General features: G+C 45.2%; 1 long non-coding RNA gene across 1 annotated transcript; it reads left to right on the plus strand.

The window, feature by feature from the left end:
- The first annotated feature begins 4,878 nt into the window (after positions 1 to 4,878).
- LOC116877027 lies at positions 4,879 to 22,305 on the plus strand. The gene is made up of 3 exons (XR_004384513.1): positions 4,879 to 4,920; positions 11,833 to 11,919; positions 22,165 to 22,305. It is a non-coding gene; the product is annotated as an uncharacterized LOC116877027 (long non-coding RNA).
- Positions 22,306 to 72,089: the final 49,784 nt, after the last annotated feature.

Below are 72,089 nucleotides of genomic sequence, written 5' to 3' on the forward strand. Positions count from 1 at the left end.
CCCTCACATCCTAGGCCTCCTTCTTTTAATGCCCCTGAGGGATCCCCCCACTTCTGAAAAGTCCATACCTCAGACTTCTCTCTCTGCTCATAGCTCTCAGCTGCCTGTTCTTCTCCTCACTCAAGTCCACATTCCCCACACTGATCACCACAGAGAACTTGCTCGACGCCTCAGTCCCTTCCGTCCAGCTTTCCACTGAGGCTGCCTCACCCAAGCTGCTGTTGGCTTCCATGGTGGAAGCTACAGATCAGGCCTATTCTGGAATACTGCTGGTGATTTCAACCTGCCATATACTATATAGCTTACCAATCATCTCCTTCTCCTCCTCCTCCTCCACGTCCTCCTCCTCCTCCTTCTTCCTCCTCCTCTTCTTCTTCTAGTCCCAAAGCACCACCCAAATGGTGACTTTATCCCGACTCTCTCCTGTAATTCTAGTGAAGCGGTTGCCAGACCTTGAGTTTGGAATCACCTGGAGGTGAGGGACATTTAAAAGTCCTGATGTTCAGGTTGCACCCCATACCAACTAAATTAGAACTTCAGGGGTGAGCATCAGACATGAGTAGTTTTTTGAAGATCTTCAGATGATTTCAATGTTCAGTAAAGTTTGAAACAACTGTCATAGTGTTTTTGGTTTCTGCTAACACTTAAGGAGGCCCTTAATGTTAGGCATCAAGACCACCTACATCAACAAAGCTTAAATGTGAGGACTGAGCCTAAGACCATCTCTGTCAACATGACAACTAGTCTCTGGAGGAATTTCTTGTCTAGGAAGTAAAAGCTGTAAACCAATAAATAACCTTGTTTGCTTTGTCTGGGCAAATAGTTTGCTCATCCGGTCAAACAGCTCTCTTCTCAGGACAATAGATTATTTACTTTGGCAAACAGTTTGGTTGTCAAATAACCATTTGCTTATCCAAGATTTGACCTTCACCTCCTGAGTTCACCAGTTTTAACAATCATGTCATGAATTTTGCTTAGTCCTAATCAGATCTCCCCTTCAAAGACCTATGTTGAACCACTTGAACCCAGACCCACAAACCCTGTAAATATTCTTCCTTATTTGATTAACAGGTTTTCCTGTGGTCTTTTTGGAGGAGTTGGCTCTTGATAATGTAACTTCACTGGCTCTCTTTCTGCACCCTCATTTTACAACTTTAGGCTAGAAGGAAGAGGTTTCTGACTTCCATCATATGAAGCCCATCCTTTCCTGTAAATATGTATTCCTCCAGTCATTTTCTCCTTTGGAACCTTCCCCTCTGTCTAGGGAAGCCACTTCTATGTTTTCCTTTACCCACACACTCACAGTAGTTCCAACATCAGATGTGTGGGTTTTCCATATCAAGCAATTCTCTGCAACACCAGCTGGGTACCCTACAATTCAATTTTGACATGATCTACCCAGAATTAGCCTCAGATCACACAAATCAATCCCACAAGGCTGCCCCCAATTTTGATTCTGATCACAAGTCCTAGGTTATCACCTATACTTCTGTAAAGTGGGATTCCCATCACCCCCTACTTAGGTTCATTAATTTGCTAGACGGATGACAGAATTCAGGGAGACACTTATATTTACTGGTTTATTATAAAGGATATAGGTGAAAATCCAGATGAAGAGATACATAAGGCAAGATGTGTGGGAAAGGGTACAGAGTGTCCATGCCCTCTCCAGGCACCCCGTTCTCCCAGCACACCTTCATGTGTTCACTAAACCAGAAGCTTCCAAATCTAGTACTTTTGAGATATTTGTAGAGGATTCATTACAAAGTCTGATTGATCATTAACTCAGTCTCCAGGCCCTCTCCCCATCTTAAAGGATGGGAAATGAGGTGGAAAGTTCCAAACTTCCAACATGATCTTGTCTTTTGGTGACCACTCTCAACATGAAGCTATTCAGGAGCCCACCCAGAGCTACCTCATTAGAACAAAAGACATTCCAAGGGATTTGGGAAATTCCAAGGGATTTAGGAGCTCTGGTTCAGAAATCAGGCAAAGACCAAATGTTAGAACAAAAGATGCTCCTCATATTCTTATCACTTAGAAAATCACAAGGATTTTAGGAGCTCTGTGTTAGGAATTGAGGATAGATACGTATATTTATTATTTCCTACCCTTCCTTCTGACTCTTTCCCTCCTAATACCAGGCATACTGAGATTTGCCCAAATTGACAAGATATTTACTTGATCCTGATACCTCTTCTCACTACAGGTTAACAATTCTCTCCTGTCCAAATCCTTGAATATGTGAACTGCTGCCACAGTATCACTTTCCCGGGCAGCTACATCTTCCCTCTCTTGCTCCTTTTGACTCACCACAGAGCTAAAACTTCCCTCCTACATTTTACTAATGACCTCTTTATTGCCACATCTCGTGGTCTTTCACCAGAGTTCCTTTTGATGATTCCACTGGATATGATACTATTTTTTTTTTAATTTTATTTTTTATAAACATATAATATATTTTTATCCCCAGGGGTACAGGTCTGTGAATCGCCAGGTTTACACACTTCACAGCACTCACCATAGCACATACCCTCCCCAATGTCCATAACCCCACCCCCCCAACCCCCCTCCCCGCATCAACCCTCAGTTTGTTTTGTGAGATTGAGAGTCACTTATGGTTTGTCTCCCTCCCAATCCCATCTTGTTTCATTTACTCCTCTCCTCCCCCCCTGGATATGATACTATTATGTCACCTCTGTCTCTCAGCTTCTATGATATGTCATTTCCGCATGTCACTCCCTCATTCTCCTTCTCTCACATTCTCTCTCTTCCTTTTTCTAGTTCCTCTTCCTTGTACTGCTTACCAACTATGAGTATCCTCCAACACTCCAGTCTACTCACACACTATCCCTGAAGGCATTCACTCTCATGGCTTCAACTCCTGCCTCTGAGAACAACTCCTACATCAGTAGTTCAAGCACAGGATAGAGTAGGTGCTTCACAGACAAACAATTAATCAAATAGCTGATGAGGATGAGCACATTATCTCCAGAGAGCTTCATAGGAGCAGCTGGAATTGCCTGCAGAATCTGTATCTGGCTGTGTGAAGGGATATGTGCCCAAGAGTGGATTTACAATCTGTGGCCAAGACATCCCAGTGGCTCTGTTGAATCTTGAAGACCCCAGGACTCCATTCCATGACTGTCAATCCATCCCAGCAGCACGGCCCATAGGACATCAGCCTACAAATGGAAAATGACAAGTGTCCTCTTGAGAGTGAGATCTGAGTGGCAAGCCTTGACTCTCACCCCGCCTAATGGTACAGTGAGAAACATGGGTGATCTTTCTGCTGTAATGGGGACACTGTGACCAACTTGCCTTGTAGTCATATCGTAGGGACTGAATGGAGGTGGAAGAGAAATTCTTCAGAGGGCATGTTTACGGTATATGTGAAATAGCCCCGGAGACATTCAGAACTGCCCTTGGGCAAGCTGTATTTATGATTTATCCACCCAACCAGTAATTATTATCTAAAAAATTATGTTTAAAACAACATTTTAGCAGCCACCATACTCACATCAATACAGCTTGTCTTCTGCTTCCAAAGAGCCTACATCTGGTCCCCACACAACCACATTTTCAATTAAGTGTAAAAGAATTAGGCTTTAAGAGAGATAGGAACAAAGAGCTCTCATATTTGTAATAATGTTCAGTGTTTCACCAAGTGTTTTCACATCCTTACCTCATTTAATATTTTAACAGCACAATAACATAATGTTGATCTCACTTTATAGAAGAGAATGTTAAGGCAAAAAGAGTTCATATTCAAAATAATGTATGTAGCAAATGGCTGAGCACTGGGGCAGGAACCAGGTGGCCAAGTCCAATTCCTTGCCTTTCCACTCTGTCTCTTGTTGGTGTAGGGAAAGTGCTAAGCTGTGTGTCTTTCTTTCATAATTTCTTCAGTTATGAGATTCTCTGACTCTATAACATGGTCCGTCCTTCAGAGAGCCCCCAGCCCAGGAGGGACAAGAAGACCTCCAGCATGAACAACACTGTTCCCCTGCCCAGTTCCTAGGGCTGCTATGAAGATGACATTACATCATGCACTAACCCAGTGAGAGCGCTTGTGATTCCAAAAACTAGAGGCACTGATCTTAACCCTTCACAGGTACCACTGTAGAGCAGGTATTTTTCTGGGCTCTCCTTAGTTTTGCTAGTATCCACCTCCCCTAGGAGACTGCAGGGGCGGGGGTCAGGTTTTGCCCACCATCACTAAGAATAGTGTGCTCAAGTGTTCGGAGAAAACAATGAATAAGATGAAGCAGGTTGGTCTTGGAGAGGGAAGCTGCTGGATCCATGCGCTAAACACTTCTCACCTCAACACACATTTTTGTGTTTCCCAAAGTAGCTAGTTTAGTACATCGGTGGAAGTTCACAGTGAAAGTTCAATGACTATAAATGGGGCGAAGGGCAGACTTTGAGTGGGGGAGAGAAGGACGAGGAGGCAGAAGGAGGAAGAAGAAAGGAAAAGGGAGGGAGGAGATAGAGCATTACAATTTGGAAAATGTTTCTGTCTCCGTAGATGTCAGTGCCAGGACTTCATTTATCTTGGCATCCTCTCATGTTTTTCGTATTTTACACGAGTGCACTCGTAAATCCCAGCCTGCTGTAGGAGAAGATGCCCGGGAGATCTCATGACGAGGTTATGTTCCAGGAAATCATGCCACAGTCCATCCCAGCAGCAGCACAGGCAGCAATCTTCCCGCCGGAATTCCTCTCCAGGCAGGCTAGAGTGTTGCTCTGTGTTGTCTTAGGCTCTCTGGCCCAGGAAGCCCTGGCTGGAAACACTCTTCCCCGCCCCCAGCCCACCCGGCCCCTGTGCTGACTTGTGGTCAGTGAAGCACCGGCAGTTAGTGCCTCTTTAGAAATGTGGGACAGGAGACTGTGTGGAGTGCTGCCAACGTGGCAGTGGAGGTGCGTCAGCGGGCTCTGTGACAGGTGGCAGAGGCCAGGGGACTGGGGAATCACTTACAGTCACAGAGGTTTCTCTCTCTCCCAGCCTTTGTCCACTGATGGGAATGAGGTCTTGGGCAGCCAAGACACATAACGGGAGCCTGGAGGGAGCCTGGAGAAAGACGTCTTGGGCAATTTGCATAGGAGTTTCCTTCGTTAAATCATCACACAGTAAGCCAATATCCCCCCAAGGGAAACTATTTATCGGCTGCCTCATTAGTTGTGTTTTTTGTGTTTTTTTTTAATTTAATTTATTTATTTGACAGACAGAGATCACAAGTAGGCAGAGAGGCAGGCAGAGAGAAAGGAGGAAGCAGGCTCCCTGCTGAGCAGAGCGCCCTGGGATCCTGACCTGAGCAGAAGGCAGAGGCTTTAACCCACTGAGCCACCCAGGCGCCCCCCCCCTTTTTTTTTTAACACAAATCTCTTAAAGACAGCTCTCTCGGTTTTATCTGCATTTGCTCAGGCTCGTCTACATCTTGTACTACTGAAGTTCTGCAGTTCGGCGGTTGGAACAAAGCCAGCTTTGAATCTGGGAACGAGAGCAGCACACAGTCTGGTCCCCAAGACAGTAGGCTTGTTTCCTGCACTGGGTCAGCAAGAAAGAGTGCTTGCCCTTAGGGGAGAGAAGTTTGAGGGACTGGATACACAAAGTTATTGCTAGCTGCCAGCCCCAGGGCAATCAGCTAAAGGTGGGGTTTAGAAGGGCAACTATTGGGAACACTGCAAATTCAGGTTGCCTTATCTTACATGAAATATGGTGTCTACATTGATTGTGAATTCTCCCCATGTGGAGCTAGCCAATGAGGTGCTAGCAAACAGGCTCTTTGGAACTAAAAATTAAGGGAGGGCTGATGTGTAAAGTTAGTCAATATTCATGGTGTAGATACTCCAACTACAGCAGATTTCCGGCTACCCACGGTTGACCTGCTTGCAGAATTCCTGAATATTTAACTCTCAGACCTCTGGAGCTGCTACCAGAAGCTTCAGCCCAGCATTGGCTAAGAAACAAATCTCTCTTCCCCGCTTCCAGACTAGCTTTGAATCCAGGCATCACATTTCATCGCCTCCCCTCCCCACATCCCTGCCACCCAAGTAAGACTGGCTTCTGCTTTGCTATTTATTAGATGCAAGTACTTTACTTTCCCCAAACCACAGTTGTCTCTTGACAATGAGAGTTCAGATGATGCAGCAGATGCCCTTTAGGCTTTGGGCCAAGCCGGTCTTCTCTAAGAGCTGTACCTTTCTCAGGGCACCTTATTTGGATTAAGAGACTCTGCGCCTGTGGCCTAAACTGACTTAATCAGGGCTGAACTCTGACCCTGGGGGAGTCCATTCATCAACTGGCCAGTGGCCTGTCCGATCTCTCCCTGGATGATTTGAACAGAGCAACTTTGAGTTTAGATTGGACAGAGATCCAGGAGGTTGCTTGCGTCCTGCCGTGCTCCTCCATCCGCCTGCTCTAGCCTGGTGGTTCAGCTTCATCTTGGAGTCTATTCCAGCTGCTCCAATGAACTCTCCCCTGCGCTCAGGCCCGTCTGATTAGGCATTTGTGAATTACAACCACCAGAGCTTTAAAGAAGTCATAAATGACTTTGGGGTGACCACTAATATTATACCACTGGTTCTCAAAGTGGGATCCCCCAACCAGAAGTATCAGCTTCAGCTGGCCACTTGTCAGAAATGCCCCACCTCAGGCCCCACAACCTCTATGGATGGGGCTGCAATTAGCATTTTTACAAGCCTTCCAGGTGATCTTTTTTAAAGATTATTTATTTATTTATTTATTTATCAGAGAGAGAGAGAGAGAGAGCGCGCACAAGCAGGGGGAATGGCAGAGAGAGGGAGAAGCAGGCTCCCCACTGAGCCAGGAGCCTGGTGTGGGACTTAATCCCAGGACCCAGGGATCATGACCTGAGCCAAAGGCAGACGTTGAACTGACCGAGCCACCCTTCTTCCAGGTGATTTTGATGTGTACCCCTTAGAGAACTGCTCCATTACTAGTCTAACAGAGGTATATTTTATTTAAGAAAGGCATTTTAGGGGGCACCTAGGTGGCTCAGTTGATTGGTTTTGGCTCAGGTTATGATCTTAGGGTCATGAGATTAAGCCCTGCTTCAGGCTTCCGTGCCAGGTGTGGACTCTGCTTGAGAGTCTCTCTCTCCCTCTCCCCTATCTCCCATTCCCTCTAAACAAAACAAAACAAAACAAAAAAACCGTAAAAGGCATTTTCAGAAGGACCGATGAGGTTTTCCTTTCTGATTATCAGATTGAAGACCAAAGCTAATTTTTATTGGTAAAAAGTATTTTTTTAATAAATAACATTGATTACTTTTACAACTTGAAAGAAATGAGAGCAAATTTCCTTGTTTGTGGACCAAGACTGACACTCAAAGATGAGCCTAAAAGAACACAAGGAAAAGGTAAGAGTGAAGAATGAAAATGCAGCCCATAGAAAATAGAAGTGGAAAATAAGCATCAGGTAATTTCAAAATGGTGAAGGCTGGAAGCGAGCACAGAGTAGATAACACGGATGCTGTGTGGTTTTGCACTGGAGAGGGTTTAACAAAATGTGCCATTGAACATTGAGATGACTGGTAACTTCTGCATTAGAAACGGTACACTATTGATTGCTTTACAAACATACAATAAAAAATGAAACAGGAAACTTGGACTTACTGTCATCCTGACATATCTACAGTTTTCTGGGTTAGGTGTGGAGAGAGACGGTCAGAGGGGAATTTTTACTACAATGTGATCTTAAACAGGCAGTTCGTGTGGATAGAGCTCGCTTGCAGGTTGGTTGTTTGAAACTAGTATTGCTTCCCTATGGAAAATCATACTGTTGGAAAGATGACTGCCGGCTGGACAACAGAATGCTTCACGTAGGGAAACTGAGGGTCAGGTAATGGTGCAGGTCCCCGAGAGCGAGGACCCATCCCAGAAGTGACCCGCATTTTAACAGTTCCCTCGCCGGCCCCTAGAGGGCAAGCTGGAGACTGAGGTTACAGAGCTGGGGCAAGAGGGAGGGAGGGGAGTCAAGGAAGCGTGGGGAGTCTTTGCTTGCTGGCTCTGCAGAAGACGGATCCTGGCTTGCACCCCCATTCTACCAGTTAGCTACCTGCTATGTAACCTTGGGCTTGTCACTCAAACATGCCGTGCCTTGGTGACCTCATCTGGAAAATGGTGAGGATACTAAAAGTGCTTCCCCCACAAGATGGTTGTGCAAATTCAGTGAGAGAATGCCTGTGACCCAGTTGGCACACTGAGCTGAGCGTTTTTGTTAAATGCTGTCGTCTGTTGTTCATCCCTGAGATATGCTACATGATTCGTATTCTTTTTGAAAAAGAAAATGACCCACTAGAGTTTCGTTGACAAGGTTGATGAGCTAGAACACGTAAGAAGTATCAAGAGGTCTTGGATGGATGTGGGAAATGGCGTCCACTTTCTTACGTGAGCTGGCTGCCCACATTTCCGAATTGTCGCAAAAGATCCCACAGCTGAAGATCCTATTAGCAGTGTGAGCTTCAGGAACTTGGGAATTCTCAAGAAAATATATACAGGAAAGTTTTCCATAACAATTCATGATGTATAAGGGATGTTTATTATTCTAGTGGTTATTTTCTTTCAATATGACTACTCTTTGAAGGTGCTGGAATTCCAAAACAAAAACAAAACAAAGCAAAAAAAAAAAAAAAAAAAAAAATGAGCCCTGCCTCGCAATGCAGGGAAACTGCCTGGATATGTTTAGTCATGCTTCTTGCTCTTCTGACAGTCTCAACTGCTGAAAATATCCACAACTGTCGTTTTAACCTTTGCTGTTTTGTTGGGTAAATACAGATAATACACTGCCCTCTGGGCTTTAGGACTGCTTTGAAAGGTCTGGAGTTAGGGCTCTTTGGCTTTGCCACAGGGTTTCCCCAGGCCCTTGTGATGTGTGGGCAAAGCGATCTTGGTTATGTGGCACTCGGCGAGTGGGCTGGCTGCAGCCAATGTCATCTAGAAGACACTACTGAGACGGGACCTCCCGAGCCACACATGCATCTGTCCCAAGGATTTGGAACACATCCCTGAGTGGTGCTTCTGAGTTTGAGCCAGGATGCCTAAGTTGGTTCTATTGGTGGATCTCCTGTTTGCGGCTAAGGATTCTATCCCAGCAACACACCCTTAAGGTCCAGCTATTTACAAAGTAGGGAAACAAACTTCAAAAAAACTTGGATCTTTGTACTAGATGGAGTTTGAAAGCTCTCCTGCTACTTCTCTGGGTCTGTGCTCATTAGCCGTACTGTCAGGGACGGCATGGGCCCCCCACGCATGTAGGTTGATGGGTTCAGATGAGAGTGAGCCCAAGAGAGAGTCAGGAAGCCAGGAGCGCTGGGTCTGGTTGGCTGTATTGCTAATATACTCATGTGGCCCCTTCCAGTCAAGTAGTAGCTCCAGTTCGAGCCCAGTCTAAGTGGTTTTCTGAAGAAGGAGTCTGTGCCTGGAACTCTCCCCATGGATGCCTTACTTTGTTTTGTTTGTTTGTTTGTTTGTTTGATTGATTGATTATTTATTTATTTGACAGAGAGAGAAAGCGAGAGATCACAAGTAGGCAGAGAGGCAGGCAGAGAGAGAGGGGGAAGCAAGCTCCCCGCCGAGCAGAGACCCCGATGTGGGGCTTGATCCCAGGACCCTGAGATCATGACCCAAGCTGAAGGCAGAGGCTTAACCCACTGAGCCACCCAGGTGCCCCAATTTCTGGATGCCTTACTTCCTTACTTTGAAAGCAATAATCCTCTCTGCCGACTCTCAAGCAGATCCCAAGAAGATGGTACCTGACAATTTGCTTGGGTTATAAGCCCTCTTAAGAGTACTTGTATTTTAATAAGAAGCAATTAGAACCCTAACCTTTTCATTGGTCAAAGAAAAAAATCTTTTATGGGAGAATGTTGGTTTCAGTGGCAGCCAATGTGGGAAACACCTTTGAATATACAAACCTGCCTGGTAGTCTTAAATGACTTCCATTATGCTTCTCTAATGGGACTGAATTTTTTCTCCCGTAAAATGGGAAAGCAGCACTTGCCTTTGCTGACTCAGAAGGATATATAATGGCAAAAACAGATAACAGACATGAACTTTTACAGGTATTGACACCAGAACATTTTATCTTAATTTTTAATAGGCAGCAATGCAGTGTTAAGGAAAAAGTATAAATTTAGTGTCAAGCAGTTATGAGTTCTGTCTGCTCTATATTAGTTGAATGCCAAATTATTGAAACTCTATGAGCTTCTGATTTTTTAATCATAAAATAGGGACAATAACCTTACCTCCCAAGTGTATTGCGGGAATGAGATAACTATGTCCCCTCCATGGCACTGGGCACCTGGTTGGCACCAACAAATGTTGGCTGTTATCAGTGCCCTGAACTACTGTACAAATGGAAAGTTTTATTATCTACAAAGGGCAATTACACCACAAAATCTGGTCTAGTCCCAAGCTGAATGAAGGCTGAAGGAACCTCAGAGGATCCAGGAGAGCTCTGGGGTACTGAACCGGGGATGCTGGGAGCCCCATTTCACACCCCAAGGCTGTAGTTATGGGCAGTTTCCTTGGCACATTTTGCCATTACTCCCCAGCTGCCTAATCTCTCAGCCATACTTCAAAATGCCAGCTTTGAGTAGACGGAGCCCAATCTATCTTATTCCCTACTGTATCACCAGTACTTTTTACAGGGCCTGGGACAGAGTAGGGGCTCTATTGACATTAATTAAATAGATGAATGACCAGGGTCGGCCATCTGAACTTATGTAGCCTCCTAAATAAAGTCTGTCTGAACCTGAGCTCCAAGAAGTTAGGATTGGGAGGAGGATTTGTGGTCACACACAGAGAATACATACCCACAGACAGTACTGAGGCCAAATATTAGTAAGGTGGACAGCATGGGGATGACGTGTCCTCTCCATCCCCTTTTAGCCTGGGAAAGTCATGTGTCTTGAGGTTGAGAACTGAATGACATATGGAAAACATTAGCTTAAATGTCAGGCAGGCAGATATATGTAAGTACTTACTGACACTCTGGGAAACAGGTCTAGGGATCATTCATTCATCCGACAAGAATTTCTTGAGGACCTACTATGTGCCAGGCATTCTTTTAGGCACTGGGGATGCATCAGTAAACAAAACAGAAAATATCCTTGTTCTCATAGGGTTCCATTGAGATGGAGCAAAATAGGCAGGAAACAAAGAGATCCATAGCAAAGGGTGGTGATGGAAATATGACAGAGAAGACTAAAGCAGTGTATGGGGCTGCAGAAAGTCCAGCATTGCTATTTTAGTGAAGGTGGTCAGAGAAGGGCCTCCTGGAGCAGCAGCAATATGCACAGAGATGTGGATCAAAGTTTCATAATAATATCTCTAGGAAGAGTATTTTAGGGAAAGGGAAGAGAGTGTGTAAAGACCCCGAACTACAGGGGCGCCTGGGTGGCTCAGTGGGTTAAAACTTCTGCTTTTGGCTCAGGTCATGATCTCAAGTCCTGGGATCGAGCTCCGCATTGGGCTCTCTGCTCAGCAGAGAGCCTGCTTCCCTCTCTCTCTCTCGCTCTCTATCTGCCTGCCTCTCTGCCTACTTGTGATCTCTGTCTGTCAAATAGATGAATAAAATCTTAAAAAACAAAACAAAACAACGAACTACAGGTGTGATTGGCATGTTCAAGAAACAAGCAAGAGGTCCTGTCTGGCCGAAGAGTGTGCAAAGAGGAGAGCAGTAAGAAATGAGGTCAGCAAGGAAATGGGAGCCAGAGGCTGGAGTACATTCTAGGCCATGGCCAGGACTTTGGGCTTATTTTACATGTGACGAGAGGACTGTGAGCAGAGGAATTTCTGTTTTTGCAGGAGGACTCTGGCTGCCTGTCACGTGGAGAAGAAACCCTAGAGGCAAAGGTGGGAGCAGGGAGCCCAACTCCGCAGCTAGTGCAGGAGGTAAGAGGTCCTGGGAGCTTTGGATGAAGATGGAAGGGGCAGAAGAAGTAATAAGTGAGGAAATTTGGGATATGATTTAGATACTGAGCCAACAGGATTTGCCAGTGGATTGCAGGCAGCATTTGAGAAAAAGAGAAGCTCAGGGATGACTTCAAGATTTTTTACCTAATTAAATGGAAGTTTATGATGGGACACACAAAGGCAGAGTGGGTTTGGGGGGAAATGAATGATTTGGCTTGGGATCCTAGTATATTGACTTATTGCTGCATAACAAAGCATCCTAATACTTAGGGACTTCAAACTACACTTATTGGTATTTTCCATGTTTCCATGGGCGGAGCTGGGACTCTCTCGGTTGGTTTTCTCTGGAAGTGGCCAGGAGCCACAGATGTGGCACGCACATTTGGCTGGCCATGGATGCTGGCCATTGGCTGGGGGCTCAGGTGGCATGGGCCGTGCCAGTGCCCACATGCATTGCTTGGCCTTCCTCCAGCAGCCTTCTCACACTTGAGGTCCAAGAGGAAACATCCCACACAGTTGCAGTTCAGAAGAGCTGGTAGAAGTTCCAAGTTCCATTCTTAAGACCTAGATTTACAGGCACCCAAATGCTTCTTCTACTGTATTTTACTGGTTAAGCAAACCACTAAGGCCAGACTGTTTTCAAAGGAAGGGGCATCAGACTTCACATGGACAGGGAGGGAAGGGGCTCCTGGCAGCCATCTGTGGACACCATTCTATCACTGACACTCTTTGAGACATGTATTGGTATTCAAGTCTCAGGAAGAGATTCTGGGTCTCCAGAAATTGGGCAGGAAATCTTTCGTGAGAGATTTTGTTTAGATTGTTAGACCTGACATTGTTAAATTAGAAAGTAATTGCTCTCCTGCTTTCTCTTTTGAAAAAGTGACCTAGTTGGAACTATGTTTTTCTATTACATATGCCTGTAGCAGCTAATAAATGAACTGTATTCTTTTTTTTTTATCATTGTTAATAATTACTTGACACAGTGCCCGATACTCTAGACACTTAACAAGCATTAATCATCATTATTATTAGCTACTACATTTTTCAAGCTTCCTTCTTCACATTCTTTCTAAACTGAATAGATGTCCCATGCTGTGTCTCTGTGGCATGCATTAGTCCAGCTGTATTCACATTAGGCTGATTGTTCCTGATATTATTAAACATTTCAGATCTATTCTTCCTTCTGACCCCATTATTGATGTATGTACCATTTCTCAACCTGGACCCTTCTGATGTATTACTAGAGTCTGCAAACTCTGTGGGATTACACTTTGTGGGGTTTTCATATTTATGATAATCTTATAGTAATCTGAGCACATTCTAGAACTCCCAGACTACCACCTTTTATTGAAATACTCCATGTGATTTCATAGGGACATCTGTGTCGAACATATGGGCATATGAGTACCAAGGAAAGCCAAATTACAATGCAATATACACACCAAGGTTTTTACAGTCATTTCATAGAGAAAGGTAGTGGGAGAATGGAATGGTCCTAATCATTAGCATAAGAAACTATACAGACCCCAGAGCTGACCATTAGTACATATTTACAAAAATCATTGGCTATTTATGAAATCTTAGCTGTGTATACATAAATTAGCATGGTTAGATTGTAAATGCAATAGTAAAAAACAAAAAAAAAATTTTGTTAAACAGTATATTTTTGTTGTATATTTTAATTTCAACATTGTGTTTTGAAGTGTGCTCATTGGCCTTTATGATAATGAGTCCATTGGATGAATAATGGATCCATCTAAAGAAGGAAACCTAATTTTTAAAAAGATGATCAAAGAAGATGATAAGAGTAATGATCCAACTTTGCAACAAGTGGAATGAAGCACGTTGGTTGTATGGTCTGCTAGTAAACCAAACGTGGGCAATTGAGCAGCAGCAAATAGTATCACTCATTGCTCTAAAGTAATGTTGATAACTCTTTGTTGGTTTTGTAACTCAGTTTGCCTTTAATTTATAAACTTGATTTCATTTTAGATTTGCATAAGATCTATGAGCACAAGGTATTCACACTTCATTTGTCTTAAAGAAACATAATTAAAATGATTTAAGTCAATGCTGATGATTTATATATTTTTTTTCCTTGAAAGGCTTGCTTCCTTACTCATGTTTGAGAAATACCGACTTCATGAATAAGCCTCTATAAATCTAAGAACTGTCTCATTATATTCTAGGAAGAAAGGAAAGAGAAAAACCACTATAGGACTCATTTTCTTTTCTTCTCAGAGATGTTTTTAGGCTTATAATATTCTGGTTCCAGTTTTGTTTTTGTTTTTGTTTTTGCTGTTTGTTTTTAAAATATTTTCTGTTTGTTTTGCCTGTGTGGAACATAGGAGACATTTTGACATCAATCTCTAGCCTGCTCTATGGTTTTCTAGAGAAATTTGCTCCTTGTTCTCGGATTGTATCTATCTAGTTTCAGTTTCAAAAACGTGCCAAGTTCTTTGCGACCTCAGCACTTTTGTACTTGCTGTGTCTTCTGTTCCAGCTAGAAGCACTTTCCCTTGGCTTATTGCATGGCTTGTCCTTTTAAATCTTTTGTTGTTTGCTTAAATTCTCTTTCCTCAGAATGCCCTTCCATGATCATCGCTGTTTAAAGAAGTCTCCTCTTATTTTCCCTCATTACCTTATTCATTTCCCCCATCATACTTATAAGATCTCTCATGATTTAAGATGTTTGTTTTTCTTGTCCATTGCCTGCCTCCCCCATCGGACTGTGAGAGGGAATGCTGCAAGTCTGTCTTTCTGACTACTGTAGCATCTAGCACACTCTGTGGCATACATAGGAATCCAATAAGCATTGACCAAATTTGGAAGTATGATACTCACTGCTTTTATGACCCAGGTTATTCCTGGAAATCCCATCATCTAGGAAGCCAGTGTGAAACTACTGAGGACTTACCTACGATGAAAAATATTCAGTGAGTGAAATAAAGAATCTAGTAGAAGGTCTAGGTGTATTGGTTGAGCTGAGTGGGAGCAAAGCAACCAAAAATGGGGATCAGCTACCCAAAAGAGTGCAGCTTTGCTAATTGAGCCACAAATACCCAGTTGTTCTCTTGATTCTCACAGTTTGCCTGCCCCTCATGGTTTGATGAGGAGGTAGGAGGGAAATAATGATCTTTTAAGTCCCTGTGCTATCAGACCATGCCAGAATGAGTGCCTTAGTCAGGATAAGGACTACGCAAGTTGATGCCCAATTGATGGAGTCAGTGATCAAAATAATGACTAGCTTCCAAACCTTGGATTTTACCCATTTGTCTTAGAACTCTGCCGAGTTAGATAATTACCATTTTTTCATTATCTTGAATATGCACATTTCCTCCACCTTGTAATATCTCTGAAATCAAGATGCATCTTAACAATTTATGTCATGTCATGGTTTACTTGGTGGCCTTTTTCTTTTTTTAAATAATGTATAGAACAATGTACCTCTTACAGTTAATGACACTTTGGAGTTAATAAAATAAGTAACCCTCTCTATTTTTTTGAGGCAGTTGACTAATACTAATTGGCTAAGTGAAGGAACTTAAAAGCTTTTTGCTAGGAACAAGCCACTGTAGAAACATTTCAGCAGAAAGTGGCTACCAACAATTCCTGTGCCACTGTGATGCTTTCTGGCCAAGGAGCGGGGTCTGTTTCCCCTCTGTTTGAATCTAGGTCAACCCTGTGATTTACTTTGATCAACAGAATGTGAGGGAAGTGACCCTGTGTGACTTACAGTTATAAGAGGACGTCCAGTTCTTTGAAGAGCCAGCTACCTCAGTGCACATACAACTACCCATACCTCCCAGCCATCAGCCAGCACCAGTGTCCTAACCATGAGAGTAAGGCCATCTTGGATCTTCTAGCACCGCATAATCTGTCTTAGACAATACCGTAAACCATCCCCACTGAGCCTGGTCTGAATTCCTAATCCATACAATCATGAACAAGAAAATGGCTTTTGTTTGAGTCCTCTAAATTTTAGGGTGCTTCGTTACATGGCAATAGATAACTGGGATAGCAGCAGAGTTAGGATTTAAGTTCTAGAAAGTATGTTCTCAATTTCCTCCTATTTGGAACAAACTCTCCTCCTTGAATGAAGAAATACCCTCAATGATATGAGCCTTAGAAAAGTTGCCCATGTTTTTCCCAGATCAGACTTCCCAGCATTCATAAAACAACCCATGAAGTACTATAAGAAGCTGCAGTTCAGAAACAAATTGTGCTGGAATGATCACGTCCTCAAATCACCTTTCCATTCACAATTGTTTCTACTCACTTCGATGCGCCTCCCTGAGAACCTAGTGTTCCTAAAAGATGTCTTCCTGCATAGCCTGATGCAAAACAGCATAATCCCCAGGGAATCGCCTCTAAAAAAATGTCTAATGCTTCTAAACAAACAAATGATTGCTTAGCCATGGTAATTCCATAAGAGACCAACTGTGGATGACAACTGTTATTCAAGACCATGATTAGTCAGAGAGAATGAGCTGGGTCTGACGAGCCTCAGAGCTACTAGGGCACAAGGCGTGTCCCCCAGAGCCGCCGTCAGGGGGAATAATGGGGCCATATCTCCTAAGAATTGCTGCTCAGAACAGCCGACCCTGCTGACCAAGCAGGATATCCTCAGTGTGTGCAGCAGTTTCTCAATAGGAAGTGTGAACATGAGGAACATTGCAAAAGGGAGGACAAGGATTCTGAAAGATTAATATCCGGTGAGGTGTGAAAGGAAAACTGAAGCTACCCGTTCGCAGTAAAAGCCTCAGAATGGAAAGCTATTTTGGTAGCCAAGTGTGGAAAGTTAACATTAACCAGATAAAACCATAGGGTCATAAAGCCAGGAATGTGAACGAATCCGTGAGTCTGGTTTTCCTAAGCGTATTTGCTCATTCAGGACAAATTTTCCTTCTATTACTCCACGAAATATGAGCACACACCCTGTGTGTTTATACTTTAAAATAAACCACATTATCTCAAGGTCCCATTATTCCTATTCCACAACTTAATCCATATATGCAATCCAATAATTATAACTGCTTTAACATTTCTTTACAAGTAAACCTAGTAGGGGCACCTGGGTGACTCAATTGGCTAAACGTCTGGCTTCAGCTCAGGTCATGACCCCAGGGTCCTGGGACAGAGCCCAGCGTTGGGTCCCTGCTCAGCAGGGAGCCTGCTTCTCCCTCTGCCGCTCCTCCTGCTTGTGCTCTCTCTCTCCTCCCCCTCTCTAACAAGTAAGTAAAATCTTTTTTTTTTTTTTTTTTTAAAGTAAATAGAGTACTCTCTCCTTTGTGTTTGCCAAACCTCCTTCATGGGACACTAAGATTGAGAATGAATATCCCCTGCAGCCTCTGACTGGCACATGAGACCCTCACCAGTGTCTAGCTGGTGTTGGAAAACCTTGCATGAGTCCAAATCAATCTCTCGTTCCAGAAAACCCAGACAGCAGTTCTGCTCCAAATGGAGTCTGTCTGGACATCAGTCTCCTGACGGATGCAGTCAAGACAAGGATCAATACCACCCCTATTATGATTTAGTGGAGACTCACACTTTATTTTGGATTGCTACAGAACATCCGGGAGAAATGTTAACCCAGTTTTCTATAGAAAACTATAGAATGGAATCATTACCAAGAAAATCATACCACAAAGGAAGGGAAAGTGTGGTGTTAGAAAGTTTCAGCCTGTCCAATGCTACCATGAATTCAGTGATTTGCAATGAGGCAAAAAGGAAGGTATCCTTTTCCCAGCAAGTGCAAAAGCATACTGTCATTTTATGGTAGTTGAAAAAACACACAGATTGACCCTCAGTTGGCGACACCCCACTGAGGCCTCTGGCCTTTTCTCTGGACCCCATCAGCAGACCTGCAGTAGGTAACAATGTCTGATATTATAGGCCATCATTTAATAAAATCCTAATTTGAAGCTGGAAGAGCACAATTGTTTTTTTCTGCAAATAAATCTAGAAAAAACATCTTACGCACTTTTCTTCACACAAAATCAGAGACCCAAAGTTGAGTTCCCTGGGGCATGACGCTTCTCCCCTGACAAGAGTAACTTAAAGTAGCTTTGGGGGTGGGAGTGTGAGATGTCCTTATAACCTCTCCCTGGTGCCCAGCATTTCCTCTCACAGCATCTGAGGGTTTTGAGTTCTCTTTGTGACACTACGGAAGGATCACCAATTAAGCCTACTTCTAAAGATGCAGATTGCCTTGGCAAAGAGGTAGGTCCTCAGGGACACTGGTTTTACCCCAGGTCTAAGCTCACAAAACAGGGACAAGGCAGGAAATGTGTATGTGAATTTGAACTTGAAGCTTGAAGGCTGAATGTGCCTAAAACAGACTTTGTTGGGACACCCAGGTGAGGTACCGGAGTTTAGATAGTGAGGCTAAAGAGAAGGATGGCTATTGGGGAAATTATGGACCCAAGTGACATAGGGCAAGAACAGGGGGAAACACTGTGCATTCAGGGAGAGGGGCTTTCCAGTGTGGTAGAGGGTGCAAAAAATTTGTGGAAGGGGGCCTTTCAAGGTAAGTACCATTTAGGGACAGCCCTGTTTTCAATAAGGGGATGAGGCTGCACTCCTCTTTCTCCTTCTTCTTCTTCCCTCCTTTGGCTAGAATTACGGGTCCTAAGACTTAACTTCATGGTGAGCTTCTTTAGCCTTTTTGGCATCTTGGACTGCCCTCTTCAAACTCAGTCATCCTTGTTAACCATATTATATATAGCACATGATATTCTGCAAACCACTGGCTTAGAAAAACAACTAGGGGCTGCTTTTAAGGTGATACTGTCTGTACCTCAGCTAAGTTTTGCAAGGGTCAGTCTCCTGTGACTCCATTCAGTCTCATGAGGCTCAGACTCCCTCGGTCAGCCTTAAGAGCCACAATTTGCTAATCAGGGTTGGGCTTGAAACAGTTGGGCAATGAACCAGTTTCCCTTATCTCATTTTGCATTGACAATGGTCATCACCATGATTCATATGACACAGTTCCTCGAAAGACCAAAAAAAAAAAAGAAAAAGAAAAAGAAAAAGGCAAAACAAATTTCACAAAATACTCCCTATTGCCTATGGCTTATGATACATATTTTAATATCATTTGTAAGTGCATAGTTAAGAGTTTTTGGGTCTTCAGAGTTGGAGGCATTTTAAAAAACTATGATAATTGAATATAGGTGTTGAGTAACTCTATTTGTTTCTAATTTTTTTTTTAGCTAACCTTCTTACTTCAAACAAACTAAAAGATAGTTTTAGCACAAAGCTGACTTCTCAAATGTAGAGGTAAAAGAGTTGAGACGTAGGTATGTACACACAGACAAATTTTTAAATTTTTCTTATATTATGGATTAAAATGCTGACATTTGAGTCTCCTTGTAACAGTATCGTTAGAAGAGTTCTGATCAGGAGGTAATAAGATAATAAAACCACTAACGTAATCTAGTGTGGTTTTCAAAGTGTGATCAGAGGACCCCTAGGGAGTCCTGAGTTCTTTTCAGGAAACCCAGAAACTCCTGCCTTTCCCAATTACATATCTGTGTAAGGCTGGATTTCCATCCTGTACTTCAGCTGAAACAGACAACTAACAGATTGAATGCAGAAAAGACATGAGATTCTAGCTGCCTTCTCTGAGGCCAGACATTAAATAAATGTCCAGAAATATAACCCAATGACAGTCTTCTCACTATGTTTTTGAGGAAGAAAATATAATTAATTTTCATGAGAAATAAGTTATGTTAACATGTAATGGATAGTTAATTTTATTAAAGGAATGAACATATGTCACAAAAATTTCCATTTTAATTACTAGCACAGTCACTATTAATAGATTTAAACTATATAAATAGAAACTCTTTAAGGTCCTCAGTAATCTTTTAAAATTATTTATTTATTTATTTTTGGTCCTCAAGTGGAAAAGAGTGGAAAAGAGTCCCGATACTAAGATGGTTGAGAATTGCCACACAAATCCTGGCTCATTTTCCTCAAGCTAATTCTCTAAACTATAACCACCTAAAGCCCGTTTCTTTAGCTTGCACTGTTTGCTGCCTTCACCCCTTCTCAGTTTCCCTCCAACAGTACGGCTCATAGGCAAGGGTAGTATAAAAATACTTAGCAACGCATATAATGGGGGAACCCATCAATCAAAATGTTGGCACAACCCGTAAGCAAAGATTGTGTCTGACAACAACAGCATGAGTCCCCTGGTCTCTGAGCTTCTCTGCCCTTCCACTTGTAAATCCCATCTGCCTGCGGGAATGGGAGAATTCTTCGCCCTCCCGGAAGCCTGCCCTGCTCCCAGGTGAACCCTTGGGCTTAGCACAGCACCTGGTACATGGTTAGGGCTCTGCCAGGAACTCTGCCTGAGCCCACACTTACGTGTCGTGAGTGTAAACCCTTTTGCTTCCCCTAGCAGTATCCATATAACCAGTCTGGAAGAACACGACATCGGGTTTCCCTGCAATGACACGAAGGGGAAAGGTCACCAACCATTTTCATCATCATAGTGATTCGTCACTAAGAGATAGAACTTCAGGAGGTCTAATATTGTACAAAGTCTTGAATACCTGGAAAAGATTTGTTTAGGCCTAAGGAAAGGGTGAAATGCCTCAGAGGCTCTAGTTTACGCAAACCATTTAAACCACTCTAGTTAAAACCTCACTAGCATACTGCATGGAGGGCAGCAGACTGAGCTTCTCACCAGAAATGCATGGAATGTATTTAGATGTCTTTTTTGGTGGGATGAGATTACGAGAATTGGGAAGACCAGATGCAGGGGATTTCCAAAGGTCTGAGGCCAAGCTGATGACTGCCAACCCTGCACACTTAGATGGAGCTCTCCTAGAATGTGTACTTCCTCATGCACTTGTCCTTTCCCTCTGACTCGCTGTGATGGATTGAACTGGGTCCCCTCAAATTCATATGTTGAAATCTTCATCCCCAGTACCTCAGAATGGGGCTGTGTTTGGAGACAGGGTCTGTACAGAGGCAGTCAAGTTCAAGTGAAGTCATTACGGTGGGTGCTAAACTCATATGACTGGTGTCCTTATAAAAAGGGGAAGTTTGGACACAGAGATACATACCGAGGAAAGACAATGTGAAGATACAGGGAGAACAACCTGTGAATATGAAGACAGACATCTCTAAGTCAAGGAGAGAGGCCTGGAACACATCCCTCCTTCATAGCCCTCAGAAGGAACCAATCTTGATCCCAGACTTCTCACATCCAGAATTGTGAGAAAATAAATTTCTGTTGCTCACATCGCCCAAATTTCTGTTGCTTATGGCAGCCATAGCAAACTTGTCTTTGGGTTTCTAAATCACAGCCCTGTTCTCTCTCAGGGGAGAGAACTTTCTCTCAGGGGAAGAATTCTAAGGAGTTCTTCATTTGAATAAAGTGAGGTGTAGAAGAATAATGAGCAGTTGCTTCCTTGACGACTCCCTCAGCCAGAAATGGCTTGGGGATCTGCCTCATCCTTCACCTCCAGGGCCTCAGAAACAAGTGAGTGGTAGAGTGTGGCCTCCTGTGTGGTGGCCACACACCAGAGTGTAGCCCCTGCAGCCTCTACACAGCCCTTGTCTGGGGATGTCCTTCTCAGGGACTCCTTCTGTTCTTCAGCCCTGCTAGAACGTGACCCCAAAATGTACTGTTCCCATGCATCTTGGACCATCGATGCCAACTGTAATCAGCAACCATGTAAAGCTACTTAGGACTTTGACATTGCTACTGACCTTGGCATGCCCCAGTCCAAACCCTCTCCTCCTCAACTGTTCTCACACCCTCTTCTGGCCCCCACTTCCCCAATGTCTTCGTTCTTCTCATCACGTGCTGACTAGAGAGTCCTCTTTGGCCACTCTCTGTGTCCCTTCTGCTGTATCAACTCTGTTGCCAAATCCTACGCATTGTTCCTTCCCATTTCCTCTCACTCTGCCTCTCCTGATATGTGTACTTCTAGCACCCTTGGTCAGGCCATTTGTACCCCATGGGTCCAAGTTCCACTAGAATACTGTTTGATATTGTGCACTGTTTGGACACCAGGGATATTTTGATTTGGGGGCCCCTGGTAAAGGATACGGGGAGGTCTATGGAGGGATGAGGTAGGAGTCAAGGATGGTTGTGGATGAGGGACGAGGTAAGGCTAATTGTTGGGGAGGAGGAGGGATGGGCTGAGGGCACAGATTGCATGGTAATAAAAAGAAGTTGAAAGTTTAATGTTTTGTTTTCAGGGGTAAAAACAAAATTGGTATGGATGTTAAAATGTCAACAACTACCACAGAATGTCAACGTCGGAATGTCATGAATCACTGCAGATGTCTCCATCTGGTTGCTCGAATTTCTTTCCTCCAGTGTTGTATGTACTACTGCCATGTTTAAATGTGTAAGTTTCTTCAGCGTATCATCTCCTGTCTTCATAGAGTCAACAAACATTGACTGAGTATACTTCTTGGTGTTGAGATTTGGTAGGAAACAAGACGGAAGGAGTCCCTGCTATTTTCCTACTGCCATCTCCAACAGCTCATGCTCCAAATAGTATTTTTAAGCTGATTCTTAAAGAGTTAGTCACCACATTTATGTGCGCACGCACACACACACACACACACACACACACATCTGTACATACATACATACATATGAACAAGTGTATGGCACATACATCACTAAAACTCCTGGTACGGACCCTTAATTCATTGATTATAATCAAAAAGAAGGTACTGAAGAGTAAGCAGGCTCCATGAGGAACACTATGCTGTAGTAGGTATTTTCCTTCGAAGGCGTTTTCATTTATAGGATGAAATGGGGGAAATATGGGGACATTTTAAAAATAGTGGGAATTGTTCCTTCTGTCATTCTGTGCTTTTGTTTTCATGATTTTCCTCCTCCCGATTTTAAGCTTGAGAATGTTTAATCTTGCTTTTCAAAGTTTATGCGAGGAGAACAAATTTGTTGCTTGGTTTGGTATTCCTCTGACTCCCTGAAATTGTAATATAAATAAATTTCAGGGGCTTTTTTGTTTTTAAGATTTTATTTATTTATTTGACAGAGAAAGAGATAGGGAGAGAAGGAACACAATCCGACGGAAGTGGGAGAGGGGAGCTGGATGCGGGGCTCGATCCCAGGACCCCGGGATCATGACCTGAGCTGAACGCAGATGCTTAACAACTGACCCACCCAGGCCCTCCTAAATTTTACTTTTTTGAAAGACAAAGAAGGAAGCTGTTGCCTCCACCCCCCTCCCAATACCCCATTCAGATAGAACACCAAAGGTGTGGACAGTTCCTTCCCTGCCTCCTCTCATCCAAGTGCAAGAAGACTTTCTCTCAGTTCTTTTCTCTTAAATAATAACCGTAAGTTTTTGGAGAAGTCAATCAGTTCAAAATATATGACATTAAAAAGGAAGAGTAATGACACAAACCTCACAGCGCAGTCCGGAATGATAAATTATAACAAATCGAGACTGTTTGCTGGATTTAAACCAACTAGGGCTAAAGTTCAGCTGCACGGGACCAGTGTGAAGATGTGTGCCATCCCCGATTAAGAGCTGGAACCATCGTGTACTGAGCCTCCTGTCGCCCAGCTGCTCGCTTGCGTAAATTTGGCAAGGGTCCAGGGGAGGAAGTGGGGAGAGGGAAAAAATGCCCAGTTTTCGTTCTCAAGTCTCCTAAAAGGATAAGACGTGTCTGGACTTGTTTTAAAAGGTTTGGAGAAATGCCTCGCACATGACAAATGAAGAAGTTCTGGTCAGAGAAGCGGGAACTTAATCTAGGTCGTTCCCGGGGTCATAGGCAGGAGGGGACAAGAAAAAAGACACCTTTGGTGAAGGTGTCTATGCACACAAACATGAAAAGACATGCGGCTAGGAAGATGGGTCCCTGGAGACTTAGCTCTTCTTCTGTAAAGCTGGACACCTGCCTTCTCTAGGAGCCCTGGGGCCTTCCGTGCAGGTGTGCATGTGTCAGCCATTCTGTCCACGTGGTTTTAAAGTCAATGGTTGTTGGACGAGGTAATCCAGGGGCCAGGCCCTGAATCGTGCATTTTGCAGGCACTGTCTGGTGTAGTCCTCCTAGCTCCCAGTGACTCTTCAGCCCTGGTTGGTAGAGGAGAGCCCTGAGACCCAGAAAAGTTTTAAAAATTTGCCCAAAGTCGTTAATGTGGTAGGAGAAGAGTAAATGAAACAAGTTGGGATTGGGAGGGAGACAAACCATAAGTGACTCTTAATCTCACAAAACAAACTGAGGGTTGCTGGGGGGAGGGGGGTTGGGGGGGGTTATGGACATTGGGTAGGGTATGTGCTATGGTGAGTGCTGTGAAATTTGTAAACGTGGAGATTCACAGACCTGTACCCCTGGGGGAAAAAAAAATATATATATATATGTTTATAAAAAATAAAATTATAAAAAAAAAACTCGGTAAATCAAAAAATAAAAATAAAAAATAAACACCAGTGTATCTTCTTATTAAAAAAAAAAAAAATTTGCCCAAAGTCACAGACCTTGTCTATTCATCTCCTAGAACGTAAGCGCCACCCCACTTTCCTCCAAGCTATCCGTAGTATGGTTTATTTTACGCTTTTCCAAAATTGTCTGTACTATGCAGAATGTGTGCAGAAATCTTGCTGTATGCCATTCGCTCAAAATTCAACAAGTTGTTCCTGAGAATTATTAGGTGCTAGATTTGTGCTAAACGGAGATGAGAACGTATTGCCTCTGCACTGAGTTAGCTCATTGACTCATTCATTCATTCATTCATTCGTTCACTCATCTATCCAGCAGACTTTTCCTAAGTACTTCCCAGGCACTGTACTAGCTGCTGGAAATAAGAAACCAAAAGGATACGTGTTTTGTGTGCCTAGTGATAACAACAAGGCTGATAACAATGGCTGACGTTTACTCTGCCCCGCACTGTTCCAAGCCCTCTGTTTCCATTCACGCCATCCTTCCTCGCCATGAGTCTGTGAGGTGGGCACTAGTATTATCATCATCTTCGTTTTACAGGTGAGGACACTGAGACAGAGAGAGACTTAAGAAACTCAGTCTCGCTGGAGTCGAGATTCAGACACAGTTTAAATACTGGACAGACTTGTGGGAAGAAATTGCAACAAAAAAGGTTGGTAATGCAGTGAAATTCCTGAGAATTAATGTCAGTCCATGGTTGCTGAGGCCAACGGGAATCGGTGACCAAATACACCTGTCCCGAGGTTCAGGACAGCTGCCTGACCCTCAAAGGGGGCCCATGGCTCCTGGCAAACCTAGGAGAGTTGTCAGAGTGTGGTGAGCTGGGTACTTAAGAGGCAGAAATGGAATTATTACACTATCTTTTAGTTTCATTTCAGATATCTGGGGTTGTTTCTGCAATGACTAAAATTGGGGTTACAGGGAAGAGTGACTTTGGCTGCGTTTGGAGGGTCAGCTCATCCTAGTAAGAATCTTGAGGTGATTATTTCTCTAATGAGATTCAAATGTAAGATTTGTGTGTGTGTGTGTGTGTGGTGTTCATTCACTCATGCCATAGATATTTATTCAACACCCACCATGTGCCTAGACTCTGTTTTAGGCCTTCATTCGGTGAACAAATCAGAAAAAATACCCTCGCTGTCATGGAGCTTACATCCTGGTGGGTATGATAGGCAGCAAATAGCCTAAGACAAGACCTAGGAAAACGTATTGCCGGTAAGGGATTGGGAGGAGGATGGGGACCTCAGAGCCTGGATTTAAGTAGAGTGGCCACACGGACCTCATGGTAATGCTTCAGCAAAGCCCTGAAGGAGGCAGAAGTAGTCAGCGACAAGGTCCTAAGGTACGAGTTGCCCCATGTGCATAGGGAATGAGCAGGAGGCCAGGGGGCTGGAGAGGAGTAAGTGAGGTCAGACAGAAAAAGCCTGATAGAGTCTTAGAGAAAATTGTGATGACTTTGGCTTTTCCTTTGTGTGAAATGGGTGTTTGTGTTGGTGGGGGGTGGTGGTAATAAATTAAGGAAGAGTTTGAAAGAGTTTGATACTGGATATGTTTTGAAGCTAACAGATGTTCCAATAGATGGTAGGTTGGACATCAGAGAACGAAGGTGTCAACCTCATGGTCTTTGGCTGGAGCTACTGGAAGGATGGAGATGCTTCTCCTATAATGGGAAGGCTTAGCGCATGTGTCTAGACAAATGGCCTGTCTGCTTGTCCACGGGGATGGGCACGTCCCAAGTGAAAGTCATGTCTGTGTGCCTTACTTAGGGGCTAGAAGTCAGGAGTTAGTCAGAGAAAGCAGTTCCAAGGGAGAGAATCAGCTTCTCTTATCCTGCCATAAGAAGAAAAAAAGGACAGTTTTAGCGATTTTCATAATAGGCCCTGTGAGAAGGACCGGTGTGGGTTTGGTGATGAATGGAGGAGATGTTAGCACCATCAGTTAGTCATTAAGCCACTTCTTCATTTGCTGTGTACATGTGGTTTCTAACTCGGCTGGAATTTGGTTAACAAAACAACCATGGTCTCTATTTCCCCCAAATCCTTGAATCTAAAAATCATTTTTGAAATGTTAGGTCATGCTATAATATACCCCTAGAGGAGTCTTATTTTCATTTTCTCAATTTTATAGGAAGAAAAAAAATATATATGTATTTTCTTACATATATATATATATATATATATATATATATATATATATGGCCTCAATAAACACATCTGAAATTAAAACCAAAGTTCTCCTGCATCCAAATGCATTTTCCAGCCATCTGCGGTCCTCAGTGCCTCCAAGCTGTTCCTGCAGTATTCATGACTTAAAATGGTTCATCTCTTAAGCTGTTTAAACCGTCTTTCCTACATCCTGTCCAGGCTGTCTGCTTCGGACTGCCTCCTGAAGGAGCTGGGTTTGCCGGCATCACTACGTGCGCTGAAGGCAAAAGGAAACCGAAGTCTGAGTTCTGGGGAAACACTGGCAGGAGACATTAAAGCACCTGAAACCCGAGTTCTTCAGGGCCCTCCAAGGTCAGGGAACAGTGAAGAGCCTGCAGTCATGCCCAGGAAGTGTCCTCAGGGGGTCCTGGCCTTGGAGGCTCCCCCCTCTTCCCTGTGCCTGTGAGCAGGAAAGGGGCTGATAACAGCTCAGTGCTCTCCTCCACTTCATATTTCTTTACTGAGTAACTCCCACGTCTCACACACTCTGTTTCTTGATGAATTAACAATGTATTTATTTTACCATATTGGAGAGACCAGACATAGCCCCAGAATGAGAGGTCCGGAGGGAGCTGGTGGTTTAAGGTGGGGGAGAGAGCACCAGCTGTTGAGTGGGGCTGGCGTGGGTTCAGATTCTGACCCCGGCCAATGCTACTTTGAGGCGTCGCTTGCCCTCCTCCAGTCTTGGCCGTCTCCTCCATCGAGCCATCATGATATGTTCCTTGAGGAGCCGCCCTGAAGGTCATTGCTATTATGTGGACGGTACACGACGATGCAGTGATGCCCACCCAGCAGCGACTCAACCTGTTGTAACGTTGATCTTTCTTCTGTTTGTTGAGCGAGGTGGTGGGGGGAGGAAGCAGTGTAACCGAGCCTTCCAGCGCTGAAACTGAGGACCTGGAGAATTCTTGCTCTAGAAGAGAGGTGCCCATGTTCTGCCTGGAGGCTGTTGTTCATCGCATTTGGCCAGGGGCAGACATTCATAACCAGTCACTGTCTCCTTCCACCCAAGCCAGGGGATAGCCTTGGAGCTATGGATCAGGGTCAATACATTAATGGGTGCTGGCTTCTGGGATACACCATCTCTCCCACAGTCATCAAGCGCGTGGATCCAAGAGAGGCATTTTGAGAGCTTGCGTGGTGATGTCTTCTTGAATGAGTAGAAGGCTCGGACTCAGAGCCCCTCAGCAAAAATCAAGAAGAGTCTCTCAATCTTATAGCTTATAGCCTTAGAAGCATGCCCTTAGTTGGGAACACATTTAGATGCAAGGTCAAATGTCTCTTGATTCTCTCCTCAATGATTGTAAATAGGCCTTCTCCTCTGTGTGTGCCCTGGGAAGGGGTCGATGCAGCTGTGGGCAGCCCAGTTTGCTAAAATCATACGGTTTTGAGGGTACGTTCAGTCTCTCTTGTGGTCTGGAACTTCCTGGGAAGGGAAGTTGTAGGGGAGGCAGGTGCTGCCTTCCCTCCCTCCATCACCTGAGGTCCACAAACTGGGGAGACAGGAAGGGAGTGGGGTCCTGGGCTTCCTCCTCCAACCGCAGCCCTGCGGCCCGTTAGAGCCAGCAGCCAGGAAATGGGAAGTGCATTTTCTCCCCCTTCTGAAGGGGAAGCCAACAGTTTTAAGGCTCACTCAAGATGCCCATAGGCGAAGAATGTCTTAGCACCTGTGATACACACCCTGACACACGGAGAGCACTGAAAGTCAGTCGTTCGTGATTAACGCTCGTGACCCAACAGGGGAAACCAGTGAGAGGTGAGAGTCAGGGGGTTCTTGGTTTCAGATTCCTAATCTGGCCTCATCTGGGCTGTTTCTGCTGCCTGTTCCACAAAGCCAGGACGCTGCCCGAACTAGCAGTGCCTGCTGGGGAACGCTGCTGTGGGGCATACTTGCCGATGACTCACCCCATCCGAGAGCTTCTGAAAATGATGTTTTCTGATACGTGACCTCTTCCCTGCAATGCTTCTCCTTCAAAGACCCAGGAAGGAAAACCCAAGAGTGAAACCTGCTGCTTCCGACCCTGGGCAGATCTTTCCAAAGCCCAGCGTCACTGTTACGTCAGCAAACATCCCTGATATCAAAGCAACACGCATTTCATGAGACAGACTTAAGAAAGCAGCAAACCCAGGAATGAGCGTCCAGGTCCCAGCGCAGAAAATACCAACACACTAGTTTCTTTTAATCAAAACCAGCCTCCCAAGCCTTATCATGAGAAGGCAAAGAAAATAGAACCCTCAAAAATCACATGGGCCACTCCCAGCTGTCCAACCTGATTCAATAAAACCGAGGAGATAAAACTTTAATGAGTCAATTAAGCAAGAATGAGATTAGATAAAATTGTCATAGATTCATTGACTAATCGTGGAAAATAAGTAATTTCCATGAAAAGAGCAAGCATGTTTCAGGTGCAGATAAGATACGAATGATGGGATGATACCACAGACGAAGGTCAGGTTGTTTTTTTTTTTTTAGCATTCTGGATGTCTTACTTTCACGTAACTAAAAATAAGCCCCTGTACCAAGAACCCTGGGCTGCTTTTTTCACAGAGTGGCTCGTTTACGCCCAATTAGAATCATACGCAAGATACATTATTCCCCCCCCCACCCCCCTTTTAGATAGCAGAGCAGGCTCAGAAAAGTTTAGTAGCTATGGTGGGTCACCCAGTAGGGAACGGTGCTCAACTGGGGAAGCGAGGTTGTCCTGAATCCAAAGTCGAGACCCTTCCCTGGCTCACCACACAGCTTCCAACCGTCAGGAGATAGTGGGGAGCAATTTCCAACTGCTTTCAGTACCTTGGGCTTCCCTTTAGACAGACTCCTCTTTCTCTAGATCAGCGTTTCTCCTCTTAGGGAGGAGTCATCGTCACCATCACCTGGACAGCTGCTCAAATCCCCAATGGCTGGCCCCTACCTGCAGAGTCTCCAATTCCTTAGCTCTGGGGTGAAAACTTAAGAATGTGCCTTTCTACCAGGTTCTCAGATGATGCTAGTGCTACAGACCCAGGGAACCACACCTGAGGCCCGAGAACCCCAGCTTAGGAAAACCTACCTTTCTCTCTTGGAGCACAGAGCTAGGACTGCAGAGAGGCGATCTTAACAGACTCTTTTTTTCTAGTAAGTAAGCAAAAAACAAACACACAGACAAACACGGTGCGTTCGATTATCAGCAGTTGAGGTTTTGTCTACTGCAGTGAACAGTTTTTCAGCTGAGATCCAGGTTAAATAAGTTCCGGGGGGGTTGGCCCCACACACCCACAACCACTTGTAGTAACCACACTATTTTCCTACGTTTAACTCCCCTCTGAGTTTGGGCAGGTGGATAACACCCGGTCCTGTTTCAGACTTGACCTCTTTGGAGAATAATGTTTCCTGAGTTTTCACAGTCAGCTTGGGCTTCTGTTGGAAACTCATTCATGGAGAAGCTGCCGGAGTGCTGCTGGCAGGAGGAGGGAAGCTCCCAGGCCCGGCTGCCAGGGCGTGAGGCCCCAGGGTCAGGAATGCTGTTCCAGTGCCAGGAGGTCAAAACTTCCTCCCCTGAGCCTGCCATGCCCTGCTTCTCTGCTTTCCATCTCTCCTCCCACCCATTCCTTTCCAAGTTACTCATGTCCTCCAAGTAGCCCGTCCTGGAGAAACAGGTGATGAGCCACCTATGTGATTTAATTTTTCTGATAGTCATATTAAAAATAATTTATCCCCCCCACCTTTTTTCCCCTACTAAGTCTTTGAAATCTGGAACTAACCCTGAGGGCACATCTCAGTTCAGACCACCCACAGTTCATGTGCTCCAAGGCCATGTGTGGCTCATGGTTGCCATGTTGGACATCGTGGCTTTTCTGCATTCGGAACCGTTGTGATGTTGGAACCTAGGAAGAACCACTTTGTGAAAGGTGGGAATATCCAAATATTCATACCTAAGCAGTGATTTACATGTATTAAATGTATGGATGCAAGTAGCCAAAACATGGCTGTGGCTCAGAATCCACTGGGACACCTGTTAAAAATAGGACAGCCAGTGCCTACCCCCAGATCTGCTTCGTTAGAACGGGGGGTGGAGGGAGAGGGAGCTCCTTGGGTAATTTTGCAGCATCCAGCCCAGGACTTTCCACAAAGGGACATTTCCAATCATCAGAGAAGTACGAAACCCCATCCAGGGGCCTCAGGCCAGAGGCCACCTAGCATCCAGCTCCTTACTCTCTCAAACGGTGTATTTTACTCGTACCTGAAACCCAATTTGCATGGGGATGTATTCCTAACAGATAGACATTTTGATCATTTGTCAGAATTAGGTTATCATCCATTGTAGACAAAGGCCGTTCCTGTAGCTTTCTTGCCTTGCTTTTGGGATTACTTTTTTTAATGTATGGGAGCCCTGTAAGTAGGGATTTGTAGGCAGGTGCTGCCACCTAGTGGTGAAAGATGCTATTGCTACAAGTTGGGATAAACGTGGGCTTGCCCTCAGCTGGTAAGACGGTGTTAATACACAGGGTTCCGCTGGTGGGGGCCTCTGGGGGCTGGCCGCAGCTGACATTGCAAAACGGTGGATCTGAGATATGGTTCCTAAATCAGCAGCGAAGCCATCCCCTGGATACTTGTTAGAAATGCAAACCCTTGGGCCCTCTTCCAGATCTGCTGAATTTCAGAAACTCTGAGGGTGGAGCCAATAACCTGCAGTTTAACCTGACCCCCAGGTGATTCTAATAACATGCTCAAGTGTGAGAGCCAGGGTCACCCTCTAAAATAACAGTTCTTGATCTTTTAGAGGCAGGGGGAGTTGCCCAAGGGAAAAACGCACAAGGGCGCATACACGAGGACTTTTGCAACCACTTGAGGAGAGTTCATAGGCCACATGAAATTGTTCCAAATCCTATGGATGTGGGGATATGAGGCAGGGAATGGGTTAGAGATCCATCCTTCTCAGAAGACACACCTAGCTTTGTGATTAGGAAAAGGTGCCTTTTACTCAAGTAAAATCATGTTTTTTAATTAGCATATTTTAAATTTTTCAATAATAAAAATTATTTCAACAATATTATAAAGATGTAAAGCTTATATCAGTTCTGTATAAATTACACAAATTAAATTGTAGATGATCCAATAATAGAACACCTGACATTTTCATGAGCGCAATTAGGCATTCAATATCACTAAGATGTTAATACTTTGTTTTAAAGTAGTTATTTGTCTTGCTTTCACAAAAATAGCATCTTTTGGCAGTTTCAATGCTTACTTGCTCCAATATCCCATTTTCTCTAGAGATAATTGCTGTATTCAACACTCATCCTCTAATATTATAATCCTCAGACATAACAAACTTAGGTTGTTTTTCAAAATAATTTTTTTTTTACTTTTTTTAAAGATTTTATTTATTTATTTGACAGAGAGAGAGAGATCACAAGTAGGCAGAGTCAGGCAGAGAGAGAGGGGGGAGCAGGCTCCCTGCTGAGCAGAGAGCCTGATGTGGGGCTCGATCCCAGGACCCTGAGATCATGACCTGAGCCAAAGGCAGCGGCTTAATCCACTGAGCCACCCACGTGCCCCTTAAAATGAAATTTAAATTTTGAGGGGCACCTGGGTGGCTCAGTTGCTTAAGCGTCTGCTCTTGATGTTGGCTCAAGTCATGATCTCATAGTTGTGGGATTGAGCCCACATGGGCCTTAGCGCTGGGTGTGGAGCCTGCTTGAGGTTCTCTCTCTCCTGCCTCTGCCCCTCCGCTAGCTCACCCTCTCTAAATAACAACAACAAAAAAGCCTATATTCCCCACTGGCCAGGCTAACTATATCCTGAAAATCACAAAAGTATTTGGAAATTCCTGGTGAATTATTGCCGTAGATATACTCTAATGTCAGAAGAGACACATACTAGAATTTAGAAAGCAATTTCAAGTTTTCAGTTCCTCATACATGGTGACCTGTCAGTATCACATCTCTTACTCTGTTTATAAGTCAATTTCAATAGCAAATTTGACGTTCTAGAGCAGTGGTACATAATTAAAATGGCTTATCTCTTATCTTAATCTTTCCAATTATTTGTCATCCAGAAAACTGGGATGTCTGTGATATTCTTTCAGTCTTATAAACCTTTCTTTCTTTCTTTTTAAAATTTATTTATTTATTTTAGAAGGGAGAGGGGCTGAGGGAGACCAGAGAGAGTCTTAAGTAGACTGCATACTGAACAGGAGGTCCAAAGCAGGGCTTAATCTCATGAACCTGAGATCATGACTCGAGCTGAATCCAAGAATTTGATGTTTATCTGTCTGCACCATCCAGGAGCCTCTGCAAGTGTTTCTTTTAATAATGAAATTACTGGGGGCACCTGGGTAGCTCAGTCAGTTAAGCATCTGCCATCAGCTCAGGTCACGATCTCGGGGTCCTGGGATCCAGTCCCACACCAGGCTTCCTGCTCAGTGGGGAGTCCACTTCTCCCTCTCTCTCTGTGTTCTCGCTTTACCTCTCAAGTAAATAAATTTTCAAAAAATAATGAACTACTGTATCTAACATAGAAAAAAAAATTGACTTTAAAATCTAGTTGGAGGTCATGGAAGACCTGATCATGAGACTTTCAAGGAGCTTCCTCCTATCTTTCTTATCTATTTATTTATGGGGAGACATTGGGGTCAAAATCAAGAGATTCTGTAATTTATTTAGCATCAGTAATAGATGATTGATAAACTTAATCACTGATTGTCTTCAAGGAGTTTCTTAATTTCTTTGGTGCTGTCAAGGTCATTATGCACATTGAGTTTGGCTCCTGCATCATTTGGTTTGTGTCATTAATCTAACTTCATCTATCATCTAAAATTACCAAGTAAATAAAGTTTCAAGTTGATTTTTTTTGGAAGTGTACCTTTGGCTTGCATTCTAAGGTCTTTATCAATAAAATAATCAATTTTTCAGTGATTATTGCAGACTGCTCTTCTAACTCAATCTTTCCATTTGGACTTTGATATTAGCCTCAAATTTAGGTTTGTTAAACATGTTTATTAATGCGACTCTGTATTTCATGTAGCTGTAAAGGTCTCAGGCAATATTTTTAAAGACCCAGGTGTCAAGAGAGATTTTTTGCTGTATTATTCACTAGTGTACACAGAATAAGAAATACAGAATGTCCTCGAAGTATTTTAGAGGGTTTTCTATTGTGATTCATTATGTTTCCTACATATATTTGCATATATTCCTGAATTTTCAAATTGTGTTTTGTTTAGGTGTAGTTTTTTTTTTTTTAATAAGTGGTCTCCTGAATCCATGCAATGTCATTTTTTTTTTCTATTAGACAACATTTGAAAGGCCAAATGTGCAAAGAGGGGAATAGTTGCATTTGAGAAATGAGGAACCTGATGATAATTATTAACTGTTCTTAACTGTTCTACAAAGTTTGTATCAGGATTTGTATCCAATAGAACTGAATATTTTTTAAACATTTCTTCTCTTACTCAAAATGATTTAATTCATCACATCAGTTTTTTTTTTTCATTCTTCAGTTCTGTTTTGTCCCCTAAGTAAGGTATTATTCAGAGTTGATGTTTCCATTCCGCATAAATGCGCTACCATAATATTATCAGTATTTGCTTGGTTTCTGCCAAAAATCCACGTTAGCACAGTCATACGGATTGTGGATGATTCCCTGACTGTTTGTGCTTCAAGTGCGATTATGTCTCTTATGGGTTCAGCAGAAGCTCACGGATATATTTTCTTATTTTCTGTTACTGTTCTGCAGCACCTATTTTCAAGTAAGGTTCCATTTTTAAATACGCAGTCCTACCCCGGGTGTGCATCTGCTTCTCGTCGTGTTTACGAGAATCTCTGCAGCCTTCTGCATGCTTTACGCATCCTCGTGCTTCAGTTTTTTCCTTCATCTACAAAGAGTTTGTAATAAGGATGAAAGAGACTTTTTAGAGGTAGAATAAAATGAGGGAGTCTGGCAATTTTCTTTTCATCATTTGGAGAAACTTTTTTCTCAAAACTTCCTACCTCTATTGTCCTTAGAAAGTGGAAAATCAGGGTGCTTGGGTGGCTCAGTGGTTAAGCGTCTGCCTTCGGCTCAGGTCATGATCCCAGAGTCCTAGAATCAAGACACCACCCCCCCCCCCCCCCCGCCCTTCCCTGCTTCTTGGAAGCCTGTTTCTCCCTGTCCCACTCCCCCTTCTTGTGTTACCTCTCTCTCTGTGTCTCTTTCTGGCAAAAAAAATAAATAAACAGTCTTTTAAAAAGAAAGAAAGAAAGTGGGAGCCACGTTTCAGAGGTGTATGAATTTAAACAAGAGTGTCCTGTTGCGTAAAACTCAAATGACATGGGCAGGAGCCCCGCACTCGCTTTTGCCCAAGCTGGTGAGCAGCAGCGCCCTCCTCTGGCCAAGGCGGCTACTTGCGTTCGCGGCCCGGCGCGCAGCGGCTGCCGGCGTCACTGCGGCTTCCCCTTAGCCGCAGCCCCAGGCCGCACCCACCGGGAAACAGAGGCGCAAATCAAGCCCTGGGGAGACAGGGCGCTTCTGCCGGATTATTTTCGGGGCGGCGTGTTTGGGGGAGAGGAAGCCTCTCGCCTCCTGCCTCCCGTTTAGGTGCCCTCCTGGGTGCGGCACCCCACGCTCAGATGCCACGTACCGCTCGCTGCCCGTGGCGCAGGTGCATCTCAGAGGCGCTCCCTCCTCGTCCCCGCCGGAGGGTCGGAGCCTGAAAGTAAAGAGAGCGGCAACCAGAGTCTCGTGCTCGGGCTTGGTTTGTCGTCCCCCAACCCCCTCCCTCCCCGGACTCGGCCCCTCCGGCAGCCTCTCCGACTCCCCGTGGTCGCAGCACCATCGTCCGTTCCTTGCCCACTTGGAAGGCCGCGACGGTTTGTTTCCCTTCTTTCGCTCAGGAAAGGACGGCAGCTGTTCCGTCCCGCTCTCCAGCGCAGGCTTGCGGATTCCGCTCCCCACCGAGGCAGGCGGGGCAGCTCCGCGGTCCCGGCCCCTTGGGCCTGCTTCCCAAGGGCCCCCCAGGATGAAAAGTGAACCCGCTTACCGCCGCTCCTATTTTCCCTGGGGGTTCACCCCACGTCCCACCAGGGGCACCATCCGGGAAAAACTTGACCATGAAGATGGTGTGAGCCCGGGGTGACCTGCTTGGCACCAGTCCCCGCAAGAGGATGCGTTCTGTAGAGACATTCTGCCAGTGCCCAGCCTCAGCAGTCTCTTGCTAACTTTGGTTTGTAAAAGTTATGTTGGGGCGCCTGGTGGCTCAGCTGGTTAAGCTGGGACTGTTGGTTTCCACTCAGGTCATGATCTCATGGGTCCTGAGATGCAGCCCCACAGCCCCTCCCCACCCTCCTCAGGGCTCCATGATCAGAGGGGAGTCCACTTGAAGCTTCTCTCCTTCTGCCCCCACCCTTTTCAAGACCAGAGCAACCAGAAACGCCTGGCTCCTGCTGGATGGCGAGTGTTCGCGGAAGCCCTTTTTTCTCGGCCTTGAGAACCCCTGGGCTTAGGGGGTATTGGGGAGGATTCGCTCTATTCCTTATTCCAGTGTTTGGCTGTGCCATAATTTATTTAGCTAATTGGAAAAGGAAATATTTTGAATTGTGTTTTAGATAATAGGTCTGATATTAACATCACTTAAAGATTATTTAACCAGTGAAAAGAGAAAGCCAAGATAAAGAAGCATGCTTAACTCCAAAAGAAACTTCACAGTTTTCGTGCGGGCTTGTTTATTATTACAAGACCCAGGAGGTCATGGTTAGTGGTTCAGTGTGTCAGGCTGATAAGCAGCTAAATGCAAACATGATTGGCAAGAAAACAAACACAATCCAATAAAATAAGCACTATGGTCAGTTTCCAATAACAAATACACAGTTTTAAAGTTACAGGTCAGCAGTCTTGGCAGGTAACTATGAAAACAAACTAAATATTAGGAAAGACTGTTGCTCTTTTTAGTAAACTGACCGAATCTGTTTGGCTCTTCCAGCCACAACGGTCTTTATCCCATAGTCAGGGAGACCATGTGAATTTTCTGGCAGTTGCCAAGTTTCTCTATTCCTTCTGTGCACCTGGGATGGAGGAGGTAAGTACGGTGGGTGTCCATGCTGGACGTCCTGTGAGAGGGACCTGTGCCAGGACACAAGCCATCACGTGACCTCCACGAGCTCCCATTCTGAGTGGCGGTCCGTGGTGATATTTCAGGTCTCTGGGGATTCCTGTCAGTTCAGAGCCAGTGTCTAGTAACTCTTGGGAGGTTTGTGTCATTCCTTCTCCAGTCCCAGTTGCCAGTTGCCAGGGTAAATGGCCACAGTTTGCCCTGGGAAAACTTTGGAAGAAAATGCTGACTATGCTGTTTGGCTGCATTATACTTGATGCTTGGACATTTGTTCTGGGGCTCTGGGGCTGTCAACTGAGAAAGAGATCGTGCATCCCTCTGGGATCACTTGTGTTAGGTTTCTGCCAGTAAATCCACGTTTCTCCTTGTATAGCTCAAGCTGCCTTTTAGTAGCAATCTACTGATTTCATCCCTAAGGACACTGTGATTAGTCATTGCCACAAATCCCTGCTGGACTATTCCATCCTGTGTCAACTATGCCCACCTTGTCTATTGGATTGGGGGGTCCCACCTGGGCGCCTTCCTACAGAGAACAGCCTCCACAGAGCTAATGAAAGAGTTGGGCTGTTGTCCCATCCGCAATACACCTGTCCATGTGTGTGAAGAGTGCTCTAGGGTCTGCCAGTGGGGTAAGGCTGCGGCAAGCGGGTGCCAAGCAGGGTGCGAAGAAAGAATTCTGATCTTCCCATCTCCCTGAGCCTTTGCAGGAAGGTTCTGGTGATACACTCTGATTGCAGGCTACTGTGGAAGGCAGAAGAGTTGCCAAGGGAATTAAGGTGCTGATTGGCTGACCCTAAAGGGAGGATCCTGATTCATCCAGGTGGTCCCCACATGATCACAGGAGTCTTTAAATGGAGAAAAGGGAAGCAGAAAAGCCGGTGTGAGAAGGCTGGCAGCCGGAGAGGGATTCGGTGGCCGCTGTTGGCTTTGAAAACAGAGGAAAGGGTCTCAAACCAGGAAAGGCCAGGCAGCTGGAAGCAATGAGAAAGCGGGTTCTCCCCTGGAGTCCCCAGAAAGGAACGCAGTGCTGGCGACACCTTGATTTTAGCCTAGGAAGGCCCAATTTGGACTTCTGATCTCCCAGACTTCCAGGTAATTCTTTACATTTATTTATGTTTTAAGCTAAGCGTGTGGTAACTTGTCACAGGAGCAGCAGGAACTGACAATGGCTACCACTGAATCCACGCTTCCATGAATGTCACTCCTGGGTCCTAGGGCCAAGGGGTTCGAGCCCAAATCTGAGACGAGTATACCCGTGACAATAAGTTTAGGCTTATCAAGCCTTCAAGTCCGAGGTGCGCTGGTAAAGGCTTAGTCATCAGCGATCCGAGGCAGGGGGAAAGCCTGGCTTCTAGTGTTGGCTCCTCTCTGAGCTGTAAATATTCTCCCCACTGCTCTCTTCAAGCTGTGAACATCTCAGTTCTGAAGACAGATCTGGGGAGAGCGGCAGAGTGGTCTATGACATAGTGTTCCCACTATGCGAGTGGTAGAGGCAACTGACCTCAAAAGCATCGATAATTGTAAAACGTAGGGGAGAGAAGTGGGAGTGATGGGTTTTGAGTATTAACTTTATTTTTAATACACCTAATTGTAAGTTTATGCAAGTCCAGTTTTAATAAGGTCTGTGTTTCACAAGTACCCCAAGCCCTGAAAAATGACCATTTGGCTCCCACCCCCCACCACCCCGCCAGCTCCTCCTCTGCAGTCTATCCCCCTTGGCACGCACTCTTACGTATGTTCTGTGGACGCCTGTCACACAAATTGGTCAGATCAGAGTAGGCCTAGTGTTGATCTGGGCTAGGCTGGGATCTCATTCTCCTTAGGGGCCTGGAGGCACCTCCCAGGAGTCACTAAAAGATTTTAGAGCTGAGCACACAGTTTCCAGGATGGGAGAGGGACAGCCTCTGGGGATAACGCAGATGAAAGGGGAATTGGGGGAGGGGAGCTTCAGAATTCTCAGCTTCATTTGTGTCTGCGCCCATGTCCCCATGTCAGACCCCCCCTCCTTGTCCACCAGAGTCTTACTTTTGTGCACTGGTACCTGCCTCCAAGTCACTGGAAGGACTTGATAAAAGCCAGTGCAAGGCCCCATCCTGAGGGTCTGATCCGCGAGGCCTTTGGTGAAGTGTGAGAATTGGCATTTCTCATGAGTAGGAAGCTGACACTGTCGCTGCTGGAATGGGAACTACATTTTGAAACCATCTTAGTTTGAGAGGCCTGGTAGGTTTGAATACGTATTCGTTGTTGCAGTCTTTTAAACCTGACCCCCAGCTGTCGGCCTTGGCTCGGGGCCCCATCTGTCTGGGATTATAGGCGGTGCGGGATTCCTTCACAGCTGCCTGCAAGACCGCAGACTTGCCTGTTCCATTCTCAGTTGGATATTCATGGCCTTCCTTTTCTCCTGACCCCCCTGCACACACACTAGTTCCATTGGCAAGTCAGTGGACCCTACAATCCTTGGAAGTGTAACAAACCACTCCAAAAGAGAATGGCTTAAGGAAACCATAATTTTCTTTGCTCACAGTTCTGTGGGGGCAGCTGGTACCTTTTTTTCTGGTCTGAGCAGCTTAACTAGTGCTGGATGGTCTAGCATGGGGAGTCTGACACTTCATCTTGGATGCTGAAGATGGCTGGGGCCTCTCCACGCTGTCTCTCCTTCCAGGAAGCCCACCCAGCTCTCTCTGCATGGTGACCCAAGGCTGCCAAGGAGGGGCAAGAAGGGGCAAACCACGAATGCTCGATCACTTCAGCTTCTGTCACATTTGTGAATATGTAGCCAAAGGAGAAGATGGCTAAGGCCAGAATCAGGGTGGAGAGAGAAACCCTACTTTCTCATAGGAGGAACTGCAAATTGCATCTGTTTTTTTTTTTTTCAGTTCTATTGACCCATAATTGGTATATGTCATATCAGTTTAAAGTACAAGGTGATGATTGGATATTGTAAAATTTCTTTCTAAACATATAATCACTGAATCAGAGTCTTGTGTGCCAGGAGGGCACACTCAAACAGGATAGTCTGAGAAGCCTTCACTAAAGGGATTATTTGCCAAGGTGTATGCAGAGTTAAAGCAAATTATGTCCTGTAGTTAGCCCTTGTGGGGTTCTGTTGGGCTCTGTTGCTTCCTAAGCCCAAAGGTACAAGGAAGGGACAGAATTTCTAGAATCCTGAGAGAGTAACTGTACAGAGCTATTTTTCTGATGGTAGCTGAAGCCTTCTGTAGATGGTAGGGTCAACTCCTGATAACCCAATAGGGAGGGTGCCAGGAGCATGAGAGCCTGGACATCTCTGCTTTCATGTCCTCAGATCGTCCCCTTGGCCAGTCCTGACTCATAGCAGAAGAGAAGGGAGCCATTGACATTTTCCCTACAGGTCAACCTCCCAAGATCTAGAACAAGGTGATGGGGGCACATAAAGAGCCTCATGCTGCCCAGGGCTGGCCGGTCTGTCGATGTGTGGGTCAGATGAAGGAAAAGCAATACTCTTTGTGATAACTATAAGGGTCACCCTTTCCAATTTAATCATCCATGAATTCATCAAGGATGCATGTCAGCTCTGAGGAGGTGAGTGGCAACAGGGTTCCATTTTGTAGACAAGGCAACTGGGTAATACCTGGGTGTCTTTGAGCTTTAAGGTCCTACAGCTGAGAAGTGAGATTAGATCCCCCTTGAATTCTTTGCTTCTGTCCCACATGCTTTTATGCAGCTGAGACAACCGTGAAAGCAGCCTCTCAAATTATAATTAATGCCTGTATCAGTTTGCTAGGGCTACTGTAAAAACATCTCCCAAACTGGTTGACAGCACAACAGAAAGGTCTCCGTTCTGCAGATGAGAAGCATAAGACCAAGGTGGCACCAGGGTCGGTTGGTTCGTGGAAGAATCTGGTCCCTGCCTCCCTTTTAGTTTGTGATGGTGTGTTGGCAGTTTGGCATTTCTTGGTTTGTAAATGTATCCCCTCCCCCCCCATCTCCACTTTAATCTCCATGTGATGGTCTTTGTGTGTGCATGTCTGTTTATGTGCAAATGTCCCCCTCTTACAAAGACACCAGTCCTGCTGGATTAGAGCCCGTACGAATGATTTCATTAACCTGATCATCTCCAAAGACCCTATTTCCTATGAAGGTCATAGTCATAGGTACTGAGGGGTAAGGTTCTGGTTTCTCTTTACCTGGTTTGAATCTGTTCTGAAAGGCAGGTGTCGCTGTTGCCTGCTCTGTGATTGTCCTCAACAAAAGTCTTGGGTAGAAAAACCCAGCAATATAGTCACTGAAAAACCTGTATCGGAGGTTATGGGATCCCCGTCTTTGCAACTGCTAGACCTTTTCTCGTTCACTTACCTCTGCTTGTCTACGGCGAAATGTGAAAGCTTCTTGGTTTTTCTCTTGGTTGCTGCTCAGCTATCACCTTTGCATGGGCTGGCTCAGGGGACGACAGGCTGAAGACCAGGTGCTGGGGAAGTTAGAGCTAAGACTATGGCAGTGCCCATCTTCCACCCTGGTGGCAGCAGCTGGCATGGGTTCTGCTCAAGAGGCTGTTGGGATTACCCTCTGTTGTGATGCTCCTATGAAGCATAGTGGGTCCTACCATCAACCCTAACTCCCATCTTCTCCTTTTGTTAGAGCTAAGGAGTTACTTAAAATTCTCCCCTGGGGCTCAGTCATTTAAGCATCTGACTTGATTTGGGCTCAGGTCAGGTTTCAGGATTGTGAGTTCGAGCCCCACATCAGGCTCCATGTTGGGTGTGGAGCCTGCTCTAGATTCTCTCTCTCTCTCTCCCTTTCCCCCTTCTCCCCCTCCCTCTCTTAAAAAAAAAATTCTCCACTTAATCTTGAAATTTCCATTTCAAGATTGAATTTAATATTTTGAAAGAAGGGTTTAGTGCCACACAGTAGGGGTGAGGGAGGAGAGTGGGGTGGGATCCTCTTATTCAAATACTCTGATTCCCAGTGTCTGAGGCATGGGAGCCATTCAGCAAGTAGGTCATTTGGGGCCCTCTCCTTTGCTCCCCCTTGTAGGATAACAGATGGCAGGGAGGTGCATTTATAAAGGTCGAGGCTCTAATAATACAGCTCTTCCTTTATTTTCTCCCCCCTCCAACACAAACACAAAAAATGCATGGCCCCACAGGAAACCGGTGGAAGGTATCCTGTTCTGTGGGAAGGCTAGGTGGGGCAGGGGAAGAAAAGGAAATGCATCTGCTCTGGGAGCTGCGGGGGCTGGAGGTGGGGGGTGGGCAGCTGCTCCTGGGAGGAGGGGGGTCAAGGAAGAGGGCCAGGAGAGAGAGGAAGCGGAGGTCAGGGACAGTGTGTGGCCACCTGTCTCAAAGGCAGCCAGAGGGGTCGGCAGGAGCCGTGTTCCTGTGGTCTGTGGGAGTGGAGGCATCTCTTCCTGGATTTCCAATCTCAAGGATGGGTTGGGATGACTGTGGGTGTAGATGACCACTCATGGGGGTTTTGATGGTCCTGATCCCCACAGGGGATCTGTGTGTTACTCACACAGATACAGGTATTGCTGTCATCGGTTCACTTGTAGATTTCTTTACCTGTGTTACCTTTCCTGCTTTGGTTACGCAGTGTGGTCCAGGTATAACAAAATTTGCTTTAAATTTTATTCCTATTGGAAGATTTTCTGGACAAACAGTCCTATAACTGAAAGGGATCTCTTCTGCAGCTCTTAGTCCTGGTGTTTAGTTAGGGCTAGACCTGTCACATGGTGACATTTTAGGAGGCTCTCTGATCAATCCAATGTAAATTCCTCAGAGCAGGAGCCGTTTTCTCATTCTTTTATCCATGTGGCTGAGAAACAAAATCCTGGGCTCTTGCTAAATGGTGGTTCTTGTTATCAGTGAAGATTCCCTCCCTTCCCCTGTCTAGTTGGAGAGATAAACCAATAATTATAACGATTCTTAACATTTATAGTAACAGCCTTTGTCATCTCTCAGCCCTTAGGAAGGGGAGCGCAGAGTCAGGGACATCTAGCAGGACTTGGAGGGTGGGAGAGTGTCTCTGTCCCTAAATGGCTGGGGGGGGGGTGCAGAGAGGAAGGGCCGAAAGGATGGACGGTCAGTGTGGCTGGAAAGCACGGGTGGAGCAGCTGGGGGGGCTGGCCTGGGAAGAGTGAGAGCACTCAGCTCTGTGGGTCAGCAGGAGCACTCCCTGCTGGAGGGGAGGGTGGACAGGCATGGGGGGTGAGGATGACTTGAGACAGGGGTGCTAGTGTAGGAGAAGATGTAGACGTTAGAGGGGTACTGGTCAGGACCTGAACACGTTGTGCTTTGGGATAAGAGAGGTAAACTGAAGCCCAGGCTGTCGAGGCGGGAGGGAAAACCAGGCACAGCAAATGAGTCTGTCTCTAAGCTGCCATTGGTGCAGTCCTCCAAACCCCGGCTGCACCCTGGAATCGCCTGGGAGCTTTGGAGAGTCATGATGTCTGGGACCCTTCCATCCCCAGGGATCCTGATCGAACTCGTCTGGGATGCAGACTGCACCCTGGCATTATCACACGTCCCTAGAAGATTCTAATATGTAATCAAGTTCGAGAACCACTGACCATGGCAGTCTTATATATGCCAGGCATGATGTGAATAGCTAGGGGGATGTGTTCTCTCATTCAGGCCTTGGAACTAGTAGTTCTCAAAGTACCGAAGTTCTCAAAGTTCTGAACCAGCAGAATCAGCGTCCTCTGAGAACTTATTAGATATGTAATTCTCTGGTTCTTACTGAATCAAACTCTGGAAGTGGGGCCTAGCAATCTGTTTTAACAAGGGAGGAGAATCATGAGGGTTCTCTAGTTGAGACCCACTGATTTAACTCAAAGGAATGAATCTCTAATGGTGGAATTCCAGGTATCAGTAAATTATGTTAAAAAAATATACTGGGGACAGAGAGACCTTCTCCTTGCCTCCCAAATAATAGCCACAGGCAATCTTCCCATGTTACCTATTCTTTTAATTGGGGGAAGAGTGAGCATATTCTGTCTGTATGCAAGAGAGCAAATGCTCTTTCAATTCCTGAGCCTGCAGGACCCTCGGACATGCTTCTTGTGTTACTGAGAGCTCCCCCGTGTGGTGGCTTCTGAGAAAACCCGGACTCTTCTCTCCTGAATTTATTCTCCGTGGTAAGGAAAGCAGTATGGTATCTACTGGGTAACAGGGCTGACAACAGCAAAGTCTGAACCTCCAGATTCCTATTAGGCCTTTAACTGCCTTTAATTTCTTATCCAGAAGAAACAAGCAATGCGGTGATGACCAGCACTGACACAGGCTCTCTGGTGTAAATACTGGAGACGGAACTCCCACCACCACCTCCCCTCAAGTAACTGCCTTTTGCTCCCCTGCTCTCTTCCCCTTGCATTGTGGGGATTGCTCAGGTGGTACTTACCCTTCAGAACTTCTGGTGTTCTGCAAAAAGGTACATTTGTCAACAGCTGGCTTTCTGTACTACAGGACTTCTCAGAGCCTTTATAACACAAATAGACATTGGAAAGCTCCAAAGAAAGAGCTTCAGTGTACAGAGTTGTCTAACTCTTTTATTTTTATTTTATTTTTTTAAAATTTCTTTTCAGTGTTCCAGAATTCATTGTTTATGCACCACACCCAGCGCTTCATGCAGTACGTGCCCTCCGTAATACCCATCCAATCCCAGGCTCACCCAATCCCCCACCCACCTCCCCTTCAAAACCCTTGGTTTGTTTCTCAGAGTCCACAGTCTCTCTTGATTCATCTCCCTCCTCCAGTTTCCCCCAACTCACTTCTCTCCATCTCCCCATGTCCTCCGTGTTATTCCTTATGCTCCACAAATAAGTGAAACCATATGATAATTGACTCTCTCTGCTTGACTTCTTTCACTCAGCATAATCTCCTCCAGTCCCATCCATGTTGACACAAAAGTTGGGTATTCATCCTCTCTGATGGAGGCATAATACTCCATAGTGTATATGGACCACTTCTTCCTTATCCACTCGTCCATTGAAGGGCATCTTGGTTCTTTCCACAGTTTGGCGACTGTGGCCATTGCTGCTATGAACATTGGGTACAGATGGTTCTTCTTTTCACTACATCAGTATCTTTGGGGTAAATACCCAGTAGTGTAATTGCAGGGTCATAGGGAAGCTCTATTTTTAATTTCTTAAGGAACCTCCACACTGTTTTCCAAAGTGGCTGCACCAACTTGCATTCCCACCTGTAGCGTAAGAGGGTTCCGCTTTCTCCATATCCTCTCCAACACATGTTGTTTACGGTCTTGTTAATTTTGGCCATTCTAACTGGTGTAAGGTGGTATCTCAGAGTGGTTTAGATTTGAATCTCCCTGATGGCTAATGATGATGAACACTTTTTAATGTGTCTGTTAGGCATTTATATGTCTTCTAGAGTTGTCTAACTCTTAAACACACAACCTCACTTACCAGGGAGGTGTTCTGTGGACCACATTCTGGGAAGACTGATCTAGTTGTAGCTGGCAAGCAGCTAGCAATAACCAGCAGTGGAGAACTCTTGAATCTGAAGTTTAGGAATATAGTTCCTGTAGTGTCCTTGCTGAATAAATGGGCACAATTGTCCCCTCCTTCCCACCAGCCTGAATTTGGAAGTCTATGGTCCCGAACACTTCTTTTCACTTCGAGTTTTCTGCTGGGTTTTAAATAGACAAATGCGTATAAAACACAGGAATCTCTTTAGCTGCTTATGTATGATTCATGCCTAGTCCATAAGCTGTCATGTCATTTTGTATTCTGAAAGTGACACTGGCCAAGCCTGCCTCCAGCAGACACTGCCAAGTCCTCACTGCCTGGAAGGCGGGAACCAGGCAGGAAGCTTTTCTCCCTCCCCCATTTCCCGTTCTAGTGAAACAATCACTCTGTTCTAGAAATACCATAGAAAGAAAATGCTCAGCCCAGCTCTTGGAAATGCCCAGAGTTGACCTGATAATACGCTGACGATGCAGGTCTGGCAGTTACTGAATAAAGCACAATCCTCTTCTGTTTTTTGAAAGCCCTCCATATGGATCTATCCCCAATGAAATGAGAATAAAAGATCCAGGATGCTCCCCCAGTGTAAAACCATCACGAAGATGTTGACTTCTCAAGGGCTTGAGGATTGACAAGGAGTGTATATGTTGGGGGGAGGGTGTCATGGATGCTCTTGTACCCCATCTTGATTGAGGACTGGCTGTTGGCAACTCCCAGGCACCCTTGGTTTCTGGAGAATTGCCCTTGACCAAATGGGATTTACCTCCCCCCTTGCCCAGAGGCAGACCATGCCATTGACTGAGTAGCACCAGCACAGAATGCCAGACCCTTTGCTCCAAGGTAGGACTACTGTTGTGTACATTCTGGACTCCTCATGGGCTCAAGCGAAAGCCAGGGTCCAGCTCTGTCTACCTGCTTGCTTACTTAGCTCCTCTCCCTGCCTGTCTTCCATTACGGTCAGCGTTTCCAGACCGAGCAATGAACAACACCAGTTCAATTTAAATTTAAGATCATGAAAAACATTTTAGTTGAAGTATGTCCCACAAGATATTTGGGTCATACTTGCATTGAAGTTATCTATTGGTTATATGAAATTAAAATTGAAGGAGGCATCCTAAATTTTAATAGCAACCCTATTTGTACCCCTTCTCCTGAGAGCATGCTCCCAATAAATCATGGGAACGAGTTCCTGTCTCAAGCTCTGTTCTCGGGAACCTCCTAAGAAAGTGGGGAGGGGGGTGGAGGGGGGGCTGAAGGAAAGAATAGATCCAGTTGGAGGCACTGAGGATCTTTTATTCAAAATGACTTGCCTAGTGGCCTGTAAGCAACTTCCCTTGCAGGCAGAATTCCAGGAATCTGAAGACCAGACCTGGGTGCAGTTTGGCTTGGCCCCTGGTGGGGAGCAATCAGTGCTCAGAGAGACCACAGTGGCCTCCCCGTCTCCCCACAGCAGGATTCAGCTTTCTTAGGTGGGACCTAATTAGGCATGAAATCTTTATGGGAACAGATGCCAGCAGATTCTGTTCCACCTAAATGCTGCTTTCTGTGCAGCCCTCACGAGTTGCCAGATCTCTGTGGCTGTTGTTATCTCATTTACTTGAGTCCTGGCAGCCCCGACTGAGCCTCATCCCCTCCTCTTTCTGCAGAGTAAACCTCTGGCCTACCATGGCCATGATCACCTGGGGAACACTGTAGCTCTCTGAGTTACACCTGGGAGACCAGTCTGGCTTCACAGCCCACTCCGGGGGAGTGGGGGAGTCCCACGGATCCCACTGATGGTTCCTGGCAGGACACTATTTTCTAGTACAGCATGGGGATTCCAAATAATGTGCAAATACATCTGGAGATCTTGTTAAAATGCAGGTTCTGTCTCTGTGGCAAACCTGAGGTTCTGCCTTTCTCCTAGCTCTCAGGTGATGGAAGCTATCAGCATCTTTCTCCTTTGATAGGTGACAAACCAGCCAGTCCAGATGAGCACACAGGTGTAACCAGAGAGCTGGGACTAGAACCCAGCTATTCTACAAAGAGCCCATGTGCTTTGCCAGTAAATCAGGTGAACGGGGAAGCTGATTAAAAGTTGGGAAGCAGTGGGGGAGGGCTGGATGGGTATACAGATGAATTGACAGGGTGCTGGGCCAGCATACTCCTACAGACTCGTAGAAGTGGCCAGATCCTCTTGGTTACGTTCAGCTACTACCGCTTGCTGCATGAGTGAGGGTGTCCCTTCACTTCCTGAAGGTGCTGTGAGATGGGGTTATAGCAGTGACCCCTGACAGCGTGACTAGAGGGTTCCGTAGCATAATGCGTGTTAATCCTTAGCACTGAGCCCAACGGAGTAAACATCTATGAACTGGTCACTGTTGTTATCCGTGTGACCTCACACCATTATCCTTGTGCAAGCAAAGTCGTGCGCTGTGAAGGACTTGTGGACACTGGCGGAGCTGGCCTCAGGCCAGGCATGGGCTGGAATGTGGTCCTTCTCTTTCGAGGTCTGCTTTTACGTGTTGTCCTGCCATAGCTTCGGTTTCATTAGCACGTTACGTTCAGGTCCTGATGCTTCTAGAAGTCTGTAGGTATGCTACAGCTAGCACCTATCAAAAATGGATAAAGGCTTCTCATGGGAGGCAGCATTCTTCTCTGATGCTCAAATGTAGCAGCAACACTGGTCCACCTAGAGACCTGTCATCACCAGGATGATGAAGGGGAACATCAGGCCACTGTGGGAATAGTCCGTCAGTTAGACGCTGTACCCAGACAATTCAGCCCCGAGCCTCCTTTGGCTCTGTGGACAGCTTAATGCCTTAGCTACCTGTATCCTTGTGGCAACTCCCTCCCAACGACTGTCACTGGGCTTTTCTAGTGGAGTCTCCCTGGGGCAAGCTGTAAATCGCCATAAATATAACCCCTCCTGGCTGCACGGGTTACCTGTCTTCACCCTGAGCTCAGGGTCCATGTTCTTGTCACCTTCGCGGAATAACTGGGTCTTGGTGCACAGAAGGCACTGCCACCCACAGACACTGATGAGACTATTAGAATGTCACTGGGCCCCAGGATGCAAACACACCTTCCAAAAGAAAGAGAAGTGCTGTGTGTTGGTGAAGCCTTCGCTTTTTATTTTTAGCTGTGAACGACAGGTGAAATTATGACTCTAGATTATGATTCCTGGGGCGCCTGGGTGGCTCAGTGGGTTAAAGCCTCTGCCTTCGGCTCAGGTCATGATCTCAGGGTCCTGGGATCGAGCCCCACATCGGGCTCTCTGCTCGGCAGGGAGCCTGCTTCTCCCCTCTCTCTCTTTCTGCCTGCCTATCTGCCTGCTTGTCATCTCTGTCTGTCAAATGAATAAATAAAATCTTAAAAAAATAGATTATGATTCCTTGGGATTTGGAACAGGGTAAGGCTTGTTTTCATTTTTTAAGTACAACATAAGTTATTAGAACAACGAAGAAAGTAGTTATTTAATATACTTTTCCGGATACGCCATCAATGGTCCTTTGTAGACCAGCGTTCTCTGCTGGAACTTGCTGCAGTCATGGAATGTTCTCTGCTCTGGGCGGCAGTGTGGACAGTAGGTCACTATGGCTCTTGAGTCCTTGAAATATGGCTTGTGTGACCAAGGATAGAATTCATTTTGAAGATTTTATTTATTTGAGAGAGACAAAGAACAAGTGAGGAGAGGGACAGAGGGGCAGAGGGACAAGCAGACTCCCTGCTGAGCAGGGAGCCCAACCGGGGGCTCAATCCCAGGACCCTGGGATCATGACCTGAGCCGAAGGTAGATGCTTAACCGACGGAGCCACCTAAGCACCCTAATTCCAAGTTTTTAAAAATCCTAATAGCCACACATGGCTAGCGGCTACCATCCTGCATAGCACAGCTTTAGAGAGAAAAACGACTTGATGCCTCAAAGCCTCGAGGCTTATTGCTAGCCTGTGGAATATCGGGAGAGTCTGAAGGCAGCATGTGAAATCGGAAGTGTTGGCCAGCTACCACGTGGTCTCCCCTGCTCACTCCTCCCTCTGCGGGAGGTTACTCCTCCAGGGTAATATGAACAAAATGTCTCTGACCTGCCCTGCAGAATTAGTTGTTATAATTCAGAGACTCTTAAGGAACAAGGCTGCACACTGTAAAATGCCATGCACTGTGATGTGACTCTGTTAAGGGAAGGCAGGGAGAATTCTCCGTGTGGGCAGCTGGACCTCCTCCTTCCAGCATGGGTGTCCTGCTTTGCCCTCTCTTTTTCCTTTCTTCCACCCACCTTCTCCCTGTTCCCCACCCCAGTCTGTGATTTAGTGGCACCCCAGGAAACTCTGGGAATGGCTTATTTCCTGGTAGAACTGATAATAATACCGGAGCATGGATGACTCTTAGTCCCCTTGGGCGTGGTCTTGGCAAGGGAACATAATGGCCTGACATCTCTCTTAGAATGGAGGAGGGAAAAAAATGAGAGAGCCAAGCCCAAACCAGCCAGGTTTTCAGTGCTCAACAGCCGGGCACAGCAGGTGTTCCCATATGGGCCGGCATAGCTAGGGAACACCTCTGTCCTTGCAGTGGCTTCTGTTGAGACCGAGCTCTGCAGTCAGCTCTTACATGCGTTAATGCATGACAAAATGTCAGCCTACCAGTGAGTTAGGTAGTAGAGGTGTTCTCATTTCAGAGAGAAGGAATGAAAGCCTGGAGAGGCTTAGGGTGAACCAGATACCCAATGGCCCAGTTCAAGTTCTCAATCCAGGTGTCTCTGACTTTTGATCGCATGTGACCTCGGAGCTTAAGAAGTGACTCCCCTCTGCAACCGTGTGCTGCTCCCTTAAGACCGTGTTATAGACCGAGGTTCAGGATACCCTGGGAGAACCTGGCAATCAGAACGGAGAAAACACCTTGTAGTTGGGCGAGTGGAGTAGTGGGCCATATGTAAGGGCTGGCGGTTTCGTGTTGTGAGCCGCGGGTCTCAGCACCAGAGACATGTGGGGATCTCTGTGGTCCGTCCTCATCGCCTTAAATAACCCGAGACAGAGCCTGGGCTTCTCAAACAATGGTGTGATTGTTCAGCTTTCTGCTTTTGAGACCGGCTTCCGTTATCCAGCTGACGGAGGCCGACTTGTGCCCAGATTTGGGGCTCGCCAGTCTGGTGTGCTCATGGGGGCTTGTGTGGGCCTGAGCCTCAGTGTCAAACCCGGCAAACCACGGGTTTGCTGACTGAAATTAGAGCTCGGGGCAGCGCAGGACCCAAGTGGAAGGTGAAGGACGCCTCTGTTACATGTTCCCTGTATTTTTAGATATCAAGGCGTCTGGACAGACAGCCTGGTCTCCAAAGTTTGGCGGCTTCTTCATCGAAATCATGGGTCTAAATAGGAAGGCTGTTAAGAGAGCATGGAAAGGAACAACAGAAGATGAAGAAGGGGGAGATTCAAGATTTTTCTTTGGTTAATTTTCCCCCACTTGGGCTTTGTAAACTGCACATTGGATGATACGGGAAGCATTTAAAAAGATTTAACTCTTGTTAATATGCCACAAAGCTATGTAAACAAATTTGTCTTAGATGTGGGGTTTTCAAAGGGCAAAAGCAAGAGAGGACCTATTTTTGTTAAAAAGCCCCAAAATGCATGATTTTATTGAATGAAACTCTTAATTAATAAATATTTGCATGACACTCTTCAATTTACAAAGTCCTGTTCTATGCATTATTTCATTATTGGTCCTGGTAGGTGGATGGAATTATTATTCCTATCACATAGGCTAAGCAGACTCCAAGGTCATGGGATTTGGAATCAAACAGATCCAGGTTGGATTCCATCTGTTCTATAATCTATGTGACCTTGGACAAGACCACTTAACCTGTCTACGCTTCCTTAGATGGCATCTCTCTGTCTAGGATGATTGCCACCAGCACATTCAACTATAATCCAAGAGCATCTAGAGGGAGAAAGAGTTGGGGGAACTAGTGGAAGCATCCAGGGACCGGTGACAAAAATTGAGGTCAAGTTCAGGCCTGGCAAGAAGGATCAAAGAGGAAGTCTAATCCTACAGTCTGTGTCCAAGACAAAAGCAAGTGGCTGAGTGTGGCAGACACACCCTGAGGTGACCCCCAGTGCGTCGTACCCTTGTATCCCCCCTCCTCTTGAGTGCAGGAGGAACTGCGCTCAATCTAGCAGGTGACTGCTGTAGTGACTGGGTAACTCAGCGAAGGGAAGAAGGAGACTCTCTGGTGGGAGCTGTGAAGAAGGGTGCCACCATGTTGAAAGATGGTCACACAGCGGGAGACTCTAGGGGTGAGAGCGCCCCCCAGCAAAATTCCAGAGCCCAGAGTCCTATAGCCATGAGAAGAAAGCTGCTAACTACTTATGTAAGCTGAGAAACAGTTTCTTCTCTAGTCAAGTCTCCTGATGAGAACGGCAGCTTGGTTGCAACCTCAGAGACCCCGAGCAGAAGACCCAGCCAGGCTGTGCCCAGACTCCTGGCCATTAGAAGCTGTGATGATAGATGGGTGTTGCTTAAGCCGCCTAGTCTGTGGTAATTTGTAAGGTAGCAGCAAAGAGCTAATACACCAAGGTTTGGAAGAGACTCCCACCAGCTGCCTGAAGGGGGAAACAGAAGGATTTGGCAACACAAGACCCTGAGTGGAAAGGGCCAAGAAGCCTGGCCTGACCGTGTGCAGACACACTCACTGGGGGCATGGGCTGCCTTTGCAAGAGAGTGGCTGGAGCCTCCGTCCCCCACTCCAGGCAGATGGGACTCCATGCTGGCCACCTGGTCCTGACCGACACCTACCCACTGGCTGACAGACGAGGCTTGTGGCCCCTTCGGAGCAACTGTGGGAAGGCCAGGAGAGTGAGCCACTTCTTAGGGCAGTGGGAGGGGATGAAATGAGTTGATGTGTCTACCCCCCTGCTTTCAAGCCTGGAGCAGCTCAGGATACATTCCTTTTCTCCTCCCATGAGAGAGGAGGATACAAAGATGTGCACTGGATGATCGGAGAGACAAAGATACCAGGAAGCTGATCTTACTTGCAAATGAGATAGTCAAAAGACTAGTTGTTTAGCAATCCGGAGAGATTTCGAACTTGGATTCAGATCCATAATTAGAAGCTCTCTCTTATCTCCTAGGACAGAAGTCCACACAGCCACCTGGCTGGGACTTAGGCTCTCCACAGAGGCTGCGAGGGACCAAAGCTCTCCTGTCTGACTCTACCATCTTGTTTGAGCTCGTGGCTGCATAACTGTGAAGCCTGCTCCAGCCTCTTACCCAGACAGAAGCCCATCGACAGCTGTGGTCCGTGGGTAATAGAGTGACAGTTGACCTTTGATGAAGACCAGAGCAGTGTACCAGCAACTGCACAACCATCTTCCCTCAAGAGTTGTCAACAGAGCATGCTTCCCCTCCACGGTGGCCCTCACTGGCCACACAGGAATCTGGCTCTGACTGCTTCCCCATTGAAATCAATGCTGCTAGAACTGGGGGGTTTAGACTCAAAAAGCAGCTGAGGTCCTCCACCTTAGCCTCACGTTGCAATGTCCAGGCCATCCCTCAGAACCCCTGGGGATGGGAACCAGGCATCAGTGTTTGGGGCAGCCAAGGGGGAGAGCCACTGAAATAAAGTCTTATCATGTCTAGCACGTAGGCCTGAGATTGGCCGATCTCTGGACATAATATATATTTAAATATATAAATATATCTGTGGCTGTACACACACACACACACACACACACACACACACACACACACATTCTTTGAAGGGAGATAGACATGTATATGTAGATCTCCCCCTAAAGTAATAGGCTATGAATTTAGCATCCCATAATTATTCATATTACCCTTTTGAGCGTTGACAGTAAAACATTCACTGGTGACCAAGGTTCATACACTTAATCTTTTTTTTTTTTTTTAAAGATTTTATTTACTTATTTGTCAGAGAGACCGAGCACAGGCAGGCAGAGTGGCAGGCAGAGGCAGAGGGAGAAGTAGGCTCCTGCGGAGCAAGGAGCCCGATGTGGGGCTCTATCCCAGGACGCTGGGATCATGACCCGAGCAGAAGGCAGATACTTAACCAACTGAGCCACCCAGGCATCCCCATACACTTATTCTTGACCTACAGCCATAAGTATGAGTACTTGCTAGGAAAGCCTAGGCAACTGTTCAGCAATGGAGCAGAACTCTACTTCTTTGTTGCTCTTGGTGTACCATCAATCACCACCATGGCCTCAGCCTCACACTCGCATCCTGGCCTGGGCCTCCAGAACACCCAGCTGGCACCCAGAGCCTGGGTTGCCCCAGAGTCTGCAGGGTCTCTATCCCAGGGATGTGGAGATGAACACCAAGGGCCCCAGTCCTCTCTTGGCCCCACAACCCTCTGTAGAGTCAAACTGCCATCTTGAACCAGAAGGGTCTGGTTGCTCCCGCTCCCCCACCCCAAACCTACTGAATCATCATCCTTGGGGTTTGGAGGCCAGGAAGTAGAACGAACATCTGATTTTGGAAAATCTCAGAAACCTATCTCCTATTCATATGTTTTAGAATTACATTGTTGTAGTGCTGTCCTGGGGTTCAAGACACAGATTGCATCCTGTCTCGTTTGGCATTGCTGGTTTTTATAACAAGGTTGAATGGTGGAAATGACCTAGGAAATTGTGACATTTAACAAAAGTCATGTGTTCTTTTTCACATTATCTTGACTGTTTTTGGTTTGGCATCTCACTTATCCTGAATTGCCTTCTAAATCTAGATTGAGATGAAATGCAGCAATTTGGAGCATGGATTGTGGTTTTCTGGAAGGTCCAAGTTGATCAACTGGAAACAGGACATAAAGCTCCTTCCCTTGCCCTTCCAAGGATTGTTCTGAGCTACAATTTCTCCTTGTAGACTTTCTGGAAAAATCCCAGTGTGCCCTGTGAACATGCCAGCTTACTACTTTGCTGTGATCAAGTTGTGGCAATCCCAACTACCATGAACGTAGGTGTGTCCTCCTGAGGCTTTACGAAGTTGGCCTGATGCCTGGAGAAAGGAACAATGATGCTAGTTCTCCCACCCTGGAAGTTCCAAGAATCTCTGAGCCTCCAAAGATAAATAGTTCCAGTGTGTCTTGAACCTATTAAAGATATCCAGATATGCTTTCTCCCTGACACACAACCATAGGTATGGGGAACTTTTGGTGGTGGAATTTTGGTAGGTAGCCCATTTTTCTATTAGGCAGAAACATCTCCTTTTAAAGTAATTATTGCCAATGATTCATAACTAATATGCAAATATTTTACATTGATCAAAATTGGTCTTTACCTTGTGACCTAACTGAAAAGTCAGAGACCAGTCTCTCATACAATATCAAATGCTGTAAGGGCGCCTGGGTGGTGCAGTCGGTTGAGTAACCAATGATTAGTTATGGCTCAGGTCGTGATCTCAGGGCTGTTGGATCGAGCCCCACGTCAGGCTCTGCACTTAGCGTAGAGTCTGCTTGAGATTCTCTCTTCTTATCCCTCTGCCCCACCCCCTCTCATGCTCTCTCTCTAAAACAAATAAAAATCTTAAAAAAAAAAATCCAACACTTTAATGAGGTAAAATACCGGCTTTTAGGTTAAAAAATGTAATTTTTTTTTTGAAAGATGGAAAGATGGAAGATGTAGACAGCCCTCTGAAATGTCAGAGTTTGGCAACATCTTCAGATGGTAGCAGATGGTTTTCACTTGGTTACCCACTAATAGTTTATTTATACATTCAGAGATGGGAGTACTTTTCCACAAAAAAATGAAGCAACGGGATACTGAAGACCAGAACTTGCAACTCTTGCTCGTGGTGAGATTCCTCCACACGGCGTTTCTCCCAAAAATTCTAGAAGAGGCTGCAGACATCTTAACAAAATATGGCACCTCCCCACCCCCACCCCCAGAACCCATTTTCCCAGAACTGCACTTCGAAAGCTTAAGTACAGCAGAGGCTGGGAAGGGTCACAGCCCACCAGTCGGGCCTTGTCACTCCAGCAGGCCTCGAGCTATGTGGGAGCAGGAGAGTGCCAGCTGCATTCCGTAGGAAATCCTGATTTAGAAGTTTGAAAAAGGAAAGGGGGAAAAAAATAGACTCTTTAGGATTCCTGACCTGATTTAAAGATGAAAAGAAGACTAAGAAAGTAATTGAATAGTCAAAAGTCTGGTAGCCTGGCCCTATTCTTACAGCCGAAACCAGCTCTTTAGTTCTAATTTTTTTTTTAATTTATCTTTGTTTTTATTTCTTATTTTTTGCCAAGTAAGGGACTGTGTGAAAGAATGAGAGTTTTACATTTCAGGGGGTAATCTTTTTATTTTTTAGATGATTTTAGACTCAGAAGAGTTGTACAAATAGTAAAGACAGTTACTATGTATACTTGACTCATTCCCCCTCCCCCCCCATGTTAGCATCTTACATCTTGGGACAATATATGAAGCTCCAGACTCTAATTGGATCTCACCACTTTATCCATTACTAGTCTTCTTCTTTTTTTTTTTTTCCCTATTCCAGGATCCCATACTGCTTTTGGTTGTTAGGTCTCCTTAGCCTTCCCCTATCTCTGACCATTCTCTAGTCCCGTCTTTAATGACCTTAATACTTTGGAAGAGCACTGGTCAGTTACCTTAGAGAATGAGCCTCGATTTGGGTTAATCGGAGGTTTCCTCATGAGATTAATATGATGTAGTTTGCAGAAGGATAGAACAGAAGGTTGCCCTTCTCCGTGCGCTGACTCAGGAGTGCATAATTTTGATATGTGTTACTGGTGGTGTGAACCTTGGTCGCTTGGCTGAGGCCATGTTTGTCAGGATTCCCCACAATAAACTTACTATTTTCCTCCTGTAACTACTGAATGTTTGAAGAGAGTACTTCGAATCTATGCAAGTATCCTGCTTCTGTGGAAACACTTGCCCCCTGACATGAGTACCCTTCCTTTCCTCTTGGTTTCAGCAGTGATTACTGTGATGGTCTGATGGCGATTTCCTCCTTCCCTCATTCCTTCTACATGTATTAATTGGGATTCTGTGACAAAGACTTGTCAGTTATCCCTCATGAATTTATTTATAGCAGTATGGACTCATAGATACTTCTTTTTTTGGTTTCTAATCTAATCCCTTCCTTTATTTGATGGCTCAAATGGTTCCAACTTTGGCCTTTGGAAGCTCTTTCTGGTGGCTCCCTTGCCCCCTTGATATGCTCCTGTTTTTTTACCTCCTCCTTACTCTCTGGCACCACCAGAGACTCCAGGTTCATCTTCTATCATTTTCTGCCCCAATCCTAGAATTAACCAGTTCTCCAAGGATATTTGGTTCCTTTTATTGGAGAATGGTATTAAAAACCAAGAACTGGACAGTGGGTGTACTCTTTCGCTCCTGGGGCATTACTGCTTCTAGCCTGTATGTAGGTAGTAGGTAATTACATGTATGTATACCCCCTCATGTGTGTACTACACCTGTCTTGTTATTTCTGTGTCTGTTTATCTGTGTGTGTATTTTTCACAGACACAAATCAGTACTGATACCTCTGACTCCAGTCCAGTACGTGAGGGTTTATTCTAGCCTTCTTCCTTTCTTACCTGTAACTTCTTTTTCCAATAGTGAGAGTTTAGCTGTAATTATTTGTATGACATATTTGCTTATTTTTCCCTCTCTAGTATACAAATAGTTTCAGAACTTTTTTTTTTTTTAAAGGTTTTATTTATTTATTTGACAGACAGAGGTCACATGTAGGTAGAGAGGCAGGAAGAGAGAGAGAGGAGGAAGCAGACTCCCCGCTGAGCAGAGAGCCCAATGCAGGACTCGATCCCAGGACCCTGAGATCATGACCCAAGCCAAAGGCAGAAGCTTTAACCAGAAGGTAGAGCCACCCAGGCGCCCCAGTTTCAGAACTTAAAATCCTTGCTCCTGTGAGACACAGATCTACCAACTAGAGTACAGTGCAGTATGTGAACAGTTAGTTTTTACTTTCGCTTCCCAGGATCCAGTGGAAACTCTTCCAAAGAGCTTTGGTGGGTGATGTTGTAGGTAGGGTCCTAGGATAGTGTGAGTTTTTAAGAAGCTACGAAATGATTTTCCAAAGTGACTGTGCCATTTTGCATTTTGACCTGCAGAATGACAGTGCCCAGCTTTCTGTATCTTGACCAGCACTTGATATTGTAGATTTTTTAGGCAAACTACTAAGCCTGTATGTTTCAGTTTCCTCATCTGTAAAATGGAGGTAATAATAGGACCCTCCCATTCAGTTGTATGAATGTTCAATGAATCGGTATGTATAAATCACTCAGAATGGGGTTATCCGATAAAATACAGGACTTCCAGTCAAAGTTGAACTTCAGATGAATATTTTTTTAGTATCAATCATTCCACATAATATTTGAGATATGCTAAGAAACAGTTTATCCCAAAATTTGGCTTTAGCAAGCAAAATAGAGAATGCCCAGTTAAATTTGAATTTCAGGTAAGTAAGATTTTTTTTTAGTATAAATATGTCCCAAATATTACATGGGACATATTCATACTAAAAAAACTGATGTTTTAGGGGTCCCATGTAGAAGCTACCTAATGCTCAGTCCTCAGTGTAGGTACAAAAGGTTCAGAGCTCTTCCCCAAAGAAATGTTCAGGCATCCACGAGGAAGACGTAGAAGAGACTCAAACAATATGTATCTCCTGGCAGGATGTTTGTTTTAAGTAAAATTTATACCGAAGTTAAATATACATGCAAAAATGTGAACAAAGCACGAACGCATGGCCGGACCTGTTTCCACCCAGTAAGCACATGTAAGGACCCAGCCGCAGACCAAGAAACAGCACAGACCTAACCTGTCATCCGGACTTGTAGCGCAGTAGACTAGTTTGGGGCTGGTTGGCTTTTAAGCAGATTTAAGATCCTGATATCCGCCCCCCACAACAGATTACTAGGGAATTTCCTGAGAAATTTCCTCTCAAAGTGACTTCCTAGGGGCTTTCTACTTAAAAGTAGGTCATTATCCTTTTGAATCAGTTTGGCAAGGGGAGACAAGTCTGAGCCAAAGAAAGGGATCTTATAAATAAGGGGTCTTCTGGAATGCTGGCAGGTGCTTAATTGATTGGAAGAGCCTGTAATTATATTTGCGCTTAAGTCTTTTTCAAAGACTAGGTAATAGCAGCGGAGACTGCCATAGCATTAGCTGTGTGTCCGACATTTGAAGCCCTTTAACTTCCTTAACTCACAAAATCGCCGCAACAGCTCAGTCAGGCAGGTACTGTTATCATCCCCATTTTTCAGATGAGGCAATCAAGGCACAGAGAGGTAAAGAAACCTATTCAAGACCTCACAGCCAGCAAGGGACAGAGCTGGGATCTGAACCCAAGCAGTTTGGCCACAGATGCCATGCATTTTTAACAAGACCTCTGTACAGCCTCACGGATCAGATGGGATTCCCATGCACAGCCTATCCTCTAAGTTGGAAATGTAGTTCTCAATCATTTTCCTTTCCTTTCCATTTTACATTATCTTTAATAACTGGTCGAACAAGTGCACTTTGCCTTTTCTTGTATTGTTACTTGGCCTCACTTTGGCATCTTGGGGATGCAGGTGTCTGAGGCACAAAGCAAATCAGTATAACAAACTCTCAGTAAACCCAAGAACCGTGGTCCACACGGCATCAGGGGACAAAGAGAGAGAGAGACAAAGAGTGAGGCACTGGGTAATGATCTGAGTCTGAGGTCTCCAAACTTACTAGAGAGGGGATTGCAGCTAATGGAGCACTGATTTCTCATTGCAGGTGATAAATCTTCCTAATGGCATTTCAAGCGCATTGTTCTAAATTTAAATATTTTAATATTAATTTATTCTAATGCCACCTCAAGTGGATAATGAACAATATTATCAGCTGAATTAAAAAGAGGAAAGAAAAATCAAAGACAAAACCATGGAAATGCTCTACTCTGGGAGAATCCAAGGGAGAGTTAAAAACATTTCATCAAAACTCATTTCTTTAAAACAAAACAAAACAAAAAAAACCTCCTTTCTTTTCCAGTTGGGTAATAATAATACCCAAAATCATAGTAAGGGGCACCTGGGTGGCTCAGTCCGTTAAGCATCTGCCTTCAGCTCAGGTCATGATCCCAGGGTCCTGGGATGGAGCCTGGCATCTGCATCGGGTTCCCTGTTCAGCAGGGAGTGTGCTTCTCCTGCTCCCTCTGCCCCTTCCCTCCACTCATTCTCTCTGTCTTTCTATATATATATATATCTCTGTCTCAAATAAAATCTTTTTAAAAATCATAGTAAGTATAAATGACTGTTAAATTTTTAGCATTTTGAGGAAGGTGAAGCCTAGCGGTCTGTTTCTCTGGGTGTTTGACTTTTGGCCATCTGCAAAGCACACTAATGATAGCTATTGCCAGGCATTTACTGTGCTACTGGTGCTTTCTATGTATTTAATGCAAATTATCTCATTTAATGCTTCTACCAATACCTGAACAGGTGCTCTTTATCCCCATTTTATAGATGAGAAAGCTAAGGTTTTAAGACTTCATGCACAACTGGGGTGCCTGGGTGGCTCATTGGGTTAAGCCTCTGCCTTCAGCTCAGGTCATGATCCCAGGGTCTTGGGATCAAGCCCCACATCAGGCTCTCTGCTCAGCGGGGAGCCTGCTTCCACCTCGCTCTCTGCCTGACTCTCTGCCTACTTGTGTGCTCTCTCTGTCAAATAAATAAATAGAATCTTAAAAAAAAAAAAAAACGAAAAAGAAAAAGGCTTCATGCACAACTTAACTAAAAACTGGGACTGAGGCATGTCTGATTCTGGAACCGGAGCTCCTAACCATGATCTCTCAGGATGGGAGCTTATTTGTGTCATCAGGACAATTAGACAACCACAGAATTTTTTTCCCCAGAGACAGACCATGGAAAGTGGAGCATATGGTGTAACCCCTTGGCCTGGAATTATGGGAAAGGTGAGTGTCCAGAGAGAGCGAGGGTACTTAGTGGCTGGAAGGAATAAGCGACAGAGCACATGGAATCACAGCAGAAACTGAGCTTATCCTCTTTAGAGCTGCAACTTAGCCAAATGAGTGGCCCTCATGGCCTAGGGATGGCATGAGAAATTCAGCATAGCTACCAAGTCAGTTTTGTGAGCTGAACAGCTAGGAGAAGGACCACATTTTTCAGTTCCCACTAGAAAGTTTGACCTCCTCTGTCAGCCTCAGCTCTAAATACACCTTTCATGATGCTCAGTAATAAGCAATGGGATTCCTTTAAGTATTTCTCCTTTAAAGTGAGCAATAAAATAAGTAAAATTATATTTTATTATATACATGTGTATAGACATATTTGCACACAAACAATACAAATTTTTTTTAAGCAAATGAACTTAAATGTTAAGCTTTTTCAGTAGAGGGCACTGGAGGGACCCCAGGGAACCCTACAGAGTTTCCTTACATCTTAGTCTTTTTTCATAGTTAATCGTCTTTATTTTAAGCTTCCTCATTTAACCCAGTGTTTGAAATCTGTCCTCTTGTGGGACCAAAACTGCTGCATCTTCCATAGACCACCTTTCTGAAGCCAATTACGCTGTCATGGTAGAAGATCTGGGCACCAAAACTAATTTTTCAAAAACTTTCAAAAACCTTTTGTACTTGTAAAAATTGATTTACTTTTAATTGTATGGATATGCGACGTCTGTTTCAGGTGTACCATATAGTGACGTGACAACCCCATGTGTTCTGCTCACCACAGGTGTAGCTACCATCTGTCACCGTATAATGCTCAAAAATTTGTTTTTAAGTTCATTTTGCTTTTTTATTTTTGGCTTTGAGGGTGGCTTGAAGAGCAAAATTTCTCCAATCTCATCAGTTCGGGTTGCATAATTATGATGATTCTCATCAAGGAGGTAAATAGGAGGTTTGTAAAATATGTAGAATAGAACACCCTGGTTTAACACTTCTTTGCCTACCCATCGCTGCTGGATAAAGTGGGAACTCCTTAGGATGACTTAAAATGCCCTCCATAATTGAGCCCTGGCTTTCCTTTCAGCTGATCTCCTCCTATTACAGCTGTGCATTTCACAGCCTAGAAAAATTAAAGTCCTGTAGTCCCCACCCCCATGCTTTTTGTGTCTTCTATGCCTTTGCCCATGGTGCGTATTTGCCTATGACGCCCTTCCATCCCTTGTGACTACACCCCCACTAGGGGTATGCTGGGAAATGTTTAACAACCAACTCTCCAAGAGGAAAAAGCTTGGTTTATTAGGGTTTGCTGATTTCTAAGGTGAGAATACTCATGCCATTGCTGATTTCAAAGTTACCAGTCTGGTCACTAGAGGCAGAATTGGGAGAAATGTAGATAACTGGCTTTTCCAGGCCCAAGTGAGTGGCTTCAGCCCACCCTTGACTCCACCTGTCTGCTCAGATAGCATCTCCTTCAGGATGTCTTCCCTGATTACAGCTACTGCTTGTTTTCATGAAATCCTGTGCATTTCTCTACCTTTGCACTTCTCTGTGTCGATACCTGTTTCTTCATCAGACTCAGCAGCATGAAGACAAGCGTCACATTTTTTTTCCTCTGGTTTTTTGGCACCCCTAGCACACACATAGTTGTCCCCCGATACATGTTTATTGAACGAGTAATTATAGCTCCCCCTTGCCAAAATGATGTAATTTTTCCTCCTCCAGCTGGAGTATATACTGTCTAGTATTCTTAGGAATCAGCCTTATTCCAACAACCTGTTGGAACAGCTTATCTGGACTTGTTAGAGATGAGCTGTGAAGATTAGGCTGTGTGAGAGTAGGGTCAGGATGGTGAATAGTTGGCAAGCTGCCTTCTCCAGATGGCTCTTGGTGGCACAGAAACCCCCAGATTTCCATGTGGGGCAACACTGATAATTACAGTGCCTTCTAAGCTCATGCCCTTTTTCTAATAACGTGTCATTATGTAGGTAAGCAGGGACCTTGCAGTTGACTTTGCACTTTCTTTCTAAACCACAGATTTGCAAGGCTTAAAACTTTCCCATTGGTTTGCTGCTTCTCTGTACTTGACCTAACCCCTACCAGCTACCGCTGGTTGTACTCACATGGAAAACGTGGGCTGCTAATGCAAGTTGGCATTAGCAAGATCGATGTGAGGAAAACTCAGGTTCAAAAAACAGCTGGGAGTTCCTTTGCATCTTGCCAATAATGCATATCCTATGGCTGTTTGTAGGCTTCCAGGGTTAAGACTGACTCACCAGTGAGGCCACCTACCCCAGGAATGAGTTCCCCAGTCTGAAGAGTCATGCCCGCTGGGTACCATCCATTCTCTTTACCTTGGACTCCAACGCTCCCCATGCTCTGGTCTCAACCTTTATCCACTAAAATAACTTGGCCACAGCATGGGCACCGTCAGGGTACTAAAAGAATACAAGTGGCTCATTGTAGCAATTGTAGCAAAATGGCATACAATTGGCACATGGGCTTTGGACTTCCAGTGGTCTCCTTTTCTGCTGCATAATTCACCTTCTGTTTTCTACCTCAAGTTCAAAGTCAGAACTTCATTTTATTGCTTTTCTCTCAGCACTGAAAGAAAGTGAAGTCCTCATTAGCAAAGGCCTAAGTCAATCCCTCAAATCAAGGTTAAAGCTGCTCACCAGGCAGCATCCAGATCTCTAATTGCTGAATCCTCTGGACCTTCTAAGGGAGTGGACAGGAATCAGCCTTTTCTTAATTTTTTATCAACATATAATGTATTATTTATTTCAGGGGTACAGGTGATCCATCAGTCATACACAATTCACAGCCCTCACCATAGCACATCCTCTCTGATGTCCATCACCCAGCCATCCCATCCCTACCATCTCCCCTCCAGCAACCCTGTTTGTTTCCTGAGACCAAGAGTCTCTTACGGTTTGTCTCCCTCTCTAATTTCGTCTTGTTTCATTTTTCCCTCCCTTCCCCTATGACCTCTGTCTTGTTTCTCAAATTCCTCTAGTCAATGAGCTCATATGATAATTGTCCCTCTCTGATTGACTTATTTTGCTTAGCATAATAGCCTCTAGTTCCATCCACGTCATTTCAAATGGCAAGATTTCATGTTTTGTTTTTTGATGGAATCAGCCTTTTCTTAACACAGAACTCAGGAAAGTTGGAGAAAAGCCCTCCAGCCTAAATTTCACCAAGCATCAGTATCTCCTGGGATGCTTTAAAAAAATACAGCTGACTTCTCCCCCCTGCCCCATTCAGAGTCCCCTGGTCCTCCTGGGAGGCACCACGCTGCTTAGGTCTCCCCGGCAGTGGGTGTCTCTGCTAAGGAGCTCCTGATTGGTCCCTTCCCTTCACTCAGCTCTCTCCTCTAGCCAAGGATCCCTCCGGGATTATGTCATCAGCATCCCTTCTGATCCCTTCTTGGTCTAAAGTAGACCTGTGTCCCCTCTCTTATCAGCCTTCATTCATCTCCAGAGCGACTGTTCTGCGGCTTCCCAATTACCATTTCTCTTGCCTCAGGGAGTCTGACATTTCTTCCAGTTTCCTGTCTTTCTCCTTATTAGCCACCATCACCCCCAACATCAAAAGGGGGATTTCTAAATGTCCAGGAAGCATATGAAAAGGTGTTCACCAAATTCACTTATCAAGGATATGCTGAGTATAATCATAATGAAAGACCCCTTCGTACTCACCTTGCTGTCTAAAGGGAGACCACCGGTAGAGCGCTGGCAGGAATTCCTGTACTCGGCTGCTCCGATCATCAACTGGGGCAGCTCTTTGGAGAACTCTGGAGAAAAATCCATGTCAGCTAAGTCAGCCTCAGCCCTGCCACCCAGATCTTCCCCTGCAAGGTCGGGAAAGTGTGCGGATTAGTGATGTGTTCTCTCTCAGCAACAGGTTGATCCTTCTTAAGTACTCTGCAAAAATGGACTCGGGCCCTTTACATATTTTCCCCTTTGCCAGCTGGTACTGAAGCTTGGTTAGTGAAGGCTGTTGGTGAGGAAGGACAATTTATGCATTCATTATGCATCTGCCTTTAGCTCAGGTCATGATCCCAGGATCCTGGCATCCAGCCCCGCATCGGGCTTCCTGCTCAGCAAAGAGCCTGCTTTTCAGTCGGCTTTGTAGCAGAGCACCTCAGGTATAACACTGCTCTATGAATGGCTTTCCTTGGTGTCCCAGAAGACGGATTTCCAGCAACTTCCAGAGAGCAGATTTCTGGAAGATTTTACCAGTGCAAGAATACGATGACTTCTCTGCTAGTCAGTGAGCCTTGGCCAAGCCTTCTGAAACTCAGACCATGCCCTGAGGGTAGGGGTGGGGGAGTGCTTCTTCCTTGAGGACTTTATCTCTGTCCTGTGGTTGGTAACCTCCCCTTGTATCTGCTTTTTTGTTTTCCTTATAATCTTTACTTCTTAGTAGCCAGCCTCTTTTTATTCCTGTTAAAGTTAAGACATTCTTCGTATTAAACCTTTTTTTAAAATGATCATATGGTTTTGCTCTTCCTATTTTTTTAAGGTTTATTATTTATTTATGAGAGAGAGAATGTGCATGTGAGCAGGCAGAGGGAGAGCATTTTGAGAAGACTCCCCAGTGAGCCCAGAGCCAGATGCACACAGGGCTGGATCTCAGCACCTTGAGACCATGACCTGAACCGAAATCAAGAGTTGGTAGCTTAATCAACTAACCCAACCAGGCACCCCGTGGTTTTGCTCTTCTGATCAGACTGATAAAGCACCCAAGGGGAAAAAAAAAATCCACCAAAGGCATGTGTCAGAGTGTTCACCTAAGTTTAATTTAACAGCCCAAGACTGGAAACCCAAACGCCCATCCACAGCAGAATGGATAAGTAGGGGTGTAGTCACAGGAGGGAACACTACTCTGCAAGAAAGAGGAGGGAGCTGGGGAGAGAGCTCATGGACAGTTTTGATGGAGGAGGCCAGTTGCAAAAGAGTGTAAGTGTAAGATCTCATAAGTACAAAGTTCCAGAGGAGACAAAGCCAGTCAATGGTGACAGAAGTCAGAATAGTAGTTACTTCTTGGGGCAGAGGGGAGAACTGACTAAGGGCCCAGGGATTTGGGGGGATATTTGAAATACCTAGGTCTTTTTCTTTTTTTTTAATTAATTTATTTTTTTAATTTTTTAATAAACATATAGTGTATTATTAGCCCCAGGGTACAGGTCTGTGAATTGCCAGGTTTACACACTTCACAGCACTCACCATAGCACATACCCTCCCCAATGTCCATAACCCCACCATCCTCTCCCTACACCCCTCCTCCCGGTCCCCCTCAGTTTTTTTTGTGACATTAAGAGTCTCTTTTGGTTTGTCTCCCTCCCGATCCCATCTTGTTTCATTAGTCTTTTCCTACCCCCCTAACCCCCCCAACCATTGCATCTCCACTTCCTCATATCAGGGAGATCATATGATAGTTGTCTTTCTCCGATTGACTTATTTTGCTAAGCATCATACCCTCTAGTTCCATCTACGTTGTCGCAAATGGCAAGATGAAATACCTATGTCTTGATCAAAAGGTAGTTACATAGGTGTATGTTTATGTAAGACGTTCTCAATTTGTGCACTATACTGTGGGTCTACTATACCTTAATTTTTAAAAGCTATTAAAATAAAAAGGGAATGTAAATATGAGGTCATAAAAACAAAAAAAAAAAGGGCTGTGGGTATAGAGCTGTATAGACAAGACCTCCCCTAGCTCATTCCCGTGGCTGCATCCATCTCAACAATGCTCAGACATGACCATGGTATTTTCCAGTCATCCCCTGAGGCTGGTGACTCTGTATATTTTCCTGAACTCTGCAGTTGTGGGGTGAGGCTAAGGGAGGGGGTGAGAAACCAAGTGATTCTGTCGTGTACGTGGCCAGTTAGAGGTGGAGATGGGAACACCCGAGCCTTCTGTTCCCAGCCGGAGCACCCTCTGCCTGTCACGTGGCCTTTCAGGGGGTTTCTTTCTAAAGATGTTTGAGATGAGTAATGTGCCTTACAGAATATGGCAGAGCATTTCATACAAGTAAAGCCAACAGAATAATTTTGAAATAAAACTCCGTCACAGTTGGTTGGCATGGACACACACATTTTTTTCTGTAACGTCTCCTTGACTGCAGTGATAAAGACTGTAGGGGAGTTGGTGACAGGGAGAACTTGGTGCCAATTTGGTGGCTGTATGAAATCACTTCACTTCAAAACACAGAGCAGAAATAGGAGAAATCAAAATAGATGATCCTTACCTCCCTCCCACCCTCCCACTCTGCTTGGGCAAGAATCACAGGGGAAAAAGCTCCGCCATCTCCAGGGACTGGTGTCGGGGTGAACAACGGTCACAGAGACAGATACATAATTTGCCCCTCGAGAATCCTGGCTGTGCTTCCTGAACATGGGAGAAAACCGGCTTGCTTGGCATGCACACAGCTGCAAATCCAAGAGAATGGGAACGTGGGGAGAAGTGCTCAGCCCTGGACATTGCTGCTAAGGAGTTACTGTGGGTGCAGTTTCTCCATTAAAGACTGCAGAAAAGACTGAGGCCAAAGGAGTTAGCTCAGGACCCAGTGTGTTGGGTCCGTGATTAAAGGAGTGAAACTGATAAAAAGCGAAAGTCAGGCAAAGCTTTATTTCGCACCAGCATGGGGAATCAAACCAACCGTTCGAGGCCGCCTCTTACAGAAAGGGCAACCCCTCCCATCCTCACAGACCAGCTTTTATAGAGCAAAGGCCATGTGGTTGAGCCTGGCCACACACAGGTGGCCAATGGGATTGCAATGCACAGACAAAGGTGCACAGTCATGCTGGTCACACACGGGTGGCCAATTGAATTACAATTCAACCCATAGTAGCTATTTGAACTAGCCTATCACCTTGGTCAGAATTGTCGCCCAAAAGGCACCCAAAAGGCAGGGCCCACACTCCTTGCTAGCTAGGGAAACAGTAGGCGCGCTTTACTGGTTGGATGTCTCCACCTGGCCCGACTCATCCCTGCATTCGGGCTCTGTTACCTCCACCTGACCTGACCCGCCCTTGTATTTGGGCTCTGTTATCAGGGACTGGTCGACCATATTCTACTGGTTTCCCGGACTTGCTTTTAAGTAAGTTCCCCTGGGGGCGAGGGGGCAGGGTCAGTTTAAGTTTTACTGCATAAACAACAAAATCACTGTTTAACCGGATGGAATTGCTCTAGCTAAATAGGCCCTTACAAGTGTAAAGTCTACCTATCTCCTAATTTGGGGAGAGAGGAGGTTCCAAGTCATTCCTCCTCTCTCTGGATTCACTCAGTCTTTTAACTGTAATGTTCTCTCTGTGCTTGTTCCAGTTGTTGATGCCTTGCTTTTCAGCTCCAAACCCACCCTTGCCCCCCTTTTTTTGTCCTGCTTTGTCCTCCTGGAACTGAACTCTGCTCCATACGGTCCTCCTTTGAATAGCCGGCTCCATAGTACTCTCTACCAATAGAGGAAGTTGTGAAGTGGGAGGTGAGGACACTGGTTCCCTGTTCTGTCTCTGAGGCATTGCTAGCAAATCAGGGTGCAGAGGGTCCCAGAAATTTTCAGTGCAGTGATGGCAGCTCTCGGGGTCCTGGATGGAACACCTCCAACACCTTGTTGCTTTGCTGCTGTGGCAACCATCCCCCCTTCTCAAGTGTCTGCATCTCCATCTTGCAAGATCCTCCTCCGAATTTCCAAGTTCTCTCCCTTTTGCTTTTCCCTCAGCCTGAGGGATGGTAGCTAGCTGCCTTCTAAGTTTCATTCTTCTAAGTTACATCTGTTAACACCTTCTCAGTAACATCTGTTACACCGTCCAGTTCTCTTCTTACCCCTTTTAGTAGTTAATCATCTTTTGCCTGTCCGGGTCTTTACACTAGTTTTTTACCCTGTTCAGGTGACTCATGAGATTTGTCTCTTCACTGTCCCTGATGGATCCAACCCTTGACCCATCTGACGTGTATGGTGGTTGTCTGTGTCTGAGTCCCAAGGTCCCCTGTGGGGCCTCTATGCCTTTGGCTCCTGGGAAGCAGCCTTCCAGCTGGGGTATGTTAGATTGGATATATAGCCGGGAATTAATTTCTAGATCCTAGACTTGCATGTGTACTCTTTCCTAATAAGACTGGCCTGAGAACCTGCCTGTAAGCGAGATCTCACGGGAAACGTTCTTCTTTCCCAGCTTACCATACATGTTAAAAAAAAAAACACACTAAAACTAAAAACCTATACCTCTCATTTCTCCTGACTTTACAGTGCATTGTCTAAAGCTGTAATATATTTGTTGTTTTGATTTTTTGTTCTCATGACTTTAACAATAACTCAATCCAAAAGAAAATTTTAACCTTTTAAGGGCTTAAGATTACAGGAAATTAAAAGATCATGTTGATGTATGTTATTATTTCATAGCATAGTTAGGGTGATTAAGAGATTTTCAAGCATGAAATACATTATAAGCAGGTAAAATTGGGGAAATGGAATAGAATATGAATTCGGAGAAGGAAAGAAACACTAAATGTTCTTTAAAAAAAAAAGATTTCATTTATTTATTTGGCAGAGAGTGTACAAGCAGGGGGAACAGCAGAGGGAGAGGGAGAAGCAGGCTCCCCAATGAGCCGGGAGCCCAATGCGGGACTCAGTCTCAGGACCCTAGGATCATGACCTGAGCCAAAGGCAGAGGCTTTAACCCACTGAGCCACCCAGGCGCCCCTAGACGTTCTTACTATTAAAAGATCAAGTATTTTAAAATTTTGGAGGATGACAAATACATAACTGCTAAGGTGTCTGTAGTCCATTGGATACATAAAATATGCAAAAACACTTGTTTTAAATTGTCGATATTGCCTACTGCCAGAATTACTTCTGCAGCTATTTAAATAGAGGGAGAGCTATGTTAGATTTCATCTCTAAAAAGTTCAAGAGGATAAGGGTGCCTGTGTGGCTCAGTCGGTTAAGCATCTGACTCTTGATCTTGGCTCAGATCTTGATCCCAGTGTTGTGAGTTCAAGCCCGCACTGAGTTCCACACTGGGTATGGAGCCTATGTAGGAAAAAGAAAAGTTCAGGAGGATACGTAATTTTCTCAGTTGTTTTAGGAGATACATGAATACGTGAAGTTGCCTCACTTGCAGTAAAACAAGCATGCACGCACACTGATTGGATGAATGGGTGAAAAATGAATGAGTAAGAGAACCAGCCATCAAAAGCCAGAATCCTCTTTCCAGAACAAAAGTTTCCCTGCGCAGGTCCAGTTTCTCAGCTTCTCCTCCTGGGGAAATGTGCGTATGGAAAATGACAACAGCACATCTCTTGAAATTGGGGCCCGATCAGGAGCCAAGTCTGTTCGAGCCTTCCCTCTGTCTTTATTTGAGATTAATCTGTGGCGGGGTGAACAGCTTATAATAACGCATCTTCTTATGCCTCGTGTCTTCATTTTGTCGTCTGTAAAATGGATTTAGAAAATCCAAATCAGTGGCAGCTGGAATATTGATTTCACCCTTTGAGGGGAACAACCATGAGGTAGCAGGACAACACGACCCTGGAGATAGGAGACCTGGGTTGATGTATTCGTTTGGCTAGTAACTGGTTGCATGACATTTATCAAATGCCTTTGTATCTCTGCACCTCACTTTCCTGGTCTATGAAAAGCCGGTGGGGATGACTGTGAGCCTTGGCTGAGATTCTGTGTGTAAACACTCTTTGTACCCGACAGCCGCTCAGTAGATGTTTGCTGAAGCTAGAGCTGAAGTACTGGATGGCAGTGAACTTGGGCTGTATCCACCTTTCCCTGCCCTATAGGCCTCCAGCTACCCTCCCATAAACTAAGCTCATTGGCTGTTGAGGGCTCCTCACAGCCCCAGGTCTTGGTCACATACTGGACCTCCCATCCTGATGCAAGTATGTGGAACATTTGATTGTCCCTGGGGACAGCTCCTCCTTCCCTTTTGCAAATTTAGTCAGTGTAAGCTTCAGGCTCCAGACAGCCCACGCTTCTGTCATTCCTTTGGAAGAGATGCTTGCAGCCCCTTCGTCATTAGAAGAACCAACTGGAGAAGTCATTGTCAAGGAGGTATTTAGGGTCCATAAAACCATTATGTATTATAGAAAATACGAAACACAGGTGGCGTTGCTTCCTGCCAGAGTGGTTACTGAATCTGCTCTCTTGTGAGTGTTTGGTACTAGCTAATGTTCACTCCAATGGAATGACACACCAGAGCGTGCATGTGCGCACACACAGTGCCTTCTTTACACCAGTTGATGGCCGATCTCTTTCGCTAAACAGGTGGTAGTTCGTGGGGTGTCTTATAAACAAAGGGGATCAGCTGACAAAGTGAAGGGCTTGTGCAAAGAATGTAATAATAAAATTGGACGGTTCTGCCTATTACTGGTCCATCTCTGAATAAAGGACCTGAACTGTGGTTGCTGTTGAATCAGGCTCGGCAGTGTTAGAGCTACCTGTACGCTCACACCACCGGTCTTTAAAATCAGGATTGCTCACGGAGCTCTCCATGTGTTCACACTAATAAGAGCGAGGATTTTAAAATGAGGTTTTTCATGCTCTCTGGGGAATATACCCTCAAGCCATATTTATATATAGATTAAGAATCTCATTCCAGACCCCAATTAAACAAAGGGAAATAACAATGGCAGAGGGGCACAGAGGAAAATCAAGGGCCTCTAGTGTACTAGATGTGGGGAAGGTGGTGTCCCTTCTGCGTCCCAGGGGAAAACACCGACGGGGAGGTTAAATTGGGGGCCAAGACTGGAGTCCTTGTCTCTCTGGAACAAGGTCCACATTCTTCTCCCCTCGCATCATTGACTCTCATCCTGTCTTGAAAAAGTAAATGCACAGAAAATGAGGGCTGTGAAGGTGATAGAAACATTTATCCCCCACACAGCGGGAGCGGTGGTTCTCAGTCTAGACTGCATGTTGGAATCACCCCTGCACCAGGATTCACACTCCTGCCTTGTAAGACAGGTGTTAGGGATGTCTGGGTGGCTCAGTCGGTTAAGTGTCTGCCTCTGGCTCAGGTCATGATCCCAGAGGCCTGGAATCAAGTCCCGCATGGGACTCCCTGCTCAGCAGGAATCCTGCTTTTCCCTCTGCCTGCTGCTCCCCCTACATGTTGGCGCTCACGCTCTCTCTCTCTCTCTCTCTCTCTCTGACAAATAAAATCTTAAAAAAATAAAAGTCTATTAGAGTGGGGGTTTCTCCACCCCCATCTCCTGGGTATCTGTTGAAACCCATGACTGGCCCTGTACCCAGGGTTTCTGATTCCGTAAGTCAGGAGTTGGCCTGAGGATATGCTTTTCTAATATCCTGGTGTTGCTGCTATTTCTGGGTTGGGCCCTCTCTCTGTGAACAACTGTCTTTGGACGTTGTTTCTCCAAATCAGGATTACTTATGGACTCAAATGCAGATTTGTAGGCCCAGACCCAGATACAGAGGACTTAATCTCAGGCAGTGGGCACCAGGGTCTGTCTTTTAAATCAGTGTTCCAGGGGATTCTTTAGTTCACTGACGTTTGAGAACTGTCATCCAACGAATTTTTAAACACTTTCTCATCTCTTATGCAGCCTGCCTTTTAAATTCTGTCTCATTTTGTATGACAAATGCACAGAATTCCATTTACAACTGACTATTAGCCGCTGTGACTTGCTTCTGAATATCTTTTTTAAGATTTATTTCTTTATTAGAGAGTGTGTTATGAGTCGGGGGAGGGGTAGAGGGAGAGCAAGACAGAGAAAATCTCAAGCAGGCTCCCTGCTGAACATGGAGCCCAACATGGGGATCGATCTCATAACCCTGAGATCATGACCTGAGCCCAAATCAAGAGTTGCTCAACCAACTGAGTCACCTAGGCACCCCACTTCTGGTTATTTAAAATGCCCATAAGTAAAACCAAAAAATGGAAATATGCACTGATTTTTAAAGTTATTCAGTTTCTACTTCATGGGGGGAAAGAGGCCTGATTTGTGGTGGTTTCGAGCTTCTTCATACAAGTGAAATCAGGAGAAGAAAAGCATTCTGTGAAGAGGCTCCTTTTCTTTCTCCCTGTCCCCTCCCTCCTCGTTTTACCC

The sequence above is a fragment of the Lontra canadensis genome, unplaced genomic scaffold (genome assembly GCF_010015895.1).
Source record: "Lontra canadensis isolate GAN:19392208 unplaced genomic scaffold, GSC_riverotter_1.0 scaffold2, whole genome shotgun sequence".
NCBI lineage: Eukaryota > Metazoa > Chordata > Mammalia > Carnivora > Mustelidae > Lontra > Lontra canadensis.